The sequence below is a fragment of the Prunus mume genome, linkage group LG5 (assembly GCF_029339155.1).
Source record: "Prunus mume cultivar Tortuosa linkage group LG5, ASM2933915v1, whole genome shotgun sequence".
Classification (NCBI taxonomy): domain Eukaryota; kingdom Viridiplantae; phylum Streptophyta; class Magnoliopsida; order Rosales; family Rosaceae; genus Prunus; species Prunus mume.
In genome coordinates this window covers 12147685-12219773 of record NC_142702.1, presented here as the reverse complement: position 1 = coordinate 12219773, position 72089 = coordinate 12147685, and the positions used below count along the sequence as shown (strand labels likewise).

The 72089-nt window shown below is 36.5% G+C and overlaps 3 protein-coding genes across 3 annotated transcripts; 1 reads left to right on the top strand and 2 right to left on the bottom strand.

Annotated features, from left to right (window-relative positions):
• Positions 1–18913: 18913 nt before the first annotated feature.
• LOC103334793 (uncharacterized) lies at positions 18914–20462 on the bottom strand. Its single transcript, XM_016791911.2, has 3 exons — positions 20142–20462; positions 19636–19928; positions 18914–19382 (listed from the first exon to the last, which is right to left on the bottom strand). Exons 1-3 carry the CDS (start codon positions 20460–20462, stop codon positions 18914–18916), a joined length of 1083 nt encoding a protein of 360 aa, XP_016647397.2.
• A 27378-nt stretch (positions 20463–47840) lies between these two features.
• LOC148916951 (uncharacterized) lies at positions 47841–48779 on the bottom strand. Its single transcript, XM_089052335.1, has one exon. It carries the CDS (start codon positions 48777–48779, stop codon positions 47841–47843), a length of 939 nt encoding a protein of 312 aa, XP_088908461.1.
• A 2817-nt stretch (positions 48780–51596) lies between these two features.
• Positions 51597–70415, top strand: LOC107882047 (uncharacterized). Its single transcript, XM_089052052.1, has 8 exons — positions 51597–51730; positions 52188–52576; positions 53063–53554; positions 53632–53781; positions 56631–56729; positions 67344–67391; positions 67531–67961; positions 69696–70415. The coding sequence occupies exons 2-8, from the start codon at positions 52207–52209 to the stop codon at positions 70296–70298; spliced, it is 2193 nt and encodes a 730-aa protein (XP_088908178.1). The 5' UTR covers positions 51597–51730; positions 52188–52206; the 3' UTR covers positions 70299–70415.
• Positions 70416–72089: the final 1674 nt, after the last annotated feature.

Below are 72089 nucleotides of genomic sequence, written 5' to 3'. Positions count from 1 at the left end.
GCGTATATGATCTCGAAGTATAAACAAACAAGTTTGATGGTTGGATCGTTCAAACTAGTTTCGTAGAATGCGTATGCCATCAAAACAATATATTCACTAACAATTAAGAGTTTATTTATACTTTCGTTAAAAATAACATAAGATTTTGTAGTATCCACTAGTGTAAATATTTTAAATTGAAGATCAAATTTAGTCATTGTATTCTTATAGGGTCAAAGAGTGTAGCTGTAAAAAAATCATCAAAATCGGAGTTAAAATAACTGTTAAATCGTGATTTTTCATTTATAACCATAAAATTTTTTTGTCCCATTACTATATCTCTGAATGTTTGTTTTTTGTTTTTCGATTTTTGGGGTATTCGATCTTGAAGTATATACAAACAAGTTTGATGGTTGGATCGTTGAATGGTGTGTGTGTGTGTATATATATATATTTATTTATTTATTAAGTAGCTTTAAATTTATTTGTTTTGTATGTATAACACTTAAGAAATTGAATAGTGTATACATTTATTAAGTAGCTTTAACCTTATTTATATTTTAAATTGTAAAATAAAATTATTTTATTTTTTATTATTCATAGCAATTATTTTTATAAATATTGTGCTACGAACCAATTTTTCGTCTCTCAAAAGTTTGCGCGGCTAACAGTTCGTTGTGCAAAACTCTAAAAATTTGGTACCAAAAATGGGACGAGGATTTTTTATTTATTTTTTAAAATTTAGACTTTGCGCGACCAACATTTTGTGTCGCTCAAAACTTTGCACGACCAATATATATTTTTCGTTGCTAAAAAATTTGGGCAGGTACAAAAAATGGGACGCGAGAATTTTTTTATATAAGTTTTTTAGACTTTGCGCGACCAATATATATTTTTCGTCACACAAAAATTTAAAATTTTGGGCTGGTACCAAAATGGGACGCGGGATTGTTTTTTTATTTACCTTGCCCAACCAATATTCTAATATTTGTCACGCAAAACGTTGCGCGACCAATATTCCAATATTTGTCGGGCAAAACTTTGCGCAACCAATATGTTTCGTCGCGCAAAACTTTGAGCGACCAATACTCCAATATTTTTCGTCGCGCAAAGTGATACGGTTTTTAAAACCAAAATAACTCCACAATTTTCTCAATGTCTCTCTCTACTCTTACCTCTCCTCCCTCTTTCCCTCTCTCCAAATCCCACCATTTCTCTCACACTCACTCCTTGCACTTAATCTCTCATCATATCTCTCACTCTCACTCACTCTCCCATCTCTCTTTTCACTATCTCTCACTCTCACTCACTCTCTCATCTCTCTATCACTATCTTCTCTAATTCTCTCACACTCACTTCTCTCTCTCATTCTCACTCACTCTCAATCTTGTCAAAAGATATATTCTCTCCAAATTTTAAATTTTTTTTCAATAATATGTGTTTTTGGAGTTAGTTTTGAGTTTGTGTGTGGTTTGGGGTTGAGTAAAGGGGAGGGATTGGAGTTTGGGTTGGATTTGTGGTATAACAATTTTAGGGGAGATTATGCCTTTTTTGTTTTTGTTTTGTTATTTGACCATTTTTTGTTTGTAGGGAATCATCGAGACTTTGACGGCTAAAGTTGAGAATTAGGAAGTTATCAAGACATATTATCCGCCACTACCACTACAATACACTTGTATTAGGATTTTATTATTGTACTTCGTTAATTCATGTGTACATTTTGAATATTATATATATATATATATTGGATAATTTGATCACTATTTTGAATATGTAATTTTATTTTGAATATGTCAATTTAAATTAAAGTAATGAACAAAATCATATAATTAAATTAAATTTAAAAAGTAAAAACTCGAAAAAATTAATATAATGAAATTAATATCAATTTAAATTAAAGTGATGAAAAAAATTATACAATTAAATTAAATTAAAAAAGTAAAAATTTGAAAAAATTAATATAATTAAATTAATATTAAAGAAATAATAAAACAAAATGTCAAAAACCTTGCGCGACAAAATATTTTGTCGCTCAAATATTTGTGCAACTTTAGTATTCATTGCAAAACTCTAAAAATTTGGGCAGGTACCAAAAATGGTACACGGGAATTTTTTATTTATTTTTATTTTTTAAGACTTTGCGTGGCTAAAGTTTTTCGTGGCGCAAAACTTTGAGCGACCAATGTATTTTGCCATGCAAAACTTTGTACGACCAATGTTTTTAATCACGCAAAACTTTGCGCGACCAATATTTTTTCGTCGAACAAAGTCAATTTGCGCGACCAATGAAAAAACTTCACCGCACAAAGTCTTTTTTCTCAATATTTGGGCGACGGATTCTGTACGACTAAGTTTATGTCGCGCTGAAATTTGTGCGACTACAATGTATTTTGCGTGACGAAATTCGCTTCGTCGCACAAAGTGTAAAATGTAGTAGTGTGTGTTGGTCACTAGTTTTATTTTTTAAGTTGTTTTTAGTGACTAATTGAAATACTGGTTTGAAAATTTAGCCATTAAAAGTAAAAAATATGTCTTAATCAATTTACTGACCATGTAGTATTATTGGTCATTAAATTCACTGTATTTGTGACCATTATTAATGTGGTCACAAGAAAATTGGTCACTATTGACCTTTTTTCTTGTAGTGAATCCAAGATAACACCAATTGATCCTTCTGGATCCAAGGTTCATAAGCTGGGTTAACCGTGGTGGTGTCGACGCCAGAGTCGTCGAAAAGAAATTCAGAAGGACAAGAAGAAGAGCCATCAATGAAGGACATGAGGCCGCGACTACGAAGAAAAGGGAGAAGTTGTGCCAGCCAGAACTCATAATTATGGCATTCCAATTTGATGGTGAGAACATGAGAGTCTGTCAGTAGGGAGGTAGAGTTGTCAATCGTGTTTGTGGAGGGAGAAGCCATTTTCTGTGACTTTGATTGAGAGGAGAGAGCAGCAGAAACGTGGGGAAAGGTTGTGTTTGACGATTAGTCATCGACATCTGATACCATGAAGGATTTTGTGATTGAAACGATTGATATTATTCTTTGATAATTGTCAGTACATATACAAGAGTAGCCGTGTGCTAGATATGGTAAGAGAATAATTTTATTGATTCCTATACTGATTGATTCCTAAGAGCACTTCCACCAGTTAGCCCCTTGCCATGGCAAGGAGCCCTAGGCAGCTACTATTCACGTAAATAGTGGCTGCCTAGCTCCCCCCAAACAAATGTGTGTTTCCAGCAGTTAGCCCTTTGCCATGGCAAATACTATTCATTTTTTTGTTTTTTTCACCACTTTGTTTATTTAAACAATTAATTTGGGTAGTATTTTCGGATAAGATTTTTGGGTTCCTACGTGTCAATACTATTCATATCGGATAAGATTTTCGGTTTCAAATTTCAGATAAATTTCAAAGTTCAAATTTGAGATAAATTCAAAATTTGAATTTCAGATACATTTTGAAATTCAAATTCCAGATAAATTTCCAATTCCAAATTTCATTTGAATTTCAAATTTCAGATAAGATTTTCATCCTCTAAAATGGCGCCACGTGTCATCTTTATCTGTCTAAATTTTTCTATAAAACCAGAGGCTCAGCTCATACCTCCCACACCATATCTTCTCTGCATCTTCATTTATCATATTTTAGATTTCATTCTCTATTCTCAATGTCAGACATGGAAGATGTTTTGGATAGTCAAGAGCGAGAAAGGCGAGCAAGAATGCGCAAAAGAGCTGCAAGCAAAAGGGCGCAGAGAGAACTAGATGAGCAACTTGGTGTGGCCGTTGCTTTGCTGGAGGAAGAAAACCAGAGCCGTCGTGGTTCACAAGAAGACTGGGCATCGAATGTGGACATACATAGACATTCTCGGGGTAATAATCTTCTGGAAGATTATTTTATCCCACAATCTCTGTACTCTGATGTTCATTTTTGAGCAAGATATAGAATGCAACCCCATTTGTTCAATAAAGTCATGCATGATTTTTGCAATTATGATGACTACTTTGTTCAAAAGAAAAATTGTGCTGGAGATTTGGGGCTGCTTCGAGCAAAAGTTCACAGCTGTGATACGAATGTTGGCGTATGGGTCATCTGCTGATCAGGTGGATGAGATTTTCCGGATGGGGAAGTCCACTATTTTGGAGAGCTTGGTGCGATTTTGTGATGCAGTGGAAAATCTGTACACCAGGGACTACCTGCGCAGACCTACGCCGGGACCTGCAACGGCTTCTACAAAAAGTTGAGTCTCGTGGATTTCCTGGAATGATTGGTAGCATTGACTGCATGCACTGGCAATGGAAAATTTTTCCATCTGCTTGGCAAGGGATTATGGTAATCGGAAAGGGCAAAAAAGTATCATCCTCGAAGTAGTGTCTGTTTTTGATACCTAGGTTTGGCACGCCTTCTTTGGAGTTGCCGGCTCTCAAAATGATTTGAACATCTTGGGTCAATCCCCGGTGTTCAATGATATTTTGAGAGGTGAAGGCCCAAATATCACATATCAAGTCAATAATACCGTCTATCAGAACGAGTATTATCTAGCTGATGGTATCTACTCGAGATGGACAACATTTGTGAAATCAATTCCCCATCCCCAATCCCAGAAGGAAATTTTTTTTGCTGCCTATCAATAGGGGTACAGAAAAGATGTGGAGAGGTGCTTTGGTATCCTTCAAGCTCGGTGGGCTATTATCAGGGGCGTGGCGCGTCTATTTGACGAGGAGGTGCTCAGAAGTATAATGATGACTTGTATCATCCTCCACAACATGATTGTGGAAGATGAGTATGATTATGATGTTGATGAAGTGTATGAACCAGATCCCATGAACACGACCTTAACACGAATTTATGAAAAACCTATGGGGCCAAATGGAGAACCAGTGCAGCATGATCTGTAGGTTAGAGACGGTACTTTCATGCATCGTATGACTGAGCGCTACACGGAGATGCAATCGTCGTATATTCATGAACACCGTCAAGTTGACTTGATGGAGCATTTGTGGGTGGTGAAAGGCAATGAAGGTCAATGAAGTCAAGTGAAGGTGTTTTTTTAGTGCATTATGTTTATGTTGTATTTTTAGTTATGCTTTGTTGTTTTTTTATGCTTTTGTTGTGGTTTGTTTATTTTTTATGCTTTGGTTGTGGTTTGCTTTTTATGTATGAAATGTTTTGAATAAAAAGGAATTTTGTTGAATATTTTCTGCATTCACTACAAGAAAATCAATACAACTCATAAAATAAAATACATGAATTACCACTAATTTTTTAAACAAAAAAAAAATACAATGAAATGAAAGGCAAGCAAACTAATTTAATGGTACAATGAAATGAAAGGCAAGCAAACTAACTTAATTGTTTTGATCATTTAACCAATTCGTGTTGCTAGGTCCATCGTCACGAAAAAGTCTTCGTCTCATAACATCCCTTCGTTCTAGCTTCCAATATTGTTTTGTTTCAGGGGACATATGGGTTGTATCCATGGCCATTGTTTCCCGATCCTTATTTTCAATCTTTTCTTGGCATGCATACTCCCTTTCTTGGCGTGCATACTCCCTTTGTTGGCGTACATACTCCCTTTCTTTTGCATTTTCTACATCAATTGCCCTATCGTGCTCTTGTTGTTTCATGTCCATTTCAATTCTCATGGCTTGCATCTTTGAAAGTTCCTTAAAAATTTAGATGATGACTTGGTAGAATTACTCCCTCTCTTCGCCTTCGCCGCCTTCCTCCCAATAGGCCTTGGCTCCTTTTCGATAGGTGAGTCTTGACTCATCGGGGAATCCATAGGTGAATCCGATGCCGGTGTCTCATGGAGTGGCATCTCGTTCAAGACTACCGTCGGACCCGTTGGAATAATTTGGAATTTCTTACAATTCTTCACCACCTCCCAACAATGGGTATGGTTGAAACTTTTTTTTCCTTGCCCAGTAGCACCAAAAAACATTTGTGCTAAAAATTATTGGCAATGCAACAAGTAAAAAAAAAAAAATAATGGACATACAAGAAACTTTAACAATTTATTAAAAATGCAAAACAAAATTTAAATATTGCAACAAACATTCATATTAATATTGGAAATACAAGAAATATTAACAAAATATATAAATTGCAAGAAATATTTAAATAAATTTTAATATGACATAGAAATTAATAAAAAAAAAATTAAAAATAATTTACCTCACTGATAAGGTTTTCCCCGCTTCTATGGTTGTCCATCGCCTTTGCCAAGGCATCCCTCTATTTCGCCAACTCTTTGTTAAGAATTTTCCACATACTAGATAGTGCCTGATCTGTACGGCTTGAACCAATTACCCTTTCACAAAAATCCTGATGATTTTTTTCCACATATGACAGAATTTCATCTCATTTCTCGTTACGGGACAATGACTAATGTGGAGCCAAGACTCACACAAGCTAACATCTTCCATGACGCTCCATGCCCCTCCAGTTTCACTAGAAGAACCCATAAATTTTTCTAGAAAAATTCAACTTCAAAGTGAAAAAAATATCGACTACAAAGTGAATAATGGTAGAATGATAAGAAAATGTATGAATAGTTGGTGTTAAAAGTGAAGAGTATTGGTTGGTATTTATAGGAAAAAAAATCAGTATTTTTTGTGTATTTTTTCAAATTTTTTTTAATTTTTTTTCATGTTTTTTTTGGGCAGAATAACAGCTGCCGTTGGATTTGGAATGAAAGGAATCGGAGTGCCCAGAGCATCGCCACGTGGAAGAGAGCCGTTGGGTGCGAGTTTCGATTTTTTTTTTCATTTTTTTATTCACGAAAAATGGCTGCCGTTGGATTTGGAATAAAGTGGATCGAAGCTCGTGTGGGCGCCACGTGGAAATGACCGTTGGGGGTCATTGTAGCGAGCGTCAAATTTTTTAAGCGCTTGCGTTGCACGCGCCAACGTTAAAATTTTTAAACAGCAGCTGATGTCGTCGTGACGTCAAGATCGACGCCATGCCAAAACGAAGTTTTGCTACTCACTGAACCTCCCAAGGGCTAGCCCAGCTGTTTTTTTTGGGGCCCACACCTTGCCCTCGTAGATTTTTGTTGCTGAAACCCCATTTTGGACTTGCCCCCAGCCCTCCCCAAGGCCCCTTGCTGGAAATGCTCTAATATGATACATGGGACAAGCCTCAAATTTTTCCTTACTAAATACCACTATGGGATATCCCCGATGGAAGCATTTATGCCTTCTGCATTTCCGAGTGGAACACGCAGGCTTGTTTGGCCTCTACTATTAAAAAATTCTTTAAATATATTGCTTCTTTGCTTTTCCATGCTAGTATTTATCCTTGATTTCACTAAGAAAAAAAAAAGTAGTTATTGATCTTCTTATATGCTAAGGCCATCCCCAATGGGGGCTCTATTTGGGGCTCAACCACCACAACGCTCCAATATATACAAACTCTCTTTAAAAAGGCATCCCTAATGGTGCAAATTTGGGGCTCTAAAATTTGAGGCCCAACCGGAGTAGTAGTAGCTAAATGTATGTGTATGGTTGAAGCCCTTAAAACCAAGTGGGTCCTGCCAATTAAAAAAGCTGCAGCCTACTTTTTTCTGTTTTCTCACCTACCTTGCGATTGTACAAGGGGACTTGCCAATTATTTTTGTTATCAATAACATGCACAAACAGCATGCTAAACCAATGTTGAAAAAGCTGTGTAAAATAAACAAACAGCATGCTAAGCCGATTATTCCAAATCTTGTACAAATTGTGATTATTTTTTTTGGTTGAAATGTTCACAACAAAAAAACTAAGATAATATGAACAAACATTAGAGTAAAATAATTAACCAAAAAAAAAATAAGACCACGCAAATCAAATTATATCATAAAAAAATATAGAGCCCCCCATGAATATAGAGCCTCCCATTGTGGTAGTGATTCTTTTAGAGCCCCAAAGATTCCATCATAGCTCTACACGTGGCTCTATAAACCTTTTTTTAGAGCCCCAACCATTGGGGATGGCCTAAGAAATGAGAATTTCGATTGCTTTATTGGAGGAAGAGGTTCAAAACAACATACAAAGAACAAAATGGAACACCCAGATGAGAGACTTGGAAGTCATGTGGCACCTTGCTCAAATATCCTTCCAACTCCTGATGCGTTTTTTAAACGTAAGATCACTCAAGATGCTTTCGGTGTCCTGCTTGAGTGGAAACTTTTCTACATGTTGTTTGGGTGTCGTCGTCCAAATCCTAAGCCAAGGTCAAGTGGAAGTCCAACCCTAAGCCAAGTGGAAACCCAATTCCAAGCCAAGTGGGAACTCATCTCCACAAGGCCTAGTAACAAAGAGATTGTTATTTATAAGGCTTAATTATTGATATGCCCCATGTGTTTCACCGAAAATCTTACTTTGCCCCTATACTTCAAACTGAGTCAATATGCCCCATGTGCTTTATTTTTGCTTCCCCCGTTACCTCATTCAGTTAGTTTGGTTAGTAAAATCGTTAACTTGCTAACGTGGCATGGGTATTTTAGTAATTTTAACTATTAAAAATTCTCAAAATTTTAAAACTGTATTAAAACATTTTAATAATAAAATAAATTAGAAAATAGGGAAAAAATAAATCCTCCAGAACCCGAATAGCCCCCCACCACCACAATCCAACCTTTCCCCATCGCCAACAACCACCCCCAACCCATGCTTACCATTCCCTCCCCATCTTGCCACCCTAATTTCTCCTCCGCTAGGGTAAAAGAGTAAAAAACAAAATAAAGTTCTTTAATATGAATTTACTATTTATAAACTCTAATCGCATAACCTTCGTGGTTGCACATAGAGAATATGTGAAAATGACAAGCATGAAATCAAATCAAACCCTGTTGGAGAAGATAAGAGAAGTTCTTGCCCCTTGGGGTTTTGGCGTTCGAGTAATTTGTTGGGATGGCTACGGCTTGGGGCAGATTGGATTTGTGAGGTTGGGTGTGGATTTGGAGTGTCAGCTCGGAGTGAGTATGGTTGAGGGTTGAAAGTGGCTAGGGGGGTTGGGATTGATTGTTATTAATAGTTTGGGTTGGGTGCATCACCAGGGTGGGGATATCATATTTGAAAAATGGTGGAATGGTGGCCATAGGTTGGGGGCGGTGGGTGGCAGTGGGGAAGGGTTGGGTTGTTGTGGTGGTGGTGCTTTTCGGGTGCTAGGGGCTTTAATTTTTTTTTTTTTAAAGAACTTTCTAATTATTAAAATATTTTATCAACAGTTTTTAAAATTTTAATTTTAATGTTGAAATTTTGAAAAATTTTAATAGCTAAAATATCAAAAATACTCATGCCACGTAATCAAGTTAACAAATTTACTAACCAAACTAACGGAAGGGGGTAACGGGGACACAAAAATAAAGCACAGGGGGGCATATTGACTCAGTTTGAAGTGTAGGGAGCAAAGTGAAGCAGAGGGGGGCATATCAATAATTAAGCCTATTTATAATGGCAATAAATAAATGAAAATTCAAGTAATTATGGTTTGGAATAAAATAAAGGGAAATTGGCGGCTTTGCCCCCGGCTCAACTAATTTATTCAATAATATCCCTATTTTGAAATCTAATCACAAATACCCCCTACAAAAACTCCTTATTGACAGTCTATTGCCCATCTCACTTTTTTTTTTCTTCTCAGTCGTTGCTCTTCTTCTTTCTCTTCTTCCTTCTGCCAAACCTCATAGGAGCTAATTTGAACCTTAAGGTTGAACCCCAAATTCGGAATCGAACCCTAGCCAAGGCGTGACTCGACACCTCCGTCGTCGGCCTCCATAACGAAGCCATAATCGTGACTCTCCACCTTCGTCGTCGACTTCCACCACAAACCCACAACACCTACATCTTCGATCTTCATTGTGGTGAGTTCTAATATTGGTTTTGCTTTTTTTTTTTTCTATTTTTTTTTTGGGTTTCTGTTATTGATTGAGATTATTGGGTGATTACTTTCATTATTTTGAATGAGACATTAATGGGTTTTTGTTATGGTTTGTTTGCTGTTTCTGTGATTGAATGAAATTTACCAACTATTTCTTATGATTGTCAAGCTCTTGGACTTGGATACATTGTTTGTACTTATGATTTGTCTCTAAAATCATGCATATACTAGTTTGTGATTGAGACTTGGACTTGCAGACCTCCTTCAAAGTGGTGTATTCACTCTTTTGTGATTGTGATTTGTCTGTGAAAACACTTAGGTGATATATCAAATTAGGACTTCTGGCTTTTCTGAGCAACCTGTGATAATACATATAAAACTCATAGATGCTCTCTGAAATAACAGTAATGTGGGTTTTAATCATAAGAAACCAACATCATAATTTGAAACCAGTAGCACCTCCAACAAATGCAAGATTCTCATCCTTTACTTCTTTTGAAAGTGATTGGAGAGTTTGTGAGTTTTATGAGAATGCCAATATTTTAACATACATTTGATAGTGTGCATGAATGTGAACTTTAATTTTGCAATGTTACTATCTTGTGAAAGTTTGCTATATGAAGAATTGGGTCATTTAGAATAGCTAACAATCTGTATAAAGATAAGATTCTTGAAGGTCTTCCTTCATTGGAGAAATCATAGATAGATTTCTTAGAGGTATATATAACTCATCAAACTTCAAGCTCAGCTCTTAAATGATGTATATCATAATTTATTTTTCTTTCTTCTATTAAAAAATGTATATCATACTGCAGTTTTACATTTATCCACTCTATTCGTTATAGTGCGTGTAAATGTATGTGTATGATACTTGTAGTGCCTATAAATATGATTGAACTTGTTTTGATATTGGTTTCTGAATTTGGTTTTGGTTTCTAAATCTGTTTTATTATTGGTTTATGTTATGAATTTTGGAATTGGTTTCTGTTTTGAAATTGGTTTCAGTTGTGATTGAATATTATGTTTTTGTTTCCATAGTGATTGAATAATTTGCTTCTAATATGCATTTTTGATTCGTTTTATACAGATGGAAGATTGCCTTGTTTCAAGTGGTAGCATTCTCTTGGGGAGGAAATTGCTAACTTTCAGCTTAAATTCAGTTCTAAGAGGAAATGTCATCGAATTTTGCTAATGTGTTCAAATTCCCAACCAAGAGGAGATGTAAATTTTTTATTTTTTTATTTTTTGCCACTTTCTTATGTATATCTTAAGATGTAATGAGATAACATTGTTAGTTCATCAATTTATGAAGGTCAAGTTAGAAGGAAATTTGTCAATCTCTAGTTTCCATGGTTTTATCGTTCCCTTTGCAAAGAAGGAAAAAAAAAAAAAACAAATGTAACCAAATCAGTGATTTAATTGGCAAATGCTATGACAGATATATATTGTATATGTATTGCACGTGTATAGCCCTTTATTGCTTGTGTATTGCCCTCGTATATCTTTTTTTTTTTTTTTAAGTCTGTAGGAATAAATTTATAATGGGATTATGAAGTTTTTGTATTGTCATTGTATAGCCTTTCATTGCTTGTGTATTGCTACTGTATTGCCCCTATATATCTTTTTTTTTTAAAAGTTTGTGTTGGAATAAATTTATAGGGGGAGTATGGAGTTTGTGTATTGCCATTGTATAGCCTTTTATTACTTATGTATTGTCATTGTATAGCCTTTTATTGCTTGTGTATTGCTATTGTATTGCCCCCGTATATCTTTTTTTTTTCAAGTCTGTGTTGGGATAAATTTATAGGGGAGTATGTGTATTGCCATTGTATAGCCTTTTATTGCATGTATATTGCTAGTGTATTGCCCTCGTATCTCTTTTTTTATTTTTTTTTTTTTTAAAAGTCTGTATTGCAGGTATGAAGGTGGGGATGAGGATGAGAATGGAATACTCACCCCCGATTTGACCCACTGAATTAGAAAATTTGAATACACAATATATGCCCAAAAATGACAGATGTTAAAAACAATGTAGCACATAGAATACACCAATACATACCAAATTATAAAAATTAACATAATTCACAATCCACAAAACACCAAACCTAATACAAATACAATTCAAATTCACATTCCATAACAACCCTACACAATTCATAATGTATATCCAACATTAGGTAGTGGAACATTGTTTTTACAGGTGCTTTTATTGTGGTCTGTGCCACTGCACCTTGAGCATTTTCTCCTTATGATATCCTCTCCTTGCGAGGGAATCCTTAACTTCTTTCGTCGACCTGGCATGACCTTTGCATTGGGAGGACGCACAACTCTACTTTGGACATCTTCAGGAATAACCCACAACTCTTGAGGCTGTACCGGGTATATGGTATCTAAATATGCGTCTTAGCTTCTTCTGGCCAAAGTCAGGGCACAATGTTGATGTACATTTCAAATCAAAATCATAATGTTTACTGAACCATTTCACAAGCAAATTGATGATTTCATCAATCAAATGCACCACTGGTAGCATCCTTGTGAACCAAAGAATTGAGTTGATTGACTCCGCAATATTTGTTGTCATTACATTGTATCGACATCCATCCATGTGATAATACATAACTGGCCTCTTGTGTAATCCATGACTGGCCTCATCGAAGCTTGAAACCCTTTAATACATGCCCTAACAGCCATAGAAAATACAAAAAGTGATTGTTCTCATCGGTGTGGATGTATGTCCTTGTGCCGAAGTTCACACGCTCTTATTCGTGACAATAAGCTGGTAAGAGAGAATATGCCTCCTCTACTGAACCTCTAGTGGACATTAGAGTTACCTCCCTCAATCTCCAAGCTTTGCAATAATTAATGGTGACACCAAAGTTTTGTTTTACATCTCTGATTATATCACTTGGTGTGTATATTGTGCGAGAATCTTTCAACTTTCGCTTCACTGCATTACCAATGATTTTAGCACTTGCGTGGCGATGCTTGTCATGTATAAAACTCATATCACATTCATGAATCAGATTATATTTCACAATCATGAAGTTCTTTTCTCCATAACTAGATGCACAAAGCCGCCATGGACATGAGCCTTGAGAACAAACCACAACCAATCGACTCTTGCAAGACTGCTTCACCTTCAATTCAAAGTGACCTCTCACAGCCGCCAACTGTAACTTGTTGGACAGGGCTTCCTTACTAGAGAAAATTTTCCAACTTCCAATTTTGGATCCCAATAATTTCGTGTATATGCACTTTCAATATCTTCTTCTTCATCGTTTACAATACCCAAATTGTGCACGTTTTGTTCACCCATTTGTTTGAAATTATGTCGAATAGAAAGTTCAAACGTTGTTCCAAAACCCACCACACCCACTTGTGCAAATGTCTCCAAATGGGCCAAAATAGAAAGGGCTGAGTGCATTTGCAAGCCATTCATTTCCGTACCATTATCACCACTATGCATCCCCTCCACCCTTGTAAATCAATCATGTGTAAATATTTTGTTCCAAAATCCCCATGTACATCACCATTGCTTTCAACTATGGCATTTGAAGAATAGGCCATCCGACTCATATCCGTCGTGATATGTATACGATCACCTACAACATTTGTCACTCCTCCGTCTTCTATGCTCACCAGTAAAGGAGCCACTTTCGAAGGAATTACTTCACAAATGTACTTAATAAAAAATTTAACATCATCATTGTCCTCAATCTTGATATGCTTACACTCATTCGAGGATATTGAAACTGAGAACTTTAAACAAATCTTGTCTTCCCTATTGTCTCTATTAACAACCTTATGCACCCGTTCCAAAAGCTCACCAAACGTGATATTTCGCGAAACTATTATGCCTTTTGAGTCACCCCTTTCATATGTGCACATCTTCTTTGAGGTTACCCATTTGCCATTGTAGCAAACCAAAATTGCAATTGTGTCCATTTCTAACCATCATAAAATTTCCTTTTGTTAACACATGTTAAGCTACCAATAAGAAATCTATAAACTAGTGTATAAACCATATAGATAAAACATCAATTAAACATTAATAACCAACAATTCTAAAACATTAGTATTATGCAAAGTGAAACGGTTCAGCTAGCATAGCTGTGTTTCAAGCTCCAGCAAGGAAGGCATGTATTAAGAACTCTTAAATTTAAATCTAACCCAAAGCCATTAACCTAGGGTATCCTATTACTAACTAACTACTTATAAATTGCCAAACCTTGATTGTCCAAGGTTGTTTCATATCGAATATCATCCAAAAGAATGAATACATTACTTTTAAGGAGATCTGCAAGTCAAAGTCTCAATCACAAAACAATGTATACATCATTTCAAAGACAAATCATAAGCACAAAACAGCGTATCCAAGTCCAAGAGCTTAACAACCACAGGAAATATTTGGTAAATTTCATTCAATCACAGAAACAGCAAGCCACAATAGAAACCCATTAATATATAATTCAAAACCCAATAATCTCAATCAATCAAAAAAACCCATAAATAAATAAATAAACAAAAACAAAACCAATATAAGAACTCACCACAATGAAGATTGACAAGGAAGGTGTCCTGGCTTTGTGGTGGAAGTTGACAATGGAGGTGGCAAGTCAAGACTATGGCTTCATCGTGGAGACCAACAACGAAGGTGGCGAGTCGTGCCTTGGCTAGGGTCCTGTCCAAATTTGGGGTTCAACTTTGAGGTTGAAATCAGCTCTTAGTTGGAAGATATAACTAAGATGAGATAGAGCTAGGGGAGATTCTATGGTTGAGGTGGATTTTGTAAGGTTTGGCAGAAGGAAGAAAAGGAAGAAGAAGAGGAAGAGCAACAACTGAGAAGAAAAAAAAAGGGAGTTTCACTAAAACACCCAAAATGGAGGTTGAAATTATAAAAAAACCCAACACCCAAAACACTTTATAAACACACCCAAAACCCATCATTACACACACTCAAAACCCATTTATAAACACACCCAAAAAGTTGACTTTGGGGTTGATTTTGGGTGTGTTTCTATGTTTAAATAGTACTTGGGTTTTTTTATAAATACATGTTTAAGATTGGGTTTATTTATAAATTTGTAAAAAAAAAAGTGAAGGATGGGCAATAGGCTGTCAATAAGGAGTTTTTATAAGGGGCATTTGTGATTGAGTTTCAAAATAAGGATATTAGTGAATAAATTAGGTGAGCCAGGGGTAAAGCTGCCAATTTCCCTAAAATAAATTATTAGCCAGCCACTTATGAGGCCCAAAAAATCAGCTGGGTCAGATCTCCCAAACGGGTCAAAACCTCCCTATAACAAGGTTTGGTCTTCGAAATAGCAACATAAGCCAAATCTCCAACTAGGTTTGTACAATCCCAACTTAATACTAGTTGGTTCTCAAGTTGCAGCACCTCCAATCAAGATCAAAGTCTCTTATACAATATAAGTAATAAATAACCGATAAATGGGAGGTAAAGGAGAAATAAAAAGAGATAAAAGAACTGGAGTTGTGAAAGGAGAGAGTGTAATTAACAGTACCTCCAATACAGTGTCGCTGGACCACGAATTGTCTCTTGAATGTTACAACCCCACCAATATGGTGGCTGGTTTGAGAATACAAGATACAGTGGCGTTTGAGCTCGTTGAAAAGGAAAAAACATGTAGCTGGTGGGGTTTTGCTTTATGAGTCTCGAAATTAGATTCTGCATATGTAGTGGCTTTAGATCTCATAAATAATATTTTATTCAAATGCAAAAGTCCCAACACCAACCATCCAAGAAGTTTAAATGAAGGGCTTTTGGGCCCACATTTAAACAAGAGGGAAAGACCTTACTGCCTTGTACAAATAATTATTCTCAATGCCCATTCAGCGCCCTATTTGATAAATAGGGTTTTTCGCAGTAATGATCTCTCAACTATACCTGTAGTTGCATTTGAGTCACTGAACTCAATTATTAGTTGCAGAGGTCACTCAACTATGTGTTTCGTTGTGCTAGTAGTCCTTCTGTCAAGTCTGGCTAACGTGGTGTCAATTTCATGGGCAAATTTGTCTTTTCAAGTCTACAACGTCCAACCTCTCATCTAAAGTAACTTCCTTCCGAAAAATATCAAATCTGGTGCCAAATAAATCCCCAATTCCCATTTATATTCAAAGAAATCCACATAAAAACAGTAGATGTGTTGAAATTTTGGAAATTCGAAGGAAATCCGGGAAGCCCACACAGTGCATGAGCAAAAATGTCTCAGATTTCTTCTTCATCAACAAATCAGAGCCTTAGTGCAAGGAAGCTATGCAGGTGCGGTGGATATATCAAAACCGGGACTTCATGGACTGATTTAAATCCTAGGAGAAGATTTGAAAGGCTTGTGAGATGAGTCGAGTAAGTTAATCTGTGAAATTTGATTTTGTTTCTTGATGGGTTTAGCTTTGATGTTATGAAATGTAATTTGCAGAGAAACAGAGGAAATGGGCATCATTAGGAGTGGTTGGACGCACCGACCTGTGCAAGAGGAAAAGAACTAATTCCTGGGTTGCTGAGAAGAATGAGAGCAACGGAAGAGGACCAAAAGTTAATAGAAGAACAGAAGAAAGAAGTGGAAGATAAGCTGAAAATGGTGGAGAGAGAAAAGAAGGAATTGGAGCAAAGTTGGAGAATTTGGCAAGCATAAAAGACTGTTGGAAGAGAAAAGAATGGGCCAACGACCAAGAGAGAATCAGATTTGGGGGGTTTCATTTCTGTCATTGGGTCTTGGTTTTTGGTGATTATGAGGATGCTTTGTATATTGAGCAATTGGTTGACATTTCCGAGTGGAAACTATGAAAAGCTTATGATCAATTAGGTAGAAATGTAACCGATATGTAGTTCATTTTGCAATGAAATTTCAGTTCAAGTTTGGTGAACATATTGGTGTTGGTGTATTCATTTTGTTTCCATTTTGTTGATGAGAGGGCATGCACCAAATGTACCAGTTCCAAAATGTACCAAATCAGCATATATAACACCAGCAAGGATTGAATATCGGCCGATACATAGATATATCTGCCGATATATCTGTATTTTCAACTGTCGACACTGATATTGGGGGGTAAAGCCATATCTTCCCCTGTATCGACGATATATCCCCAATAAGTGCAATATCCCCAATATTTGCCGATATCCCCGATATTTCCCGATACCCATAATAGAACCCAAAAAAATTCAGAAGTTTTGAAGGCAATTGAAGCAAATTGAAACCAAAAAATAACTAATCCTTGCCCAGAACCCTATCATTTATTAATATGAAAAATCTATGCACAGTCCATTGCCCACATACCTCCAATCCATCTGAAGAAGACATGGAGATCAGTTTTGGATCTATGAGCATATAAACTACACCTAGTACTAACTCAAATGAATCTTATGATGGCTATGGTTATGTTATGTCTGATTATAGTGGAACTAGTTATGGAGCTCAAGATAATAAAAAAAATTATGGACCTACTAGTAGGTTAATCCTAACTATCCCATATATGGGAAGATAATAGGGAGCTCAAGCGATACCTATGTGAATCATGTTCAAACATGGCTTACAAACTGCTCGGGTTACATGACTGGGTATGACTATTGTATGAATTTAGATGGTTGTTCCTCATTGTTTGTACCTCATAGGAACTCTTCATTTATGTAGATGGACACTTATCTAAATTGTAATCCAATGTTTAAACAAACTATGGATTTATGCATGGTTTATTCATTCTAATTAACATTTTATTTTCAAACTTTTCATTTACACGCATTACATATAACTTATATTTCATCATATGTATATCTTATTATTAGTAAATTTTGAGTTTTATTTGTTCAATACATTCATTGATAATATACATAACATCTATGAAAGTTTTACACCAAAATTATGTGTTTCAATGCCTATATCTTTCATTTTTGTTGATTTCTTCACGATACCTAAAACGATAACGATATATCCCCCGAAATATTCGTAAATTGGAGGCTCGATATTATCTGCATGGCCGATATTTTAATCCTTGAACACCAGTTCCAAAACCCAGTTCCAAAATGTACCAAAGTAGCATATATAACACCCAGTTACAGGTTTCAAAATGTACCAAATTAGGTTCCAAGTGAAACAGAAGCATAAAGATAGATGAAGCAGTTTCCTAGTTCATGTTCCAAAATGTACCAAATACAAAACAACCACAGTAAGTTCCAGCCCAGAGACTCAAAAAACACATCCAACAAATCATTCATAAAACACATCTAACTACTTCAAAAAAGACATCCAACAGACATCCTCCTCGTTAGCCTTCAAAACATCCATAGTCTAAGCTTCTTGGCAGGAGACTTAAATCTCTTGGCAGGAGACTTGGGTGGTTGTGATGATGATGATGTAGCTCCAGTATAAGAGAGTGGTTGTGATGATGATGGGAGTGGTTGTAATGATGATGGCTTGTTTGGCATTTATGTTGTCCCATTTCCAACCTAAAATAAAATGGAACCATATTAACTAACTAAAGTACATGAATTAAATTTCTAACCAAATTAACCAACCAAAGTAGCATGACAGAGTTGTCAGTTACATTTCCTCTTCCATTTGGCATTTCTCCTCTCCCTCTTCCTGTAGCAGTTCCTCTACCTCTCCCTCTGCCTCTAGTTAGGCTTGGATGATTAGGCTGGGCCTAAAAAACAAAAATAAACTAAACAATAACAAAAAAATGGTCATATGAACTAGTTTGGCCTAAAGACCCAAAAGGAATTAAATTAAAGAGATTTGAACTAAAATACCTGAGCTACCCCTTGGACTATAGAAGAGTCAACTGTTCCTTAGTTGGGCTGATTAGGAAGGGCCTATAATAACAAAAACAAAAAACTAATTAAAGTAAATAATAACAAAAAGAAATTAAACTACAAAAAATATAACCCAAATACCTATGCTGCCCCTTGGTTGGCATGCCATGTCTTATTACGTCCCTCCTGGCCATAAATAGAGCATTTTATCTTGACATAAATCCTTCTCAACTTAGTAGGTGGTGGATTGAAAAATGGGGGCGAAGGATTTGGAGGAATTGGAACAGGTACTTCAAGGCTGCTTCTTATATGGAGGAGGTTTAATTGGAGGCCAATTTGTTCTCTGCCACTGGTCCATGGATGGTATTGGGTGTACCATAGGTTCATATGAACTTAGGTAGGCTTCTTTCTTATAGCATTCATGTGCATAGTCAAACACATTTGCCTCCTTTCGAAGGATACAAGAAATAGCATGAGAACATGGAATCCCACACAAATTCCATCTTCTACAAGAGCAAGTCTTGGCTTTTAGATCCACTACATACTCTCCCCCATACATATAGCTCACTTGGTATTTGCTCTCACCTTCTAGTCTAGGAATGCATTGACTAGCTCCCAACTTGTTCTTCTCAATGATCTTGACAATCCTAGGCCCAACTAGATGTCTCCAAACCGTACCAGCAATCCTTCTATTAGCATCCTTAACATGATATAAACTATAATCCTTTCTAGACATGTTAAGATAGACTTGTCTCTTGAATCTAAAATGTAAGAGTTAAAGGATTCACAGAGGTTGTTCAACAACAAATCACACTTAAAATGTGGCTGAAAATGAGATCCACTCCAATTTTTGGCAGGTCTTTTCATAACCCACTTCCACTCCTCTTCATCTTGCAATTTCATCTTGTTTATTTCTGCTTCATACCATGGAATGGTAATTGCTCTTGCTGCAGCCCAAAGAATGCAAAGCCAACATGCTTTGTCATGAAGTTGTTGTAGAGATGCCTAACGCACATTTTGTGCTCAGCTGTTGGAAGCAATGTCTTAATTGCAGGTATTAGACCTTTTTGCTTGTCACTCATAAACACCCAAGCTTTCCCATTCTCAATTTTTAAGTCTTCAATCAAAAGTTCAAGAAACCAAATCCAACTACTTTTTGATTCCACCTCTACAACAACATAAGCAACTGGGTACATTCCATTATTCCCATCAACACCAACGGCTGTTAAAACTTGCCCTGTGTAAGGTCCATTTAAATGGCATCCATCTATACCAATGAGAGGTCTACATCTTGCCAAAAATCCCCTCTTACAAGCTTCCAAAAATAAAAAAAATTCTTTCAAACACAGGTCTTATTCTTTATAATCACAGTGCTGCACTTGTTAGCCTTATTCAATTCTTCTGCATAGTCCCATAGCCTTGCATATTGCTCCACATAGCTACCTTCAATGATCACCTTGGACAAGCTATTTACTTTATAAATCTCATGCCTTGAAACATTCATATGACTTTTCTAATACCTCAGACTGGAATGCCCCTACATCCCACTCAGGATTTTTCCTAATCTTGTCGGCAAACTTTTTTGACAGCCACCTTGAATTAGTATATTTCAGTTTGTCCACTCTAGTACACTCATGCTCTAAGGGGAGAGTCTTTATGGAAAATGTTTGCTCATCTCTGTCTATCTTGGAAGCAAACAGAATAAAAGGGCATTTCGTGTGACCTGCACACTTTGCTTGAATCCTTTTATTATCATTCTTCACCAATTTAACATTCCTCCCTTGCACAATTGCATACTCCCTTATAGCTTCCTTGAGTTCATCCTTATTGCCAAATTGCATTCCAATTCTAAACTCTGGATTTCTCAAATCAGTTTCTTTCCTAAACTGTTTAAAATTTGGCTTCTTCCATTTCCTCCTGCTTGTCTTTTTTTGACCATCTTCCTCACCACCAGAGCTATCATCATCATAAGGAAGTCAATCACTATCTTAATCATCATCTGATATCTCCCCTGTAGCTTCATTAAGAGGTATTTCATTCATCTCTTTAAAACATTGTGCATATTCAACATTTGGTGTATCTTTCCTTGGTTGTGCTCTTGATGCAGCCTCTTGATTACCATTTTCTTCTTCTTCACTTAATTCAAAATCACTGTCAACAATAACATCCTCTTTTTCCTCCTCTTCCTCTTCCTCTTCCTCTTCCTATTCATCTTCATTGCCAACATCTTCACTATGATGTTGTTGCTCTTTATCTTCACTCTCTAGCTCGTTGTTATGAGTAGGATCATGGTAATACAACACCAATACCTGATCTGATGAAATGCTCCCAACCAACCCTGGAATACAACTATCATTTACAACCTCATTCACAATATGCTGACCACTTTTTGCAAGCCCCTTAAAGTAAAATTTCAAGTTTGTAACCCTTTGTGTTATATCAACTTTGTATCCAAGATCTATCCCAATTTTCTTTAAATCCAATAATGACAGATAGTCATGAATACAGTTGTCAACATAGCATACTTTGCCTCTCTTATACATGTCATTCTCCAACATACCAAAGTGGTGGAGTTCAAGAGTACACAGCTCTTCTTTATCTACCACATTACACAAAGGTATGCTTACAAACAATTTCCATGACAATGAAGAGAAAGTAAACAATGAAGACAAAGTAAGTGCAGGCATGTGCAAGTGTGAAATCACTTCCATGACAAACCGACAGAAATCGGACCACAACCAATAATAAAGACTCCAACTTACATTTTTTTCAACCTTAAAGCCAAAACTTCATTGTCAACAAGAAGACCACACATTTGCAAACATAATATATTGCAATATAAAATGCAGAAGGAATATTTAGGTTATAGTAACTTACCATACTTGGGGGGTTCTCCAAACCACCGAAAAATTGTCTCCATTTGATAAAGCCTCCACACATAGTAGACCCAACACTTTTCTCTGTGATTTCCATGAAATTGAAATCCAAGATCTGTACTTTATCACTTTTTTAACTCAAAATACTTCGCTACTTAGTCCATTAATGCATAATGTTGAGATAATGTTCCAAAATCCCCAAAAAATCGAAGTCAAATATCTCTCAATTTGAAAACCCTAGACACGATTTTTCCCTTTTGCTCAGACTGCCATTTTTGTGCAACTGTCTCTCTCTTCAAAAGCAAAAGATTTGTTTTAATGAACTGAAAAGTCAAATTTGCCCCTCAAGAATCTATGAGATGATCACAGATGCTTGCCACGTCATCATTTTAAACGGAAAAAACTCACGGACTTGACGGAAGGACTACTGGTGCAATGAAACACATAGTTGAGTGACCTCTGCAACTAATAATTGAGTTCAGTGACCCAAATGCAACTACGGGTATAGTTGAGGGACCATTGCTGCGAATAACCCTGATAAATATATTACATTATATGTGATAATTCATCCATATTATATATTAAGACATCTTAAGGATGCATGTGGATTCATTGCGTTTCCAAGTCACGCAACATCGGTGGCTGATTTTCAATCAAGACCAGAACTCCAAAAATTACAATGACTCACCAGATGTCAGGCATATGACAGAAGCCGCAAAAGGAAAGCAATCAAATAAATTGATGTAAGTTCATAAAATTACCAAGGATGAGAGAATCAAGCAATCATATTTGCAATTCGATGATCTAATTCAAATCAATTCAAAAAATTTATGAAGCCACACAAAGCAAGATTTTGAATGAAGTTAACCTTTGGGCCATTAATAGCTAGCCAATGGGCTGACGAATGTCCCTACATATACTTCTCTACATGAAGAGCAAAATGAGCCAACATCAGACACAAAAACCTACTTCTCGTCGTTCACTTTTCTATCCTAGACTAGTTTTTTATTTTCCAAGCAAGTAGACTAGATCAGTTCTTCACTTTCATTAGTGTAAGTTTAATTTCTTGCATTTTCCATTACGTTTTTGTTTAAAGATTCAAGTTTATTGCTTCATTTTTAATTGTTATCAAATTTGCTTTAAGTTTAATATAATTTCAGATTGCTTTAGTTTATCATCTTTATCATTCATATCAATCTTATTTAAATTAACGTTTATTGTTGCTTCGATCTTATTTTTACATTTAATTTCTTGTTATTTAGTTCAATCATCTTTTAATTTAATTTGCATCATTATCATTAAATCCCAAAAAATACTAAAATACTCATACAAAACCTAACTATCCTCGAACCCGAGGAAGTGAAAGAAACTAGGGCAAAAGGTGGTTCCTTGCTTAGTCGATCAATCGGCTGGTTAGAAGTCAAAAACGCGAACACAACAATCCAAAATTTTCCATTCAAGCTAATCAGTGCTTGGTGGTGGCACGAATACGCAATCCAAGAGAAGAAGGATCAAAAGTTCCTTCTGTCAGCCACCTCGGCCAAAATGAAGGAAAGGTAATTTGGCACGCTCGGTGGGACCACTAGGCTTTGTATGGTCGTAAACACTAGGAATAATCGAAAGAGATTAAGAATTTGAAGAGTCTAGACTTCGTTTAGAATCTCTCTCTCTCTCTTTCTCTCTCTCTCTCTCTCTCTCTCTCTCTCTCTCTCTCTCTCTCTCTCTCTCTCTCTCTCTCTTGTGTCCTAAACCCCCATTCTCTCTTTCAATCTGTAACTCACTCTCTGAGTCACCGACGCCACCACAATTGATAGAGAGAAGGATACAGAGAAGGGCGAGTACATCCTCTTTTGCAGGTCGAAATCTGCATTCCTCTTGAACTCAAAGTATCCAATCACCAAAACCTTGATCCATATCAATGTGGTTAGGGAAAATAGCAGTGGATGCTGCCATTGGAGCATTTGATTCTTCAAAAACAAGTAAATTAATGAAGATTGGGCTGGGGTTAGGTCGAGTATTATTGGGTCAGGGAGGCAATTCTCTCTTTCAATCCGCAACTCGCTCTCTGAGTCACCGACACCACCACAATTGATAGGGAGAAGGATACATAGAAAGGCAGGTACAACCTCTTTTCCAGGTCGAAATATGGATTCTTCTTGAATTCAATGTATCCAATCACCAGAACCTCAATCTATATCAATGTGGTTAGAGAAAACAGCAGTGGATGCCACCATTGGAGCATTTGGTTCTCCAAAAACAAGTAAATTAATGAAGATTGGACTGGGGTTAGGTCGAGGATTACTGGGTCAGGGAGGCAAGGTTGTATAGAGGGTGAGAGAGAGAGAGAGAGAGAGAGAGAGAGAGAGAGAGGGCGAAAGAATGGGGGTCGGGCTAAGGGGTAGAGAGGCAAGTGGGATTGGAGGTTGGAAGGGTGGTAAGACGGCTAGGGGAGAGTTGGGCCTGGGTAGGGTTTTTTTTTAAAAATTTATTTATTTATTTATAATAGTTTATTTTTTCTGTTTTTAAAAGTATTATTGTGTTGACAATAAATCCCCTAATGAAACTAGTACGTGTCTTGAAATTGACATATTTAAAACATTGGACTTGATTTGTCAAGGATTGCAAGTACAATGACGAAATCGGGAAAATTAAAATCACGGTGAGTAGATTTGATTTTGAGCCAAACCCCAATGACTAAAAATGTAATTCAACCCTTTTCTTAATTATTGAAAAGGGTTTGTTGGATGAGAGGTTTGGGAAGACAAAGGAAAGAGGATACGAAAGAGGACATTAGGATGAATATGTGACAGGACCCGTCCAGAAATTCCTCGGAACCTGGGACGGACCCGCCTAATCACCGACATCATCCCGATGCCGGCCCATTTACTAAAGATGAGACTTTCTACCAAAATTTGGCAGAGTCTCCTGTAAATTGAACATTTCCCAATTCAACCTGCTCAAAATTTACATTAAAAACAACCAACTGGCAGCATGCTTTACAGAATAATTTACAAACAAGGCCTCTGCCTTACAAAATTTAAACCCTCGGGCGATACAGAGCATATCTACAGAATTCAAAATACAACCGAAATATCACAACTGAAAGGAAAAGATACCAAGAGTCTCTACAAAGACTCGAATTCCAAGATGCACCGGTCCGCTCAATCGCAAAGCTCGCCAAGCTCGTCAGCGCAAATGAAAGTTGTGAGTGGACAAAAACCAAGTTTAGTTCACGTGAAAACAAAATAGTGTAACCCCCACTTTTTATATGCAAGGAAACCCTAAGCATAACAAAACAACATAAACAGTACATGCATACATATTAACACCTTTATACCGGATCTCAAACCCGTAATCCGTGAATAATACTTCACGAAGCCCACCACTCAATTTAAGAGTTCCGAGAGGTTAGACTCTCATAAACATTCTCAAAGGTACGACCGGCGAGGAAGTATCCTTACCGAGAAATAGAACCAAAGAACATTCATACATACATACAATGATATACATACTAAATATATGATGTAATAGAATAATAATAATATTAATATTAATATTAATAGTATATGAATATAACCAATATTTAATTGTACCGGGGAAACAATCCAACCGGGGGACTGTTTGACTAGTCCACATGGCAGAGCCATTCCTCAATTCACCATGTGTCTAGGGAACGAGCCGTCCAACTGGGGAACGAACTCTCAGCCAGCACGTACAGCCGACACAGTCAAAGCTTGTACGCTGAAATACCATCCTACGCGCAGACTACCCCAAATCCAGTGGTCCACAGCAACATCCCTCAAGGATGTTCTGAGTTCTCATACTTGCAAAAGTACTCAGTATCCGTAACCAAAATCAGATCAGGGGAGGTACATGAAATAGTGCTTACCGCACTCCAACTAGCATATCAAATATTACCTTTCCATAGCCCATATCAACCATCACGTACCCCATGCATAGACGCATGCAAATATAGTTTCTCAGAAGTCAAACATCATAATAAGTTTTATAAAAACCTCGAACTTTCACTCGAGCATATATAAATTCTTGATAAACATAATAAAACTATAGGCCATATTTCCATAAATGAAATCATACTGAGTTTAAAAAGAAAAGTCCACTCACAAGTAATCCCACACAGCTTGACCCTTAGAGGGTCCCGCTTGCTGCGTATCTTTGGGTCTGAGCACCGATTCAGAATAGAAAATTACGATGAACGTCAAGCGCTTCAAAACAGAACTTTAAAATAAAACCCTAGCTTCCCGGGAGTTCCTATAGGTTTTACGAGGTCTAGGATACACGTCCTATACATTTGGTCCGAAACGGACGGTTAGATCACTCACGATCGCACAAATGGACGGTTATTGAAACCCTCACCCTAGGTTAGCATTTCCGGAGTATACGGGACTCCGTTTTATGATCCGTCGAATCCTACACGATCCTAAGGGTATCTAGAGGAACATATTTCAGTTTGAAAACGATCCAACGGTCGGGACATATCGAACCCGAATAACGCCCAATATGCGATAATTAGTTCGATTGTCAAACGACCTCGGAATCGAGATCCGCGAAATCCTACGCGCTCGTGACAACCTAAGGATCACACTGAAATGATTTACAGCTCCACCACACTTGCCCACGCGCCGCCACACGCGCTGGCAGCAAGCGGGTGTCCAAAGCGATTAGGCTTGGCCGGAAAATCTCAAAATCTCAGCCCAAGACTCCTATCCTAGATGTAACACCCTATTTGGAGTCACTTTTGTTCTTGGGCCCACCCCAAAAACTGACCGGAAGTGGCCGGAATTTCATCCCGAAATCCGGCCAAAACCTAAGTCGAAAATCAGACCTCCTACGCTCAAAATCAATGCAATCCTATCCAACCATCAGCTAGAGCATGGAAAATAGGTAGAAATCCATACCTTATACGTCCAATTTGGTGAAGAAATGAGAGAGAACGAGCGGTTTGAAAATTCGGGAAAAACCGCCGGATTTTCTGCAATTTCCGGCGAAATTTGCGGCTGTTATCGACGAAGCTTGGCTGGGGTGTGACGGTGGGGCACGGCCGGTCAGTTTGGTACCGGTGTCACAGTCCGTGGTGGCGGAATCGGTGGTTGCACCGATCGGAAGAGTTGCGCTCGCGGGAGGGAGAGAAACCGCACGGGAGAGAGAGAGAGAGAGAGAGAGAGAGAGAGAGAGAGAGAGAGAGAGAGAAAATGAAATAAAAATCTGATTTTTGATTTTACAAATACCCTTTTCGAGTTATTTACGGTTTTGCCACCGAAGGAAATTTCATCGCCAAAACCTCGTTATAACTCCGATTCAAGCCTACCGCCTGTCCACGAATTCATCTCAGAACCACCTACGCAACCAAACCACTTGTGGTCCCAACATCCTTCCGGACAAGAAAATGACCGAAATGCCCTACCCCAAGGGTAGTTTCGTAATTTCATATTGTAATTTAGTTTTTCCATTCGCATTGGAAATTAAACAGAGTCGGGGTGTTACAATATGAACATGAGGGGATATGAAAATTATGCACTGCATAGAAATATATATATATATATATATATATATATGCAAATCAATTATGACAAGAGATATCCATAATTGTAATAGAAATAGTAATTCGAAATGTTTTGCAAAAACACTCCAAGAACCTTGCCGTTGATGGACTACACAACTATCACACACAAGCCACGCAAAGATAAAGCACACACACCAATTGAAAAGTAAACAAACACACAAATAGCACAAGAATTTATAAAAGGTTCGGCGTTGTGCCTACGTCCTCTCCGGTGGTCCTCGAGAAATTCACTATTAATGAAAAACCACTTTAGTTACAATGAAGAACCACTTTTGCTCTCTCACAAACCCTAGCTCACTTTTCTCTCATCCTTGGCTCACTTATTTGATGCATTACTTTTCTTACATTCTGAAAAACCTAGCGCTAAAGTGCCTATTTATAGTTCATATGACATAAGTACACACCTAATAGTAATAGAATACTTAACCTAGCCCAAATGGTCCCTAACAAGGCAATCCAAAAGTTAGGATAAAATTGCCCCAGTGCACAACCGATATGTGCCAGAACACACAAGGGCACAACGGCAATCTAAACTCATACTTGAAGACATCGGTGAAGATGATCACATGCCATTTCCCAAGACAACTTAATGATTCAATAGGCTCTGTAATCTCAATGCTATCGAATCTGGGATGTCATGCTTCTGCAGAAGCTCAAACAAGCCCTTCAATGTTGGATGGTTATGACTCAAACAGTCCACACTAAATGGCACATGTGAAGGGAATATTGTGGGAATGGTGTGGTGGAGATATTTCTAAAAACTCTACAACCAAACTTTGAGAGTATAAATCACCTAGCATGCCATATCTAATATGAAATCAAAGTAAGAGCGGAAGCATTAAATAAACTAGGGATTCATGCAAGTCTTATTTGGTCCCAATCTTTATAAGTCTATGAAAGTGTGCACCAACGACTCTCTAAATCATATTTGAGAGAAAGATAAGATGTTCATACCCTTGGAGCAAATGTTGAAACTAAGAATGGTGTTCAAGTTGAGGGAGTGGTCCCTTTGTTGCTGGCTCTCCCTTTGATGTTGATTCTCCACCTTGTAGCGCTCTAAATAGGTACAAAGATATGCACCTCCTGAAAGCTTTTCACCAAGGATTGAATGGGATGAGAGAATGAGTAGACAACAAGTGAAGAATGGTGCCAGCACCTTCACTTGATGTGATAGATTCAAGGGGTTAGGGAGAGAGAGCTTGATGTTTTCTCTCTTCCAATTTCACCAACTTTAAAAACCCTAGGATAATAGGATTCCACAGCTACACACTTATAGGATCAAAAATGTCACAAGAGTGACAAAAATGCCCCCAAGACCTAGTGTAGCCACACCCCTCCCCCATTTTGTGTGTCATCCTTTGCTATATTGATCCAACACATTAATCCTATAATGTGTCACATATGTGCCTAAGTCCATATGGTCAAATCCCTTTTGAATTTCAAAGTCATATGGGACCTTTAATTAAAGTTTCATAACTTTAATTGAATAATTAAATTAATCTTATCAATTTAATTACTCTAGTGACTTGACTAATTCAATCACTCACTTGTCTAACGAGTGTTGGTCCCGGTCATCCTTAGTTGACCATGTCAAGTGTCGGGTCAATCGATTGACCTTTGACCTTTGACTTTCATATTGACTTTGACCAAGTCACAAAATCATTCATTCTCTTCATAATTTCCCAATCGATTCCTTTTCGGTGTGCGATCTTATAAGTTCTAATTAGTGAGGCAGTGGGTATGAATGATTCACTTTTAATCAAGTGTGAATTGTATCCCTCCATACAATTCTCCCTATTGGCGAAGGCTAATTATAATTAGTGCTTGCAGGGTTTCCACAAGCCATGAGTGACACCTAGCAGTATGTCATGGCTACCCAAGCTAAAAAAAATTCATTTAGAGAATCTAGCAGTATGTCATGAATCATATCTTTAGAGTATTCTCTCTTCTTACTAAGAGCAGAGATTCCTTGTTGTACATTCACCTGTCTCTGCGTACAGACAGCCTGACAATCCCGAGGAACACCTTTAAGTCACATCATTTTGATACAACTGTATAGTGCTCTCAAAGAGAAACAATATATACACAAGACAACTGTGATGTCTCGGGTCTAAAGTTTAATTTGCATTATCATAACTTAGAATTCTTTGTTTGACATTTGTGAGTAAGACTTCCATACAAGAATTGTAGAGTTGATCGTGTTCAGTGGACTCCATCTTCTATAAAGCACATACACATCTGTCTCAGTGTCTCTACACGAATGACTTGAGACTAGTCATCCTCCCAATTGAGCAGACATAATGTGTACCAGTCTTTGCGGGTCACCATTGTCCAATTGGTGATCCTATGACCAAGAACATTTTATGATACGATATTTATATGTATGGGAAGGACTTGTGCATTTAACTTCTTTAGACCACTTTCTATTTATTTCTTAATTCGTGGACTTGTTACTTTGTGTATGTTATGTATCTAAAGCAACGTTCTTGCCCCTTTACTATTATATATTATTTCCTTAGAATTATCCATTTTATATTGGTTTCTAGAGCATATATCTAACAACCCGTACAATCCCCTCTTCTACAACCACAACTACATTACTAGGCCTACATGTTGTAGATGACAATTTGACAACCTCCACATGCGCCCATAAGTCAAAGCTTCTGACTCGTAGCTTGAATCCATTCGGGAGGATACGTGTCATTCATGAGCAAGTCAATGAACTCCCCCAAATCTACATCATTGGCTTGCATGGATACCAATCTCAAAGGGCAGATGCTTTTGGCATCCTCATTGGGACTATCTTGGGTTTCCATGACATCATCAGCTGGCACTTCCAAATCGGCACCCCTAGTAGAACCATCTTTGGCTACCATCCCATTGTCCGCAGGCACCTCAATCGCTACCTCGTCACATTCTGCATCGCTTATCATCCGATCATTTCTCATCGAATGCAGGGGAACTTTGTTCATATTTTGAATTGCTCTGTGACACCTACTAACAAAAACTATGGAAAACTAAGGGTCATGCTTGGATCAAACTAAGGGCTCTAAGGTCTTTAACACCTATGTTTCATACTTTGAATCACTGCACGGAAGCCGCCTTAATCGAAAAATAAGTTCGCCGGAAATCAGCTCACAAGCTTTCAAATTTTTGCTAAAAATGCAAAGTTTTATCTCAAACATGAGCCACTCTTTTAAATATTGAAGGCTTGTATGGTTCACGTCGGTTCCCCAAAGGGCGCCATCATGATGGGAAAGCATGCCTGCTATGTTTCAGCAATGTGGCGTCATGCTTCAATAAGTAGCACCCACATAGGCACATAAGTCTAAGCATCAAGTTATTTAGCCCTCGCTCAAGACTTCATAAGGCCAAAAATCACAAGTCTATGCCTATTTGGTACCCCAACAAATTCTTTTTGGCAAACACAAACCCTTCATAAACTAAAGGCTACCTCATCTTTTCTATCGAATAACAGGATATAAGTTTGGAAATATCAGTAACTACACTGCCAAAACTTACCGTACAACATTTTCCATAAACCAACGAACGATACTAGGCTTCACATCGCCTATCGTTATGCTACCACTACTACAAAAAAGGAAAACCACGACGGGAATTCACCGTCGTGTATTCTGTTTTCAAATCGTCGTGGAATCCACCGACATCTTTTCCATAACAAAACCACGACGGTGAATAACCGTCGTTGTTAAAACAAAACAACGTCATCAAAAAATAAAAACCGACGTCTTTGTGCTGCAAAAAGACATAAAAAACAATCGAGGATGAGAATAGACGACCAACTCCAACAAAAAAAACGTCGTTAAAAAGGAAACAGATGACAAATATAAATACGACGTCTTTACAATCATAATAGACGACGTTATTGACACCTACTACGTCACAACATTTCCCACAACCGTCGTAAAATAAATTTTCCACTTCGATTTTTATGAATTATGACGTGGAAATAGATGTCAGGGTCATTATTTACGACGCATATATTTACAGAGACGACGTTGAATTTGATAAATAACGTCGGTTCCAAATAAATGAGAGCCGTATTACAGAATTTATACATCATATTTTGAAGATAAACGACGTGAAAAAGATGGTGTCATTAATTACGACACAGTAATTTATAATGACGACGTTGTAGTCTATATACAACGTCATCACCATTAAAAAGACTGTCGTCTTTAATAATTTATACGTCTTCATTTCAAAAATTGACGTCGTCTAATTCATATATCTTAACGTCGACAAGTTTAATGGACTTCAAATACCGTTGTAAAATCTATTTTCCACTTCGATTTTTCTACGAATTATGACGTGGAAATAGATGTCAGGTTCATTAATTACGACGTATGTATTTACTTAGACGACGTTGAAATGAATAAACAACGTCGGTTCCAAATAAATAAGAGCCGTATTACAGAATTTATACGTCATATTTTGAAAATAAACGACGTGGAAAAATGATGGGGTCATTAATTACGACACAGTAATTTATAAGGACGACGTTGTCGTCTATATACAACGTCGGTACCATGAAAAAGACCGTCGTGTTTAATAATTTATACGTCTTCATTAAAAAAATTAACGTCGTCTAATTCATCTTAACGTCGACGAATTTAATGGACTTCAAATACCGTCGTGAATTCATCCTTTTCCACTTCGTTTATTAAAGAACTTACGACGTGGTAAATTCATGACGACGTCGTCTTTTGTAACGCTCAGGTTAAAATTCTCATCTTTTAGACGTCGGTATTATGGGATTGGAGTCGTGTTATTTTGAATTACATGGCGGTTCTTTATGCTTGTCCGACGTGTTATCCTGGATTACTGTTTCACAATAGCGTCGTGGTTCTTCATTGTTACTTTGCTTTAAGACGTCGGTAAATATATTGCGGTAGTTGAATGCTCCAAAACGTCGTTATTTATTAGAACAGACGTTTGTTTTTCACATTTTTATCAAAACCGTCGTGTTTTGTAATCTGGAACCAGTAATTTTGTTCTGATTGTTTTGTGGCCAAAACCTGTATAATGAAAGTGAAGAAATCACATTACAATATATTACAAAATTAATGTCATACACTGCCAATTAAAAGCATCATTCAACCCATATATCTTCACACCCATCTCGAATATTTTGACTCCTAACTCAACCACCACTTCATCAAATGTGTCAACATTTGGCATCCCCTAGTAAATGGCTCACACTCAATTCTCACATCACCTAAGACATCATCACCAATAACATCATTATATTCTCTATTAGGCATTGATAACACTACCGACCAACCACGATGCATCGGGTCGTCAACAAAAAATACTTGTTTGACTTGAGAAGCCAAAACAAATTGGTCATTCCTATGTCCAATTTTACTCAAATCTACAAGGGTAAATCCAAGTTCGTCCACTACAAGACCAGAAGTATTATCAATCCAATCACACCTAAAGACTGGGATTGTAAACTTTTGGTAGTCAAGGTCCCAAATTTCTTGAATGACACCATAGAAACCCATATTTGAGAGAATTGGGTTTTTATCCTTGGCACTAGCAACTTGCATAGTATGTGCAAGTAAATAAACTCCACTATTTTGAGTTGTCCGCACATCATCTTGTGCCTTGATGTTGAATTTAATACCTTTAATGAGATAGCTCCTATATAATGGCACTGCCATGTTTGGACCATTGCTAGCCACCTTAAATTTTCTGATACGCCATGATTGTCTTCCTCATTAAGTTCACTTTGAACCTGCAAATTAATCATATAACTTAATTCAATCTAACATAGAAAGAAGAAAATTAAAAGTCCAATATGTTATTCAATAACATATACCTTGAAGCGTAGCCATTGAATGAAAGTGCTATTGTGCTTATCCTGCAGCCACTTTGTTCTCTTTCTAAATTTTGGATAAGTGGTCTGGATGTGGATCATATGTTGCCTACATGACACACAAAATTCAAGTATTACGGTCCCAAACATATAAGATAAACATAAGAAATAATTTAAAATGGAAACTTAAAGAATAAAACTCATACGTACTCGATATAAGGTAGGACTTCCTCCGTATTCTCCAAGACATATAGATGTGCTTGGTTCAACAGGTCCCGATCAACTACGCTCACTGTGCAACCTGATAATGGCTTTGAAACTCCCATCTTTTGGCTTGAAGGCACTCCAACTGTACTAACATCGGATAAATGCTCGGTACAAAACTCTACACTTCTTCACTATATACCGCTCGAGCAATGCAACCTTCGGGACGAGTACGATTCTGAACATACCCCTTTAGCACTTTCATATATCTTTCAAACGGATACATCCATCTAAAATATACTGGCCCACATGACGAACTTCTCGACAAGATGTACTACTAGATGAACCATGATATCAAAGAATGAAGGGGGAAAGTACTTCTCAAGCAAACACAAAGTAACTACTACATCTTCTTCCAACTTATCTAGCTTGGAAACATCAACAGTCTTTGCACATATAGCATTGAAGAAGAAGCACAAACGAGTTATTGCATACCTTGCAGGCTTCTCCAAAACAAAACGAATTGCCACAGGGAGCAATTGTTGCATTAAGGTATGACAATCATGTGATTTAAGGCCAAGAAGTCTTGAATCTTGTAAAGATACAAGATTTTTTATATTTGAAGAATAACCTTCAGGGACCTTCATACCATAGAAAGAATTGCAAACCTCTTCTTCTCTGCTCTTGACAAATTCCAAGGCCCGGGAGGCAAACGAGTACGTCTTTCTCCATACTCGGGTTGCAAATCAGTTTTGACCCCCATGTTCAATAAATCTAATCGAGCAGCAATCCCATCTTTATTTTTTCCAGGGATCTCCAGCAATGTACCAATGATACTATCGCAAACATTCTTCTCAATGTGCATAACATCTAGGACATGCCTCACATGAAGGTATTTCCAATACTCGAGATCAAAGAATATTGATTTCTTCTTCCAACAAACTCTGTCACCATCTTCAACCATATGCAGCACTTCTTCTCCGGTTAATGGCTCAGGAGGCGTGCCATATTCAGGTTTCCCATTAAAAGCTGCACGTTGCCTCCTATATGGATGATTGATCGGTAACCATTTTCTATGCCCAATGTAACAAATTTTGTGGCCATTTTTCAACCTGTGACTAGGTGTATCATCGCCGCATATTGGACAAGCTTTATATCCTTTAACAACACAACCAGATAAGTTTCCATAGGCGGGGAAATCATTAATTGTCCACATTAATGCAGCTCTGAGTGTAAAGTATTCTCCATTATGTGCATCATACACTCCTCCAATCCCATCCCACAAAGATTTTAAATCATCAATCAAAGGCTCCAAGTAGACGTCTATATCATTTCCGGGTTGTTTAGGACCGGAAATCAATAAGGTCAACATCATGAACTTTCGTTTCATGCACAGCCATGGAGGGAGATTATATGTAACTAAGATAACTGGCCAGCAACTATATCTGCTACTTAGAGAACTGTGGGGATTGAATCCATCAGATGACAGAGCCAATCTCAAGTTTCTCGGCTCATTACCAAACTTGGGCCATTTATCATCAAGAAGTTTCCAAGACGGGAATCACTGGATGAGACATATAACCGTCAATTGATTTTCTAGCAGCATGCCAAGTCAAACTCTTAGCGGTCTCATGTGATCGAAACATCCTTTTAAACCTTGAAATTGGAGGAAAATACCACACCACCTTCACTGGCACACCCTCTTTCAAGATTGAATCTTTGCCTTCCTTCCACCTTGAGATACCACAATTAGGACAATGAGTTAAATCCTCATACTCCTTCCTATACAAGATGCAATCATTGGGGCATGCGTGCATTTTCTCATAACTCAGCCCCAATGCACACAAAGTCTTTTTTGCCTCATACATAGAGGCCGGTATTGTATTTCCTTCTGGAAGCAAATCGCCTTGAAGTATCAATAATTCTGTAAAACAGCCATCACTCATCCCATATTTTGCCTTCAAATTATACAACTTCACTAATGCCGATAACTTCGTGTACTTTCTACAACCAGGGTACAATGGTTGATCTCCATCCCCAATCACATTGGCAAACTCATAAGGATCAGATCCAAAATCACCAAAATCATTATCATCCATCTCTATTTCTTCGGACACAAAACTGTACCTACTATGGTCATCATCTTCTTCAACATTTCTACTAGCATTAGTAGTGCTTCCCAAGGTTCTCCGTGAAATGTCCAATTCTTATAGCTTTGGTCAACTCCATTAAAGTATAAGTGATCCCTTATAATTCCAACCCCAAACAATTTCAAATTAACACATTTAACACATGGACAACGGATATGTGTGGTAGTTAGAAGATTTTCTCAGAAAAGTTCAAAAATGCTTCCACCCCTAACTCATATGCCTTCGATCTTCTATCCGAGTGCATCCATGACTTATCCATCTCCGACACTATACCCTATTATATATAATAAAGTGAAAAGGAAAGCAATGACCATCACTATAGCAGATTATATAAAGTCTAATAGCAAGTAATATACAACATAGACGACGGTTTTTAAACAAAAACAGACGTATTTGACATATATAGACGACGGATTTTACGTCGTCTAATTATAACCACGACGGTAGTTACATAACACGTCGCTGTATAATAAAAACGACGGTTTAAAGTAAAAACCGCGTCGTATGCCTGAAAATGCGTCGATATCCAGTTTATTTTCAAGATCCCAAAACCCTATTAAGAACACAACATAGACATGAAACCAAGCAAGAAACCAACATATACGTGAAACCAACATATACTAAGCATGAAAACAATAAATCCATTCCCAATTCAACATAACAGAGAGTGATTGAAAGATCCGACAAAATGAAATCCATTCCCAATTCAACATAACAGAGAGTGATCAAGAAAACATTAAACAGAAAATCCATGAACCCATACCTCCAACAACATTATTAACAAATCGCAAAACATATACCTAAAACCCTTTAACAAAACAACGTAATATATCATTCAATGAATTTACAAGGGGAAGAGAGGGTTTGTACTTACAGGTTGGCAGAGCTCACAGATTATGACCAAATTGGATTTGACACAGCCTGGCCCAACTTTGAATTAGAGATGAAGTGAGAGAGCGAAATGTTATGTTGCGCGAAATCTGAAAATTTTAGGGTTCAGGGTTAGAAGTATAAAAATAAGAGCCAAATCTGAAAATTTTAGGTCCCGCGAATATTTTAAGAAACCGCGCTTTTTAAAACATCGACCGAAAAAACACGCGTCGTTAAAATTTAACATTAAACATGACGCTTATTACATTAAGGACGTCGTGGTAAAACTATGTACCACGCAAAATCAAAAAAGGCGTTAAAACTATGAAAAACCACGGCGGGGTTAATTAACTACCGACGTTGTAAATAATAATAAACGACTCACGTGTAAACAAAACGTCGTTTAAAAGAGAAACGACGTCGGATTTTTCACCATACGACGTAAACTCCATATTCCACGACTCAATCACCGTCGTTAAAAGTAATACCCTAAACTTTAAAACCCTAAATTATATATTTGTAAAATTTAATTTTATAAAATTGTTTATGGTTTTACATCCTAATAAATAACAAACATAAACCCTAAACCCCAAAATTATACTTTAACCATAAACCCTAATAAATAACAACCCTAATCCCCAAACCCTAAACCCTAAACCATCAAACTATGTAAGTGATGCTATGACTCATCAAAACAATTTTATTTAGGTTGGACATTTTAATCTTTTATTACACAAACTGCATTTTTTTGGGTTTTAGGGGGAAGAAAATATATCAATGACTTCATAGGAGTTGAAGTTGAATTTTTTGAATTTATTTTAAATTTATTTTTAAAATTTTGAATTAAAAATAATAAAATATTTCTTATGTCAACAACAAACCACGGCGGGGTTAATTAACTACCGACGTTGTAAACAATAATAAACGACTCACGTGTAAACAAAACGTCGTTTAAAAGAGAAACAACGTCGGATTTTTCACCATACGATGTAAACTCAATATTCCACGACTCAATCACCGTCGTTAAAAGTAATACCCTAAACTTAAAACCCTAAATTATATATTTGTAAAATTTAATTTTATAAAATTGTTTATGGTTTTACATCCTAATAAATAACAAACATAAACCCTAAACCCCAAAAATTATACTTTAACCATAAACCCTAATAAATAACAACCCTAATCCCCAAACCCTAGACCCTAAACCATCAAACTATGTAAGTGATGCTATGACTCATCAAAACAATTTTATTTAGGTTGGACATTTTAATCTTTTATTACACAAACTGCATTTTTTTGGGTTTTAGAGGGAAGAAAATATATCAATGACTTCATAGGAGTTGAAGTTGAATTTATTTTAAATTTATTTTTAAAATTTTGAATTAAAAATAATAAAATATTCTTATGTCAACAACAAACCACGGCGGGGTTAATTAACTACCGACGTTGTAAACAATAATAAACGACTCACGTGTAAAAAAACGTCGTTTAAAAGAGAAACAACGTCGGATTTTTACCATACGACGTAAACTCAATATTCCACGACTCAATCACCGTCGTTAAAAGTAATACCCTAAACTTTAAAACCCTAAATTATATATTTGTAAAATTTAATTTTATAAAATTGTTTATGGTTTTACATCCTAAGAAATAACAAACATAAACCCTAAACCCCAAAAATTATACTTTAACCATAAACCCTAATAAATAACAACCCTAATCCCCAAACCCTAGACCCTAAACCATCAAACTATGTAAGTGATGTTATGACTCATCAAAACAATTTTATTTAGGTTGGACATTTTAATCTTTTATTACACAAACTGCATTTTTTGGGTTTTAGGGGGAAAAAATATATCAATGACTTCATAGGAGTTGAAGTTGAATTTTGAATTTATTTTAAATTTATTTTTAAAATTTTGAATTAAAAATAATAAAATATTTTTATATCAACAACAAACCACGACGTTGTAAATAATAATAAACGACTCACATGTAAAAAGGACGTCGTTTAAAAGAGAAACCATGACGGATGTTTCACCATCGACGTAAAATACATATTCGACGACCTAATCACCGTCGTTATAAGGTGTTAACCTAAACCCTAATAAACGACTTACTTGTTCAAAAGCACGTCGTTTAAAAGCGAAACCATGGCGAAATTGTCATTAAAACGACGTCTTATGTACGTCCCATCACGTCTAAATATCATTTTACGTCGGTTTTTTACATAATTATGTCGTTGGAAAGTTATTACACGTCGGTTACGCTATTTGTTTTTTCTTTTATATTATGAAAACCTCAACAAATTTTCAGGGAAAAAAAGGATGTATATTATAGACAAAATTTGGACATTATATATTATAGACAAAATTAGTACATATAAAAATATCAAGTGTTCCAAAAATCCTCTAATCCATATGAAGGCAAACAAACTCTGCCCATTCTTTCCTGACTTCATCAATGGCTGCTTGGGGGTATGGCGCTTGATCTTTTCCCTTGGCAAACTGCAATCCATAAACAATGATTATTAAGCTTTACAAAATAAAAAGAAATTCAGACACACGACGTTTTTTCATAACCGACGTAGTATATCGATTCAACGACGGTAATTTTAAATGACCGTCGTTGATAATACAAAAAACCACAAAAAATGTTTCTGAAAATTTTATTCTTACCTTCTTCTCAAACTCCAAGGAAGGATCCATGATGATGTCCCTCATGAAGCGCATCACATAATACCCGCATTCGACACCTGGGTTGCTTTGGTGTGCCTGGCGAGTTTTCAGATTGGTGCTTTACGGCCTGGTCGCCTATGTGGGAATTATAAATTTTAAAGCACTGTTCACGATGTTTTTGCCCTCCTCATCAACCACACGATTTCCAGGCAGAGGATCCAGAAAATAGACGGTTTCCCTCTTTGCCCTCACAATCAGCAAGACCCAATGACGGCTGCACAAAAATAAAATAAAAAACGACGGTTAATATAAAAAGTCAGCACCAAAGGGAAAACGACGTTTATTTATAAAAACCGACGTATTATATAGTTTCACACGACGTAATAACTTAATCATCGACGTCATTATAAATTTATCACGACGATAATTAACTACCGACGTGGTTAGTTGTTTCAAACGACTCAATAAATAAATAACCGACGTGGTTAGATGTTTCAAACGACACAGAATTAGTTAAACAGTTTTATAAGTGGTCAATTAGTGAAAATCATACAAACAAAATCCTTTTAAGGAGACTAACCCTGGATTGTAAGGCATCATGAAAATCTGTTCACCATCTGTTTTTGAAGTCGACTGGCTACAATTCGTGATCATCGATTAGTGACCCAGCGTTGGCACTAACTTGAGCAGGGTCGATAAAGCCAACCATGCTGCACATATTTGCTTCTCTCAAAACATCATATAAGCACCTAAATATATAAAACAAACGACGGTTATTTATACACAAACGACGTATTATACAATTTCACACGACGAACTGAAATAGAAAGCAGACGTGATAACTAATTTATCACGACGGTAAAAAAAGAACGACGTGGTTAGTGGTTTAAAACGACGTAATAATTAAACAACCGACGTCTTATGATATAATGTTTGATATTTGATTAGGACAAACCTCATATATACTGCAACCACAGTAGCCCCAATTTCTTCCATGCCTGCAAACTGTGTAATATCTTCATGCAAGACGAAGGTACTTCGATCTGCACCAAACACCTCCTTCTCAATGTTGAAGGTCATGATCTTCTCCTGAGGCTTTAGTGTCGTTTCCACATAACGACAAAGGGACTGTAAGGAAGATGGCACCTCCACATTCGAATAATCAACTACTTCATTACCCTGTTTAAAGAAATAAAGCAAAATAAAATGACGTGGTAATTCATTAAAAACGACGGTTTAAATTAAAAAACGTCGTCTTATTATAATTTAAACGACGATAATTAAATACCGTCGTTTTAGATAACTATCGACGTCGTAGAAAATAAATTCCGACGTCTAATGTGAAAACAAACGACGGTTTAAAGAAAAATATCGACGTCTGAAATGTGAAAAACAAATTAAAAAGGCAAAGTTATGAGAATATACCTCCTCGTCATGCTTTTCTTCTTCTTGTTTTTCTTCTTTCTTCTCTTCATCATTTGTTTCTTCCTTTTGTCCTTCATCTTTTTTCTCTTTTTTTTCTTCCTTCTTCCCTTCATCTTTGTTTTCTCCTTTCTTCTCTTCATCTTGATTATCTAAAGCCCCAGATTTCTGTTTTAAATAATAAAGAAATATATATATAAGACAGATTGTACAGAGAGTAAAAAAATTAAACCAAAACGTCGTGGTAAGGCATAACCTAAGACGGTATGTAAGAATTATGGACGTCTTAAAATTATTAAACGATGGTAAATAATAAACGTCGTGGTAATTGTATATTACGTCGTTAAGGACTAAAACCGTCGTCTAAAAACCACAAAGTACGACGTCTAGTGGCGTGTAAAACAAGTAAACTAAATACGACGTGATATTTAAATAAACACGACGGGTTATTTATAAAATCGTCGTGGTATGTTTTTAAAACGACGGGTTTATTCATAATAACGACGTCTAATGTAAAAAAACAGAGAATTCAAAGTTCAGTTATGTTACCGTTTCTTCCTGCTATTCCCCATTTTTGGCAGTATCATCCTCTAAATGTTGGGATCTCCCTTCAGCCCCAGAACAGCTTGCTTTATCAGACATTGGATTTATGGGACTTTGCTGTAGACCTTGGTTTTGAGAGGGGCTAGTTTTCGGTTTAAGCATGCTTGGATCAAAATTGGGGATGAGGTGGGAAAGCTGACTTAGTAAATGTTCCCTCTCAGCCTCTACTAATTGTTTGGTTCTAGCTTCCATCTTCTTAGTCTCCTCTTGAAGGACAAGTCTTACACTTTCCTTCAATTGATCAGCAAACTTTACCCTCTGTGGTCTAGGTAAATTGAAGAATTGCCTAGGGGAAATCCCAGCACCTACCCCTCTTACTCTCCCTGGATGCTCGGGACCCAAAGCCAAGGTCAAGACATCATTACTGCCAGTTACACTCAGACTGCCTTCAGCCACTTGTTTTTGCAATTCATCCTAAAACAAAGACATACAAAAAAGTCAGCACAAGAAAACACACGACGGTTATTTATAAACAAACGACGCAGTATATAATTTCACACGACGCACCAAAATAGAAATCGACGTTATAATATATTTATAACGACGTTAATTAAAACCGACGTGGTTAGATGTTTAAAACGACGCAATAAATAAACCACCGACGTCTTTTGCTGTAATTACAGAAAACAGAGTTGTGATTCCAGATTTAGATCTTTCACGACGTTTTTGAAAACATTTCGACGTAGTAATAACATTAAAACGACGAAAAAATTAACCACCGACGTCTTATCTATACTTACAGAAAACAGAGTTGTGATTCCAGTTTTAGATCTTTCACGACGTTTTTTAAAATATTTCGACGTAGTAAAATCATTGACACGACGAAAAAATATAACATAAGACGTAATAAGAATTATATATACACAGTTTAATAAAATTTTAAAACAGAGTGTGTAGGCTTACAATTAATTTTGCTTTCTCTGCCACCTTTGGATCTGGGATGTTACCATGTTTGTCCTGTCTAGCTTTCTTCCATAAGGTAGATCGATCAATTTCTACCCCAGGCATGGTTTCCTCCAATTGATCCTCCAAACCAGCATATCCTTTTCGAGACAATCGATGATTGTACTCAAGTTTCTCCCTAATCTGTGAATGTTGAGAATGCACAGACTCAAATTCTTTGGATAACCTTGAAGCTACAAAGGCATCCCATTCTGCTTTCTCTATGAATTTATATACTTCAGGGGGTTGGCTTAATTTCTCCCTCTCCTTGATGTATGGAAGGATATAATGCCTCGTCAGTGTAGACTTGAAATCCTTCCATTTCTTGGCAGCAGAAGATAACACCGAGCTCTTGCCCCCTTGACCTACCACAAAAGCCATGTCAACGGCTTCCCAAATCTGCTCCTTTATATCATTGGGGATTTCAGCCCATTTCTTGTCCACAAGTGGGACTCTGGAGCGTGCCAACACACCAATGTAGGACTGCATCTCAGTATGTGCAGGGCCACATCCTTTCCCCCTTTTATTGTACTCAACAACTGGCTTGATTTTCTGCAATTTTCTCTTCACAACACGAGGCATTGTGCTCATACCTCGACCTGACTTTGAATCCTCAGAAATTGTTGTCGGGCTGCTTGGTTCTGTCTCAGCAGATGAAACAAACTTCATCTTCTTCAAGGGCTTGTCTTGAGGAGTTACCATTCCAAGCTCCTTACCTCCATTTTTTTTGGAGCCAGAGTACTTACTTTGGTCTTGAGAAACCATGGTTACAGAATAAACAAACCTGCAAGTGAAAATATTTCGGGAAAAAATTAGAACACAAACGACGGTTATTTATAAACTACGACGTATGATAAGATTTTACACGACGTAATAACATAACATCAGACGTAATAAATGTTTAAAGAAGAAACAATACAAATGTTTAAACAACGACGAAACAATATTAAATAAGACGTAATAAGAACTTATTACGGCGATATTTACACGACGTCGTGATATTCATATTAACACGACGTAAATATTAATATACCGTCGTGTTATGGATATTCACACGACGTGAATAATAAGCTACCGTCGTATTTATAAGAAACCAAAAACATTTTTCTTTCTCTGTGAATGTTTGATTGCAGGTTTAATTTCTCTGAAACATGGTTTTTGTTTTTCCTAATTTGATAAAATACAAAGAAAAAAAGCTTTGGCATCTTTTTATAGACGACGGTATCTTAAAACAACGTCGTGGTATGAACATTCACACGGCGTCAATAATAAGATACCGTCGTCTATATAAGATACCAAACCCTACTTTCTTTCTCTCTGTATTTTATCAAATTAGGAAAAACGAAAACCATGGTTCAGAGAAATCAAACCTGCAACTAAACAAGCAAATAAAAATTTGACCGTCTGTTTAAAAACAACTTAGATCAATTTTAAGACGACGCTAGGACGACTGACGAACCGTCGTGGTCTACATATTTAACCACGTAAATACAAAGCTACCGTCGTCTTATTTAGTTGAATTAGTTGTGTTCAAAGTTGAAACTTTCCCTCTCTTTCTGTGTATTTTATCAAACTTGAAAGAATAAAAATGATTTTCGCCAGAAAAAAGGTAAAAAGATTTTCAAAACAAAAACAGTATGAGCATGCAAAATAGCAACAAAAATAGTGAGAAATGAAAGCTTACCTTTTGCGTGCAATGAAAGCTTTCTCTCGGATTTTGGTGTTTAAGTTCAGAGGCGACGACGAAGACAAGAGGAAGACGATGAGATACTCTGACAGTGCTCTGACAAGGAAAAAAGACGAAAAGTTTTCTCTGGGAGATTGAAATTTTTTCTCGGGTTTGGAAACAGTGCATGTGTAAGTCAGGTAGACGAAAAGTTGTATATGTATACAAACCGTTTCATAGTAATAAGACGGCGGTTTACATATAACGACGACGTATTAATAGACAAACTACGACGTTAATTTGAACTTATGACGTGGTACATAATACGACAGTAGTGTTGTAGGTACCGCCGTAGTAAACTCCTAAATAAAAGTCGATAACTCAATATCTCGCGTCATGGTAGAAATATTTAACACGACGGTTGTTTTAAATTTACGACGTTTATTTTTATAATATACGTCGTTTTATTGTAATATACCGACGTGGATAACACTAAACTAAAACGACGTATTATTTTTTTCACGACGTGGATTCGTTTTTACACGTCGTTATGTGTAATATAACCGACGTGGATTTTATTTTTTTATTATAAATATAATTTTTTTCTCCTTTTTCTTATAGTTTATTTTTCAAAAACAGTGCCTTATACATATAGTTTTTTTTCCCGAGGAAATTAATGTTCTAGAATTTATAAAGTTTCTTTTCTAGGTGACTGATTTAAATCAAATAAAAATATAAAACAACGACTGTTTTTGTTATACCGTCGTTGTTTCTTGTCGTCTTAAGTAAGAAGAAAACGACGTAATGTATTTGTTACCGACGAGGATTATTTTTGTTAAACGTCGTTATGTGTAATATAACCGACGTGGATTTGGTTTTTTAATTATAAATAGGGTTTTTTTCCACGGGTTCTTTCAGTTTTAGTATTCGATTAGGGTTTCAACTTCTTCTTGCCCCTTTCTCTGTCTCACCTCATCTCTTGGGAGGCAATTGTTTGAATGTTGGTTATCTGTGGCTGATTGCAAATCTGATTGCAAATCACCAATTTTCAATAAATTGTCTCGCTGATTGCAAATCTGTGGCTGCCGTCGTGAAGTTTTAGGAGGCAATTGTTTGGATGTGAATGTGTGTGTGCGTTTGTGTAGATACACAAACGCACACACATCATTCACTTCCAAAAATTGTCTCTCGATTGCAAATCTGAGGCTGCAATCGTCAAATTTCAGATGCAATTTTTTGGATGTTAATGTGTATGTGCGTTTGTGTATCTCAAAGACACAAATACACATACATCATTAACCTCTAAAATATTGTCTTCTGGTAAGATTATGATGAGCAACAGAGTTCCATCTTGTAAGATTTCCTAACCCTTGTGATCTCAGAATAATCTGATTATGTCGGCGGTTTTCTATATAAACCGTCGTGGTTATTTCAATTCTTGTCGTTAAGTAGATCTACCGACGTAGGATAACAAAATCCAAGAAATAAATTGTTAAAAACAATTCTTATTCAGACGACGGTTTAAATATAATGTATGACGTATAAAGTGGACAAATACGACGTTAAATTCTATAATACGTCGTTATATGAAAACCCCAACTTGGTAAGAATTAAAGATGTCGTCGTAGAAATACGAGAAAGACGTCGTTATATTTACCTTTGCCGTAGTTGTACATTAATTTAATACGGCGGTATTTTGTATTTTACCGCCGTGGATTTATTTGTAATTATACGGCGCCTTATACGAAAACTTGGTCGTGTTAATTTCCGGGTAAAAACGACGGCTTTTTTTGAAACCGTCGTCTTTACTTTCTACGTCGGTCGGTTCATAACTTCCGCCGTTATTTGTTGGCTTCGATTTTACCTCTTGAAAATCCTATTTCAATAAGACGTCGGTTTTTAAATTAAGTACGTCGTGTTTTATGAACAGCCATTTGAAACTCCATTTTTTAGTTGTCTAATGTGTTATTACACGGCGGTTTTATAAAACCGTCGTCTTTTAAAAAACAACGACGGTTTTCACTTAGACCGTCGTGTTTTTCTGGTCGTCTTTTTCACTTTTTGTAGTAGTGTACACCTTTCATGATAACTTGACACAGAGATGTGCTTCTCACCAAACGACACTTACCACTCCATTACCCCAAGGACGCTTCCTACTGTTCGGTAGCACATCCATTAGATTGCAACCCACTCCACAACCAACATACCATTTGATCATAGCAGATCCTTTTCTGCCCTTCCTTCCAAGTGCCTCCTTGATCGGAGACTTAGGGAACTAGGGAACTGCCATCAGCATAAAGGGAAAAGCAAAGGACATGCTCATTGTCTTTGTGAAATCACTCTCAGTTAGAATGCCGAAGACAAATGCAATTCTTTAACCGAGAAGTCCCTTCTCAATCGAAAACTTGGGGGACTCATGTTTTTATCACATTCGACCGATCAATCATTTCAAGACATGTGGAACATTGGACCTACAAAGGGAGCCCACATAGCCCAGTTAAGACATTGAAGACCTTAACAACCATCAACAACATGTCAGCCTTGGATAACCTAACTTGTCGATCTGGCTAAAGAAGGTGCCTGCTAAACAAGGCAGGACACGAACATGTGGCAGCTTCTTAAGTGATGCCCACAGTCCCACATAGAAAATATAACACAAAGTCCCTCACCTGGGACCTCTATAAATAAGGCACAAGTCCCAAAAAGAAAGGTAATCGTAACATTTCGCTACGTAGCCCTTACTTTGTCCAAATTACAATTCACTTCGTCCTTAAGCGAACTTAAGCATTGGAAATCCTTTGACTGGTACCACATCGGTACTCAAAGTCTTACCGATGCTCTTTGTCTTGCAGATCCACGTTTGCCAAAGAGCCCACAAGACTGAAGGCATCCTACTTCTAGGTTGGGTCCATAAATGGTCATCCATTTTTGGGCATCAACAACATTAGTTTCCAACATCTCTCTCCCATTGTCAGATAATATAGAACCCTCAAACCGATTAGGAAGCTTGTGAACAAAAATCCAAGTTGAAGGTGTTGATGATGTTGGATATTTTTAGTACAATAGGATGAAAGATTTCTTCAAAGCACGTATATATAACTGCACAATCTTTTAAACTTTATTTGTCCCCACAACTTGTGTGTAAAGGAAATACACAAATGTGAAGCCTAGCGTAATTCTATGTGTGTCAACGTTTTGCATAGCCAAAAACTAACCCAACACACTAAGACATTTTACAAGACTTGAGATACCAAAAGACACAAAAATGTTCAAAACACCTCCAGCATCAAAGATAGGGGTGTGACTGTAATTTTGCCAAATCTATGTAGTCTGATTGTAATTATCCAAACCTTAAGGGTTTACATAAAATTCTCCCTATTGCAGTGATTCAAGTATTTTCGTTAAGTTTGTGCAAATCCGGTCCCACATTTCTTTACTTTGTACGAAAATCTCAAGTTTGGTTTGCTTTTTGACCCTTTTTCCTCTTTTCCTTTTTCTTTTTACATCCATTAATATGTTAGGCTGTATCAATGTGTATCATGTGCGTCTTGACTTCGAAAAAAAAAATTAATATCAAGCCTCTCCCAAATTGATCTCCCTGCTTTCTTTTCCTCTCTCAGCTTAATCATTTTTTTCCTGGTGTCACTCTGCCGTTTCTGGTAATGTAGGATTTTGATAATATTATTTTAAAGTTGTTTTATTTTGAGTTTTTATTGAAAGAATTGGTTTTAGTATTCTTTGTTTGGTTGTTTATATAATATGAAAGAATTTGGTCATTTGTGCTTGAAATTGTGAATACCATTAATTTTTTGGTTCTTTATATAAAGCTGAGGTTTATACTAAAATAATGTAAGCTCAACTTTTATGTCAAATTTTTAAATTTAAATTACTATTGTAATGTAGGAATGAATGATTATGAATTTCTGCACTTGACCTCATTAAAATACGAGTAGTCCTAGTAAAGGAGAGAAAATTGCATTTTTGTTATCAATATTCACAGTGAAGGGCTTAGGGGGTGTTATGCGCAGGCTTGGGAGGGCTATATTAACGACTTTTGGGCTAAAAAAACATATTTCTCACCAGGTCTATAACCCAAGTTAGCCATTACTAAGGACCATCCCTGGCGCCGAGAGGTTGGGGTGGGGTGGTAAACTTCTCCAACTCTATCTTTTTGGAGTTGGTCATTGACACAGGTAGGCTAAACTTACCTTAAAAACTCGACGGTACGAGTGAATTTTATTAATAAAAATAAAAAGATACACCTAGTTAGGGGGGACGTAATGAGCCTTACCCTCAAATATGCATATCTATACATAAATAAAAGCTTAACAAAAAAAATAAGAAGTAAATGCAATGCATCACAAAAACTAAACTATTTTAATCTAAAATTGTACCCTACTAGGCTTAGAAATCTTAAATTCTTCAATTATCTCTTCATTATCGATACTATTAGCAAACTCTCTTGCAATGTGGAGAATCATGCAATCAACAAGGAATTCATCAGCTATGATGCTTCGAAGTCTATTCTTAATAATTCTCATACATGAAAAAGCTCGTTCCATTGTTGCTGTAGAAACAGGAAAAGTCAACACCAACTGAATCAATCTGTAAAACAAATGGTAGTTTTCTACCAAAGTTGTTTCCACCAATTGTTGACATAACTGAGGAAGAGTGGTGAGGTCCTTAAAGCAGGGAAGGCGATGCATATTATTTTGAAAATACCTCAACTCAATTTCCAAACATTTTAAGTCACTTGGACTGAAATCAGCATGATAGAATTTCTCAGCAAGTTTACATAGATGCCCAATATTGAATGATTTGAAGGAATTACGAGGATCCAATGCTGAGCTAAGAATAAGAAGTTCAACTGTTTGCTTTGGAAATCTGTCATTTAACTCCCTCAACATGCAATCTATCACATTATTAAATACATCAATGCGATAGTAATGTTCAACTGTAATAAAATCTTTTTGTTGACAAGAACGACGTGTGCCCATCATATAACGAGAACTCATATCAGGAACATCAATACCATGTTGTTCACAAAAGGATACCACACTCATGTTCTTCACCTTGGTAGCAAAAATATGCAAAATCTGTTTTTGTATATCATGGGCAATATACTGAGCATTATGAGGAGCCTTATCTAGAACAACTTTCTCAGCTTCTATATTCATTCTTGCAAAAGACTTTAAGATTTCAACGAAATTGCCCCGATTAGATGAGTCAACGGATTCATCGTGACCTCGAAAAGCCAATGCTTGATTTGCTAAATACTGAATGCCCTCTATTGTGGTTGTAAGTCGCAACCAATTGTCCATCACTTTTTGCTTTCATTGCTTATCTACCACATTTTCAATATGAAGAGATGAGTTTTTTAAGCTAACCCACTTTTACATAGCAAGATGATGTGGAGAATTTAGCTTGCCTACATGACTTTGAAATACACATTGATTACCACCAATTCTCTTCCAATTTTGAAATCCATGAATAGTAAAGGTTGAATGTGAATGATTTATGTCAAATAGGAAGCAAGGAAAACAAAATGCCAAATCTTTAGCAATTGAATACTCAAGCCAAGGGAATTTACCAAACCACAATTTATTAAATCGATGTAAGTCTTGCCCTTCTAAATGGCTTGGATAGTCTTCTAACTCCGGTTGACAAGGTCCTAAAATAATATAGGCTTTTTGCACATTATCTTGTTCATTCACCGAATATTGGCATATTTGAAGACGTAATCCCGGATCACGCTCAAGATAATTGATATTAAAATCTTGACCACTATCAACTCTTTGAGTCTCAACTATTTCAATTTGAGGCTCGACAATGGGAGAAGAGAGAAGATTTGACTCATCACAAATGGGAGGCATTCTAGAAGATGATGACCCATCATTCTTTTTCTTAAAAAAAGAGAACAAATTCTTTGTTTTCTTGGGGTTCAAATATCCCAACAAAAAATCAAACAATTTCTCATAATAGCATCAATGAATTTAGTCAAACATTAACATACCAACAACAAATCAAACATCTCAACAATGCCAACATCAAATCAAACATCTCAACAAAATTCTTAAAATCAAAGACCTAATTAATTTCAACAAAATCCCCAAATTATATTTCATTCCTAATTAAACCCTAAAAACTCAATTTCAAATTAAAATTAAAACTAAGATGCATACATTTATTTTAGGAATAACCCAATAGAAGAAGATAATTAAAGAGAAGAGATTAAGAAGAATACTTGTTTCCTTGTATATGAGAAGAGAAGAGAAGAGGCTGTCCAGTGTCCACGATTGCACAGCACAGCCAAGACTTGTGTTGAGAAGAAGCTCTCCCGACTCTGTCTGGAATTGCACTGCACAACCACTATTTGGTTGCTTAAGTTATATTCTTTCTTTTATTAAAGTTTGACTATGCCATTCATAACATGAGCTGGCTGGTTATAATTTTTTTTCTTCAGTTTTTTAAAGTTTGAGCGGGCTTGTACTGTGGGTTTTATATGGATTAGGTAGGCAAGAGTGTATACCAACACATGGAATGGATATCAATTACATAACTTATATATAGTTTTTTTTTTAGTGAAATATTTTTGGGTAGGCGGTAGCCTACCCTAACTTAAGATCCGCCCCTGGTCATTGAGATCAGTTGTGGGTATAAATTAACACTTGCACAGATGCACTCTAAGTGTTCTATGAAATGACATAGTGAGTTCTTGAGATTTTGTTGAGTTGATAATTACGTCAATTTTCGATCCCTTAAGCATCCAAAAGCAAAAGAAAGAAAAGGAACTATGAACAAAAGCAGCGTGTGGTCCTGTTACAGCATAAGCAATCGAAGGGATGACTGGGTTCTTTACAAGTTACTACAAGAGTTATTAAAACCTATCTTAAATTTTTTTTTCTGAAATTTCTGATATCCACATGTGAACAAAGACTTAGACAAAATGCTTATTAAACAAAGACTGACAATTAACAAGTCATTCTTTACTCAAAGTGTAATTCATTTCATGCCCAATCGGAAACTTGAGGGACTCCTGGTTACATCACATCTGACCGGCCAATCATTTCAAGACACCTGGAACGTGGGACCTACAAGGGGAGCCCACATAGCCCAGTTAAGACATTGAGGACCTTAATAACCATCAACAAGTCAGCCTTGGACAACCTAATTAACTTATCGATCTGGCTAAAGAAGGTGCCTGCTAAACAAGGCAGGACACGGACATGTGGTAGCTTCTTAAGTGATGCCTACAATCTCACATAGAAACAATAACACAAAGTCCCTCACCTGGGACCTCTATAAATAAGGCACAAGTCCCAAAAAGAAAGGTAATCGTAACATTCCGCTACTTAGGCCTTACTTTGTCCAAATTACTATTCATTTCGTCCTTAAACAAATTTAAGCATTGGAGAGCCTTCGGCAGGTACTACATCGATACCCAAAGAGCCCACAAGACTGAAGGCATCCTACTTCTAGGTTGGGTCCATAAATGGTCATCCATTTTTGGGCATCAACAGCATTAGTTTCCAACATCTCTCTCTCATTGTCAGATAATATAGAACCCTCAAACCGATTAGGAAGCTTGTGAACAAAAATCCAAGTTCAAGGTGTTGATGATGTTGGATATTTTCAGTACAATAGGATGAAAGGTTTCTTCAAAGCACGTATATATAACTGCACAATCTTTTAAACTTTATTTGTCCCCACAACTTGTGTGTAAAGGAAATACACAAATGTGAAGCCTAGCGTAATTCTATGTGTGTCAACGTTTTGCATAGCCAAAACAAACCCAACACACTAAGACATTTTACAAGACTCGAGATACCAAAAGACACAAAAATGTTCAAAACACCTCCAGCATCAAAGATAGGGGTGTGACTGTAATTTTTCCAAATCTATGTAGTCTGATTGTAATTATCCAAACCTTAAGGGTTTACATAAAATTCTCCCTATTGCAGTGATTCAAGTATTTTCGTTAAGTTTGTGCAAATCCGGTCCCACATTTCTTTACTTTGTACGAAAATCTCAAGTTTGGTTTGCTTTTTGACCCGTTTTCCTCTTTTCCTTTTTCTTTTTACAGAGCTTCAACTGAGCCCTTACTTGTTTCACCACATATCCATTAATATGTTAGGTGGTATCAATGTGTATCATGTGCGTCTTGACTTCAAAAAAAATAATAATATCAAGCCTCTCCCAAATCGATTTCCCAGCTTTCTTTTCCTCTCTCAGCTCAATCATTTTTCTCCCTGGTGTCACTCTGCCGTTTCTGGTAATGTAGGATTTTTATAATTTTTTTAAGTTGTTTTATTTTGAGTTTTTATTGAAAGAATTTGGTTTTAGTATTCTTTGTTTGGTTGTTTATATAATATGAAAGAATTTGGTCATTTGTGCTTGAAATTGTGAATACCATTAATTTTTTGGTTCTTTATATAAAGCTGAGGTTTATACTAAAATAATGTAAGCTCAACTTTTATGTCAAATTTTTAAATTTAAATTACTATTGTAATGTAGGAATGAATGATTATGAATTTCTGCACTTGACCTCATTAAAATACGAGTAGTCCTAGTAAAGGAGAGAAAATTGCATTTTTGTTATCAATATTCACAGTGAAGGGCTTAGGGGGTGTTATGCGCAGGCTTGGGAGGGCTATATTAACGACTTTTGGGCTGAAAATATTAAACCTCTGTTAATATTAAAACCTCTGTTAATTTTTTTTTTCTTGCAGTGTTCTTGACTCATTAAGAATGGCAGCAAGTGGCGTCCTCGCAGGTGCAATTGTTATGGAAGTTCTTCACAAGAATAACTATATGCATTGGAGTGTATTGGTCAAAAATTACTTCTTGGCTCAAGACCTTTGGGATGCAGTGGAGGCTACAGCTGAACCTCCTAAAGGAGAAGACCAAGACTCTGACGATCGGCTCAAGACTTGGAGGAAGAAGAATGCGGCGGCTTTACATACAATCCAAATTTCGTGCGGTCCAGAAGCTTTTTTGTTGATTAGAGACATGACTTCAGCCAAGATTGCTTGGGATACTTTGGCAGAAAGGTTAACGCCACAGCCATTACTTCCATGTAATTCGCCTGTTCAGTCTGCAGACTCATCCAACAACCCAGGTATACTTGATTCTCTTTCTGTGACAAGTAAAGGTGCTGATCATTTAAGGACTAATTAGTTTATTTTTAGTTCCTTTAGGTTTTGGTCCCCTTAACTGTATATAAAAGAAATATATATCCTCATGAAAATTACAGTACAGGCATCAATATCAAATATATGTGCAACAGTGCGGAAATTAAAACTTTATTCTATAACAAAACGTGCTCCAAATAGGGTTTTTAAGTCTAGTGATCCCCTTTGTTGATGGAGCCCTCCAATAATATTGTTGGGGGGATACTTTGTGGCGTTACGCATCGGATTGAATTATTTTTCTTATAGGATCAAATCTGATACATGCTAATGCAGTCAATATATCTGATTTGTTTATGCGTCTACCCACACATGATAGATTTGACTGAACGGTAGAATTCATTCAGTCATTATTAAAACAAGAAATAAATGGATTATGTTATGTGAAACAATTGAGTAATTAAAACTTGGGGCAGGACATGACACGACTGTGGATGACTTCCATCGGTATCAGCCGTTCTTCAATGCTGTGAGGAGTGGGGATTGGAATAAAGCAAAGGAGTTTCTTACCCTACATCCCAATGCAGTAAGAGCAAGAATTCCAAACACAAAAAAGACAGCTCTTTACATGGCAATAGAATTACAGCACGAGCATATCGTGGAAGGGTTGGTGGAGTTGATGGCAGAGGAAGACTTGGAAATAAAAGCTCTTGGTTGGACTGCTCTTGCTGTTGCTGCAAATAGAGGAAATCTCAAAATGGTTGAATGCATGGTTAAAAAAAGCAAGAACATACTTAGTATTGCCATTGAGGAGGGCAATATGACTCCAATTCTCTTGGCTTGTCTCAATGAACATTGGGAAATCGTTCGTTATCTCTACTCCGTCACTCCACTCAATGATCTAATGCCAGAGAAAGGCCCGTACGGCGCTGGACTTGTTTGCCATTCCATGTTTGTGAAAAAATTTGGTATAAGTTTTAACTTAATTATGACAACCAAGTTGATTAAGCTTTTCCCATTATAACACTTCTGTTCTCTACTACAGATATTGCACAGGAATTAATTCAGAGTTGCCCACAATTGGTCCGTACTAAAGACCCCCATGGGGTATCCCCCATACATGCATTTGCATTGATGCCTACTGCATTCCCAAGTGGAACACGACTCAAATTCTGGCAACAATGGATCTATAATTGTTAGTATACCCACATTCTCTTTCCTCTTACAATGATATATAATATATATCCGTGGCACTATATTTTTGACACAAGTTTTGACACAATCTTATAACCTTTGGATAAAAGTACTTTTAATGGTTAAGATTACATGTGATTTCACTATTTAATTTACAAATTAATAAATAATAAAATATTAAACTCCCCTTTTTTTTTTTCTTTTTTGTCAAACTCCCCACTTTTCTAGGTAATTTTAATGTGCCAATAAAAATCACTCTCTTTCCGTAATAAAATTTGCAATAAACAATATTTAATCTCATTCTTCTCAGAAACAGTCCAACTTAATTCAATCAAAAAAAGAAAACTCAAATCTATCTATCACATGGAAAGTCTTGGAGCACCGAGGGAGGGTTTATAAGCTTTGTCATGTTTCTGTTCCCAATTGCTTGAGAACAAGCAATATAAAGTCTAAAGACATGTGCTTTGTATTGGCGACCATGAATGGGTGTATGCGGTTCCCTTTTTCTTCAGCTTTTTCCTTCGATTTCTTTGGTTGGGGCTCTAATATTTTATTCAATTATCCTCAGTTTGGACTGGTATAAAAATAATAATAATCATCTTAATTTGTTTTGTTTTTGCTATGATTTCCTCTTTATGTTGTATCTATTCGCCAAAATCTCATTCCCAATCGCAGTAATCTCTAATGGGAAACCTATAATATAAGATGTACATATTAAAAAGATTCACATAGCATTTAGCTTCTCTTAATCATTTCTCTAAGAAAAATTATGTGAACCATAAAAACCTTCACAAACACTCTTCCTTATCAAAACTGTGTCCTACTTTCCTTATGTTTCAAGTTTGAGTATTGTTCGGTGGATAGTTTCAAGTTTGGGTTGCAGATGAAAGATGAGGATAAGGAGAATGGGGAAAGGAAAAAATTTCCTCGTAAAGGCACAGTGGGAAATAAATGATTTTTCATCTCACAATTGCAATTTTCTATAGGAGAATGTGAAAATATAAATGAAGAGAGAGAAAATAGAATGGTGAATTTAATTAAAATTAATTTCAGTTTATAATAATTTTAAAAAGAAAATTAGTTTAAATTTAATCTCATCCATTCAAAGTGGGTCAATCTAAAGGTGTGAAATTTGTGTCAAAAACATAGTGTCACGGATCCGCCCCCATATATATTATATATATATATATATATATTCAATATTTCAGTGTCTGTTACAAACACTCATCTATATTACATGAGAAGAGGCATTATCTGACGCCGACCTAAGACTTGAAATGGAAACCAAACATTCCTACACAAATCAAACATGTGAAAGGAAATAACATGAATCTTCCATTTCTCGTCCCTTAGGAAATGACATGGGAAGTGATTTCCCCTCAAATCTGTTATGTGAACCAAACGGGGCCTTAGAGTATAGATTTGGGTTTTAGACTCATATTAATCGCTTACATTTTAGGTTTTAAGCCTCAGATTTTGAGGAAACTCTAAATCTTTAAATCGCAAATTTCTAATCTCTAGGCCATTCTTCTATGTAAATAACAAACATTGTCAATAAATATGATTTAAGTTTAAACAATTGGACATATATAAGTAAGATTTCCTCGTGGTATTCATGCTATAATGAAGGTACTGTTGACGTGAGTCTCCTAATTAATCAAGGAGATTTACTTCTTTGATTAATTAAGGAATTTACTTTCCTATTTTTTATATAAGAGATAATCATTGTACAATTAAGAGATACTTTCCTAATTTTTTTCTTATATCTAATTCCTTGTAAGACTCTTATGTAAACTCCTATATATCTCCTTATGGAGAAGAATAACACTCAGGATCCGGATCCTCTGCTTTGATTTTCTCTGCTATGATCTGCTTTACTTTTGTTCTCCACATGCCATCTCATTAAAATTTAATCTAAGGGACTTAAAAGTTGACATATCATCCTAAAAATAAAAAACTCATTTACTTCTAATTTTTTTATAAAAAAAATTCCCTAATCCAACTAACAGGAAAGTTAGCGTTCCTAGTCTTCTTTAATCTTCTCCTTCTTCCTGCTTCACGTTCTGTCTTCTCTTATTTTTTCGTCTTCTTTCCCCAAAAATCTTACCTCTCACTGAGATTTCTTTTCCCCAAAACCTCTGTAATCATAATCCCTCTTCTCTTTCCCATATCAAAAGAAAAAAAATTATTCCATATTCATTGTTTGATGATGGTGGTTGCAGACATAGCCTCATAGGAAGAAAAAAAAAAGTAAAGATCAGAAGCAAAAGAATACGAAAGTGGTAGATGAATTTGTTTATAAATTAATCAAAAGCAAAAGGACTCAGATGATTCTTATTATGTTCATACTTTTCTTGGTAATAATGTTTTTGTGTTCTAAGATTGGACACAAAAAAGAATGATGAGCGATAAGATTTGGGGGTGGGGGGAGACGTGTAGAGAAGGAAGAAGAAGAGAAAAAAAAAACTGCTACAGCCGTTAAGTTTAGGCGTTAGTCAAGTTAGGGTTTTTTTCATTTTTAATTAGGAGTAAATTGAAATTTTATTTTAAGGAAGATGTGTCCAATTTAAGCCCCTTAGATTAAATTTTAATAAGGTGGCATGTGGAGAACAAAAGTAAAGCAGATCATAGCACAGAAAATCAAAGCAGAGGATCCGAATCCTAAAACTCAACCTAATACATTCAAACCATATTCATATTTTAGCAGGTACGTCCAACTGAAAGAATCTATATGTGTTTCTATAATAAATAACATATATACATATCAATTATCACAGGAGATATTGGTATATAATAGTAAGAAAAAGTAGTTTCAATTATTTTGATTGAGGTCACTGTCTTTTCTGAAAGGTATACACATAGACACTACTCGTGCCATCGGTGATATTCATCTACGTGTTCATAATGAAGCAAATGAAGAAGGTAATCGAAGGGATAGCACTTGGTCAGGTATGTTGCGACTCAAAAGTCAAACTCTTGTTTTATTTAATAAACTTGAAATAATTTTTTCATATGTTATTTGTTAATTTTTTTTTCTCAATAACAATAGTTGAGACTAACTACTATTAATTAGCAAATGAGAAATTAAATAAACTACAAACATACTTAAAGAAATTAGCTAGACATAGTAAAAGGAAACATCGCTAGAATTGAAGAAAGCATGAAAAATTATGGAAGATGGCTCCTGGAATTTGCAACAATCTCTCCTTGATGCAACTATGTGTTTCTGTCAATTCTGGTGGTGGTGGCTAGGTTTGCAATTTTTTGTGGTTATTTATAAGGAGCATCTCCTTTAGAATTAGGGTTTCCAAAGGCTTTTATGAATCTGAAATATCCAAGGTTTCCCAAAGTTTCTAAAGGAGTGCTGCTATTTTCATTCTCTGTCCTATTTTCCCACCCACCTTATTTTCAAAATTTTAAAAAAAAATTTCACCCTTTCTTAAAACGACTTATTAGGACTTAGGGAAAAAATGAACAAGGGCAAAGAAAAAAAAGGAACAAAGGCAAAGGCATCTATCAAACTAGTCTCTCTATTTGCACCCACCCTTTGCAGTAAGTGTGGTCTCTCAGCTATGTAAAAACTCTATTTAGACTTTAGGAGTGAGAAATTTATAGAGAGAGAGAAAGAAATAGAGTTTCTTTCTGTGTGTGTAAAGAGAGTAGCAGAGATACATATATATAAAAGAGAGAGTGTGAGATGCAGCAGCACCTGATACAGATGCAACAATGATGGCAGCGTGTTATCCCAACAATGTCACTACTGATCACATTCAACAGGTCCTCTTCTTCTTCTCTGCCTTTTTGGTCAGCTCTTTTTCCTATATTGTTTCTATACTTGGATGCTACATTCCTACCAATAGCAGTGTGACATGTGTGCATAGGGTTTTTTGTGTGTGTTTCTGATAAATTAGTTTTGCATGTGTCAAACTGTGATTCGCAAGAAGGAGGGAAGTAGTATCCCTCTTTGTGTTGACATGGGGAATTGACTAAGCCGAATAGAAGACTAACATCCAACCACATGGTCATAGGCCTAAAACAAGACCTACGTAATAGGCTGAGACCAATTGTTGGCCAATCAACCACTACAAGTCAACAACTAGACCTCTCCATGTACCACCACTAGCATGCGCTCAGGTCAGCATGCATAGTCGTACTCACCAACGTTTCCCCATCTAGTATGGTTGGTGACTAGCATGCTCGAGCTGTATAGAGACACCTATGTTCGATATTCACTTTCGTGTTCGGGACAACGTGAAGATCATCCTAGGTCCAAAACAAGTCACTGACACTAAGCCCACGAGCTGCCAAATGTCGGTGGTTTGGGGAGGTTTTTCGGCTAAAACTTCGAATTCCAAAGCAAGGCCTATACCAAAATGTTTAGAGCAACGATGGGAACAATTTTTGTACTTGGCTTGACGACATTGAGTGGCCGGTTTGGCTTGAAAACACACCCAAACTGGTGGCCACCTTGGGTGTCTAGATTAAAACTACGAATCCATACTTGGAGTAACGACAAAGGCCATTGGAATCGGCCGGAAAAGTTGTCGAAAACCTTTGAAAAACCACTGGCCCAGTTCCTAGCACCACCGTGAGCAGCTGAGGCAACTGGGTTCTTGACTAGATGTGATTGATGGCATTAGAGGTCATGGCTAGACAACTTCGGATTGTTGTCGTGAAAAGAAACAGGTGTTGTTGTTGGAATTTAGAGGTGTGATGTGTGTTTTGTTGGTCTGATACCATTATTAGTTTATAGGGAGAAGGGGTTTGGAACAATAGGACAATAGTTGAACAAAGTGATTTTATTATATTGGAATGGTACATAGCTTGGTGTAGGCTAATTGACCTTCTTCATAGCTTATTGGCTTATTGACCACCACACTTGATTTAGATTAGTTTGGGCTATTTGGCCCTAGCTTGAGCTCGTCTTCAAGCTTCTTCCATAGGTTGGGTAGCTCACCTGTAGCTCCCTCATGGATTGGGAGTTGTAGTGGTTAACTCGCACCACCTTTAGTTGATTAGCTAGATAGCTAGCTTTGTTGCTTAGTTTCCTAGCTTTTCTAGCTTAGGATTTTAAGTAGCTCTTGGCTCCCTTACAGTTTAGGAGTTCTTTTGTTAAACTCCACCTTGCTTTGTTGCATTGCATGCCTATTTATAGGCATTCTTTGCCGACATAACCAAGTCCATCGACTTGGTCTCTTTTACTCCAGCCACAAGTGTGTGGCTTCGTCTTAGAATATTCTATATTGTACAATTTTAATTTGGGAGCATCACTAATATACTCAAAATATGGGCTGAAATTATAAAAAAACCTCACATAGAATGCACTTTAGAAACATGCCTAAAACTCATTTACAACATAAGAAATTGGTGTTGAAGTTCATATAAATTACGTGACTGCCATTGATCAACTTAAAAGAAGCCCAACACAAAACACTTAAATAACACCCAAAACAAGCCAAACCCGATTTTATAAAAAAAAACCCAAACAATTCATTACAAACAAAACGTCTTGAAAACCATAGCTTCATTCCCGTGTCATGTTGATTAATGATTGTAATGTTCTACACCTTTACTGTCATGTTGATTAATGGTTGTAATGTTCCAGTTAAGGGTAATAACACTACTAGTTTACTATCACGTTGATTAATGGCTATAATGTTCCAATATAGGGTAATAACACTGCTAGTTTCTTATGACATCCTATTTCTAATGCATGTCTACCCCTGTAATGTTCCAGTCTAGGGTAATAACGTTGCTAGTTTACTGTCATGTTGATTAATAGCTGTAATGTTTCAGTCTATGGTAATAACACTACTAGTTTATTGTCATGTTGATTAATGTTTGTCATGTTGCTATTTCTAATACATGTCCACCAAAGAAAAGATGAAGAAAGAACAAACCAAACCAACTCTAAACAAGCAGAGCCCAGATTGTTAATACTATTATGTCATAGAAGTACATTGTTAATAATATTATATCATAGAAGTACATTGTTAATACATTGTTAGACAAAAATGAGATCCATTACTGAAATAGTAACAAAAGATAAATTGATCATCAAAGCTTAAAATACATTTCGAAAATCAACTAAAATCTGAAGAGAAACACATAATTGAAGAGAAAGAAAAAGAAAAATCTCAAATCCAATCCAAATGACGATGACAACAACAATGACGACGATGACAACGACGACGATGTGGCGAAATAGGAGTAGAGCTCGAAGATGAGGAGTAGAGGTAAGAGCATCTGATTGAGGTTCGTTCAAGGTTCCAAACAATCCGAAAAAAATATATCAATAGAAAAAAATATATCAATAGAAGCACAATTTTAGAACAAGAAATCGAAGGTGAAATATTGAAAATTGTAGATCAGAGATGAAGAATATGGTTGAACCTAAAGACAAAGAAAGCCCCAGCGAGAAAGGAGAAAATAAATATGATTTGGTTTTTTGACAAATCTGGGCAGATTTGATTTTTCTCTCTCAAATCCATCGTATAAGGGCAATATAGGTATTTTACACACACAAATAAACTAAAAAATAGCTATTAAATTGAAAGGCAGATTTGATTTTTCTCTCTCAAATCTATCGTATAAGGGCAATATAGGTATTTTACACACACAAATAAACTAAAAAATAGCTATTAAATTGAAAGGCGATTTGATTTTTCTCTCTCAAATCTATCGTATAAGGGCAATATAGGTATTTTACACACACAAATAAACTAAAAAATAGCTATTAAATTGAAAGGAATATTTGATTTTTCTCTCTCAAATCCATCGTATAAGGGCAATATAGGTATTTTACACACACAAATAAACTAAAAAATAGCTATTAAATTGAAAAAATTGACAGCTGTCGATTTTTGATTTTTTTTTTAGTGTGTTTATAGTTTTCAAATGGTATAGGGTTTCTTTATAAGACTATGTACAAGATTGGATATATAACTAATTTGTATATTATTTTTGTGGCTATTGTTTAGCCACAATGCTCCTCCACCATAGTCTAGCAATGTTAGTGTTCTTGCTCTAGAGAGTTCTTCCAACTTCAACTCTCTTTGTCTAGCCGACATAGTATGTTCTCCACAACTCTAGAACCATCCTTGTATTCATGATTCTTCTAGAATTGTGTAGAACACAAATGGACATTATTTTTCAATAGTTGTGCGCCGTTTTCACTAGTGAGAGGAGAGAGAATGTCGAGCTAAGGAGAGAGAAAAGTGAGAGAGAAGAAGCTGACCTAGAATTTTAAAATTTGTCTTCTCCAAAATTACAGTTGTGCCACTAGTCTTCCGTAGACCATAACTTTCTCGTTAGAACTTTGATTTACGTGTAGTATGTGTCTATGGACCCATGACAACGAGCCCTACGAATGGAGAGAATAAAACATCCAAAACTAGTCCCAAACAAAAAACGAACCTTAAACCACCTAAAAATCCTAGGTGCAATAGTGTCAATTTATTTTAAAATTTGAAAATAAAATAAAAAATTGGGGACGGGATTAGCTCCTTAAGTTTCAATAAATTACAAAATTGTCACAAAAACTTCATTTTAGTTTGCAAACGGGTCCCTAGTGCGAATTTAGTGAGTTCCCAGGATTTTCAACCAATTTCTCCTCTAATTTTAATCATAATACCATTTAAACAATATAAACTCATGTAACCTTCCTCCTAGTTCATCCAATTCACTCAATTTCACACAAAGTAAACTTGTAAATGAATCATATATTTAGACACCAGATGAATCAATAATTTATCAAAATTTTTATAATCAATCTATCACTCTACTTGTGCGATAGAACCAAGATACTTTGATTTCTTACATTGATATTTTACATTTTTGAAAAATATGTTATACGTAATGTAGGTCATGGTAATTATAATTTATGAATATTATAATTTATATGATTATTAATACTACTTATTCAACAAAGATTGATACGAGTTGATTTTCTGTTATGATAAATTGACGAACCTAAATATGTAAAAACTCTCCAGCAATCCAACCTGTAAAAATTTATGTTGAAACTCCTCCGAATTCATTTTGAATCCTCAATTCAACTTCCAATAACAATAAACAACTAAATTGAAGGAATTGAAGATTATGAGTAAAAAAACTCAAATTGAATGAATTTTAAAATCTGATTAACATCCCTCTAGATTTACCTCAGTTTGTGGAGCTCGATTCATTAATCACATTTGCGAAAACGGTTCATCAGTCTATTCATACCTAGGGTTTGTTATCAAACCTTCAGCCCACAAAGGAAGATGATGTGGATAAGCCAATTAGAAAAGCATTTTGGCCCATAAACGAAGTGGATTGGCCCAAAGTTAAATCTCATACCAAGTATGGAAACCCAAGGTTGTGGCCCAAGCTTCGAGCTCAAAAGCACGGTCCAAGAAGATCTGGTCCTTGGAAAGGTCGTGGCATCTCAACCGAAAAGAGAGGAGACTGATTAATTTTCAGATTCCACGTAGCATATCATCAAGTTCTTTGAAAACTTTTTTACAGTTCTTCAGCATCATCATTGTTATCATTCATTCAAGATATCAACAAGGAGCTCTGTTCTTAACATAATTTGTTTTGAACACCATCCAATCCATTTTGTTAGAGCTTTTCATGATTCAATTTTGTTTTCAAAAAGCCTCTAAGAAGACAAAGCAGCTAAGCACAATAGCTCCAAAACACAACTCGAAGGGCGTGTTTGTTACACCGTGCAAGCTTGGACTGGCTTGGCTAAAGTTTTATCCCACGTTTGTTTCACCTGGTTCTAATTTTAAGTGGGATTAACTAATGTTGGGCCCACCAAAAACACCTCCTTAGGTGTTCTTAGCGAAACTCGTCTGGAGAGGAGGGACTAACAGTCTCGATGACCCAAGCAACTAGCAACCGCACCCAATCGCCCTACAACCAAAGACCCACCAAGCGGCAGCTACAAGCACCATCCCCAACCACCAGATACGACCACCTGCCACGACCACCAGCCACAACCACCCAAGAAGGAGAAGACAGAATAGAAGAGGAAGAGGAGAGAACATAAAAATTTTGAAAAACAAAACAAAGAGGAGGAGAGAAAATGGAGAAGAAGAGATGAGATAAATTTTTTGAAAAAAATTTGAGAAGAAGAAAGAAAATGGAGAAGAAGAGGAGAGAAAATTTTAGAAGAAGACAGAGAAGATTGGAGAAAATTTTTGAAAAAAAAAAAGAAAAGTAGACAGAAGAAAAGGAGAGAAAATGGAGAAGAAGAAGATGAAAGATATGTAGAGGGGAAGAAGAAGAAAGAGATGCAGAGAGGTTTGTCCAAAAAATAAAAAACGAGATGCAAAGAGGAAGAAAGAGATGGAGAGAGAAGAAAAGTCAAAAAAATATTTAAAAACTCTTACTTTTCCAAAAAAAAGAAAAAAAGTCATAGTCCAATCAAAAATACACCAAATGCTGTATAAGTGTTATCCAGCTTATGCCAAGCCAAGCCAATTCAAGACAATACCAATATTTAATCCAATCCATGATAGCCCCCCTACCAAACGAGCCTGAAAAGTCTTGTTATCAAGACAAAAAAACCAAACTGCCAAGAACTCGTTCCTAACTCGGCCCCAAATGTTTGACAAAGTCAAGATCAAGTCGCTAATCACTCTTTTTGCACCCACAACCACTTCTTACGGTGCTAGCATGCCGCGTACAGTCACACAATGAAGGATGACCTTGTTATGTTCATCCATCTTTAAATATTTCTCTTAGTAATTAAAGCCGAAAGTATTATTGGTCAACACAATCGGAGTCCTAGAACTAAAGTTAAAGAACTTTTCTATTTGAACCTGCAGTGCCATTCAAAGATTCTCTCTCGCACGTGACGAGGGACATGTGTCTTCGGTATAGGGTTAGGGTTTAGATTTAGGTTTTGGTATTTGTCTCTTCAGCCAACTGCCATCATCACGATTGCCCTCCTCTCCTTATCCCATCGTTGTCATTGCCCTAGTATCATTTGATCCTCCACGCTCTCTCGGTACACTTGGGTCTAGTGCGCTCGTGTTGGCTTTCTCTCGCGCCATTACCTCCCCTCGTGTTTTCAGTAGAGTCTTGGGGGTTTTTGGTGGTTTTTTACTTGCGACTGGGGTTGGTCTCCTTTTAGCTCCTGCCATTGTCTCTATGTCTTCTCCAGCCTCTAATCGTGATGCTACCGTCACTGATATTGAATTGTCCTTTGGGAGCCAATTGGTTCTCATGCCACGTGGACAAGTTGGTGTGATTATTTGTTCTTCTAATACTTTCGATAGTTTTGTTGGATTCATTTATGGTCTTGTAGGTAAGGTAAGGTCCTTACAGATCAACCTATTAATCGCAATAAGTTCATCATAACCTCTTCTCACAACTCTGGAAAGGCTCTGCAAATGTCTCTATCAAGGAAATGGACTCCAACAGCTTTTGGGTGCGCTTTGTTTGTGATTATGATAAAAAAAAAACGAGTCCTTGATATGGAGCCCTGGGTGTTTCAATGCTCTTTGATTTTGTTAGCAGACCTCCTGGATGATGGGATTATGCATTCTATGTCTGTGTCATATAGCACTTTTGGGTTCAGCTCCATGGTGTTCCTCGTTTTTGTATGACTGTCGCCATTGCTAAAGCAATTGGGGCCAGCGAAAGTTCTTTGGGTGGATAATCGTGATGGTATTGATTGTGTAGGGCCTTTTATTAGTATTCGTGTGGTTTGACATCACACAACCTCTTCTTCGATGGAGACTAGTTACCTTTTCGAGGTGGGAGAGAAAATGGTGGAGTTTAGGTATAAATATCTTCCTAAATATTGTTTTGTGTGCGTCATAATCCGTCATCCTACTTAGGTGTGTATTGCAAAGTATGAAATTATTCATGGGCTCCTCAATCCGAATTTGTTTTTCTAGTTTGCCTCTATTTTTGTTGATTTAGAGGGTGACACCAATTTACAGGGTAAATCTATTGGTACTTTGGCACACCGCTACTCGACAATTCACCTTCTTATAAGAGCCCCAGTCATTCCTCAAGTTAGGATGGTATTTGGAATAATGATGGCCCGGGTGACCGTCGTAGTTTGGATGCTCGGTCTTGGCAATCGTCTTCTTGGATCGGAATGACCTTGAGGATTCTCTCTCCTTCCCGTCTCTGCCACGTCGCCCCACTGTACTTGAGGGGATCGAGTCTCTTCGTTGCCATGTTGGATCTTCTGATGATGCTACTTGTTCTCCGTTGTTTTTTGCATTATATCCAAATGTTTCGACGTTAGGAGTTTCCACTGTGGTTCTTCCCTGTATACGAGCGACTCTAGTGATTGGCAATCACATTGGTCCTTCAGTGGTTACTCCCACTCATATGGATTCGGTACTCTTTGATCCTTTCAACCTTATGCCTATTATCCAGTTTTCTGCAAGTATTCCAACCAAGATGGGTTACAGGAGACCCAAAAAATGGGAGGCTTCCCGCAGTGCTTCTGTTAAAATGAGAGTTAAGCATAAGATACAGTTGTGGCGTCCGTTGATAGTGATGTCTTGGTTCTTAGGGTAGACTTCGTGGATCCTAAGCGTCCCTGCAATGCTGCATGTTCTTATAAGCATTTGGAGACTGGTTTAGTGGGGTATCCTGAGAGCCTTCCTTAATGTTTATATGGAGCATTAGTGGGCTTGGCATCTGGTGAATGCATTCATACCTGACATCTGGTTTCACGTTAAGTGGCTGAGGCCAGTTTTGTTTTCTTGTGGCGTGACGTTTTTCTATGTTGTTATCTCTCTCAGCATACCTTTTGATTCTTCGCCTGCCTAAAGGACTATGGTATTTCCATAGGAGATTTCCTTGCCGTGTTGCGATGACACGGAGTGCCTCTTGAGGGTTTTTTTTTCTTCAGTTTTTTCTTTTCTTGGCATGTTCGTTATGTTTTGTTTCTTCTTTTGAGTTGTCTTATGCATATTATCTCTTTGTAGCGCTAATCGAAGACTTCTGGTTTTCTTTGGTGGGTTTTGGATTGAGCTGGTATGCTTCCGTGGGGTTCCTCTTCTGTCATTATTGGAGTCTCTCTTGGAGTGCTCTATGTCAAGTGCTTTCACTATTCTGTGGTTGTACAAAGTTCTATGGTTTCATAGTAGGATTCTTTGGACAGTCGGGATGTGTTGCTGTGTTCTCGTCTGTGTTGGGTTTCACTTTTGCTTTGTTTCTTTATTGCAATGGTCCAAAGTGACCTGAATCGGGCTCTTTTATTAGTCCATGACATGTGTGCAGACTCTTCCCTCTTCTGGGGTTTGTCCCATGTGATTTTCCTAGGAAGGTTTTAAAGAGACTACTATATTATGTCACTCTGTGTACGCTTTTGGTTATATGAATGAATTATCTTTCTCAAAAAAATAAAAAATAAAAAATACAAGCAGTGCCATTCAAAGGAGGAAGAAAGAAGTCAGCCGACTTTAAGGCTTTTATAAACTAATTTCTAAGTACCACAAAATATTCAAGGCCACACATTACATTTAGGGAGGACTTCCTCCTTGTATATATGAGGAGCGGAGTATTGTCCATAGTATCCAGCTCCCAGCAAGACTTTCTTCCATCTTGCACAACAGATGCAGCTGCCGGCAGGGAAAAATCTTGATGGTCGACCATTCATTGCTTAGACTTTAGGTTCTAAAACTTTTAAAATTATTGTAAAATTGAAGTCCAAAAAAGGTTGTTCTGACCCTACAAAAATCAACCATGTCAAATAGGGGTTACAAGTTGAATTTTTTTGATGAAAACTAGCTTCCGCTTGAAGCGCTAGACGCATATCAGTTGATGTGTTCCTGAAAAACAGGGGTTACATTCTCTGTATCACTTTCTGTGGCAGATCCAAAAATTTACAAGTCGTGATACAAATCGACATAGTATATATTATTTTCTTAGGTTTAAATTACATAGTACACTAATTTCTATTACTTAAATTAAAATTTGAGCATAACAGATGGGTTGGGTGGCACATTATGCTCCACTAGATTTACTTGGGTACGTCAATTTGTTAAAAAAGAAAGTTCAAATCCTACATGCCCACAGGCCAGCTAGCTTATTTGGGGGCTCATAGCAAAGAGAGCAAATAAAAAGGGATCATCTCCCTTGGACATTAAGGTTCTCTCTGACGTCTATGCCGAAAGAGAATATAGGCTACTTGGTTAATCCAACGACCGAACCCTTATGTGTAGAGAGGCTTGCCTAATCTGCCAAGGACCAATCAATTTTTTTGTACTTGTTACCTCCATCATCAATAAACTATATCGCTTTTCCCAAAAACAAAAACAAAGGAATGATGGTAACCGCCATGTTGCTCCAGTACAGGTAAAAAAAATTGTGTAGATCTTGGAGATGCTCTCACAATATTCTTAAATTATTGGATATTTGGTTCATAGTCGATCCTACTCATATTCTCATCCGTTTCTGTATGAAAATATTCCTTGCACCTATTAGGGAACTTTTCATGTGAGCTAATGTTCAAACAAAATATGTAATTTTTCTTTCGTTTTTTACATTTTGTTATGGCATATATTTCTCCATCATATTTTGGATTTTGAACTTCTATTGCAGTGCTACGTATATTGCAAGGTCTGATCACGAATCTCCTTGAACTATTGGGTATGCTACATTCTTTACCACTTGTCGTTTTTCTTTTCTCCATCAATGGTTTTAAAATTCAATTTTTCTTGAAGGATTTAAATGACTTTTGTTTTTGTGTTTTTGTGTTTTTTTTTTTTTTTTTTCAATGATAACCTAGGAATCAACCGCATACGTGAAATAAAATTGATCCATTCTCAATCCCTTGGACTTCTAGATCACATGTGTGAAGTGATAAAACATTTGGATGGTATAGACATGGAAGATTTATGTGGTGGAGCCATTTTCCAAGCTGTCGAGCTAGGGGTTTTCGAGTTTATTGATCGTATATTCCAAGCAAGTCCAGATCTCGTGTGGAGCAATAATCAAAATCAAAGAAACCCCTTGCAGTTTGCCATTGAATGTCGTCAAGAAAGGATTTATAGCCTGATTTATAGACTCGATAAAACAGAAAGAAATGTGATTGGAAATCTTGGAGATACCTCTAACAGTAACATGCTACATATGGCAGCGATGTTATCGCCATTGGCAAAGCTCGATAATATCTCAGGAGCAGCGTTGCAAATGCAGAGAGAATTGCAATGGTTCAAGGTCAGAATATATCATTCCATATAATTCAGAGTTAGTTTTCTTCTTTTTCTATTAATTCGTTTTCATATGGCCCCTTCTCAAGACCCATTTTCTTTCCGTGAAATGTGGGAATTCGTGGGGCTCATTCAGAGTTAGTTTTCTTCTTTTTCTATGCTTATGATAAATAAATAAACATAGCATTTCCTTACTGTATTTCCTGTAAATAATGAAAGTTCATGATGAAAGGATCTTGCAATAAGCAGTGAATAAATAGATAGCTGGGATTTTGGGAAAAAATAGGGTTCCCTACATATTGTGGGAAGCTTTTTTAGTTGAGAGCTGAACTGGGCCTGGTGGACTGCTGTAAAGAGCTCTAGTTCCCCTTTTATGAGTTTCTGGCACGAGGCCCCAAAACATTCCGAAAGGATATGTCAATTTTAAGGAATGCCCTAGAGATGAATGACTCCTTCAGGTATTAGTGGCATAGGAGGCTTGCTTTAGTGGATCAAAATTGATCTTCATTTTTGAGGCTTGTGGTGTGGGAGCTAAGAGTTCGTAAGTTTAGAAAAAGAGATTTTATCTCAGCTTCGAAGATGGTGTTTTTCAGGCAGTTTTTAATGGTGGATGAAGCTCAGAACATGGCGGTGTTTATTAGGAACTCTTGTTAGTCTTGGATATTTAAACTGAAAAACACAGTTCCAACTTCCAAGAACTACATAACCAGTCATTCTCGAATTCCTAGTCTTTGCATAGGTCTTATACTCCATGTTGATTAGCAGACCACATTTAAGTGGTTCAAGACGAATAAATATCTTACATCCAATTCATAGGCAGATTTTTTTTATTTTTTTATTTCCTTCTTTAGCCAAGGCTTTTCACGTTTTTCTCCTCACTTGCCTCAAGCTAGCCTTCATTAGTGAAATATATTTGACTAATGCACTGGTGGTAAGGTTGTGAGTTTTTAAGGTGGAGTTGGGGTTCAAAACCTCCTTCACCACTTAAATATTTTAAGGGAATTCTATTATATATTTATTAATTTGAAAATAAATATATAATTATCGGGTCGGGTTCGGGGACGGGAATGTCAATACCATCCCTTACCCATACCCGATAGGAACTTTTAAACTTAATGGATCTCCATACCCAATCCCCATTTTTGCCCTGAAATAACCCCCCCGTTAGGGCCAGGGATTCGAGGACCCGACCTGATGAGGATTTATGTCATCCCTAATTAGGTCCTATTTATCGGCTTTTACTTATAAAAATTAGGTTTTATTTTATAGAAAAATAAGCTGATGGGTTGTAGGTAAGAAAAAAAAAACCAAATTTACTAAAAAAAGAAAGTAGAAAAAGAAAATAAATAAATAAAAACTTACAGATCCCTCTCTGGCATATACAAATTTATTTTTTGGAGGATGACAAGTGGTACATATATAGCCGAGCTAAAATGAAGTCATCTTCGTTCAATAACATTAAATCTGATTTATTCGGATTCTGAAAATTAATGTTTGAATTAATTTCCAGCGAACATCGAACCTATCTTCTAATGGAAAACCAGCTGGACCAATTAACCTTTAATGGAAACAATACAAATGCACAGTGAGAGAAAAATTAAAATAAAAAAGGTTTACTACTGCATGGATGCATGTCTTCGGGGTTATAGGGGCTCTTAAAATTCAAATAATCAATGGTTTGGAAGGAAACATGGAGTAATAAGTTTATAGTTACACTGATCTTTTGTTCAATAAAATGTAGGAGGTGGAGACTATTGTACTTCCGAGGATGAGAGACACTTTAAATGCGGAGAATTTGACACCCCGTGCTCTGTTTACCAAGAATCACAAGGAATTGGTGAAGGAAGGAGAAAGATGGATGAAAGAAACTGCAACTTCTTGTACGGTTGTAGGTGCTCTCATTATTACCATCATGTTTGCTTCAGCATTCACAGTCCCTGGTGGAAACAATGGAGAAACAGGCATTCCCATATTCTTGAAAAAAAAGTTATTTATGGTTTTTATAGTTTCAGATGCTATATCGTTATTTTCTTCCACAACTTCAGTGTTGATGTTTCTGGGAATCCTTACGTCACGTTATGCAGAAAATGATTTCCTCAAATCCTTGCCAACAAAGATGATAATAGGCCTTTCCACCTTATTCATATCTATCGCAGCCATGATGGTTGCCTTTTCTTCTGGCCTTTTCATTATGATTCATGAACAATCATGGATTGTTATTCCAATTATTTTTCTCGCTAGTGTTCCAATCACCTTATTTATTTGGATGCAATTTCCTCTTCTTATTGAGATTTGCATTTCTACTTATGGAAGAGGAATCTTTGATAGGAACGTCAAACTATAGACATAAATTGTTGATGGTATGTATACGTGATATTGTATAACTTTCGTATAATGTTGTCACTTCTTTGAATCTTGTATGTGTTTGGCATCCTCTAATAAAAATTTGAAGTTCAATATCTATTTTATTTGCTCATAGATAGCCCCTTGATTACACGTAAAATTACTGTAGTTTGGTGGCTTGGCATGAACTTGATTGAAATTGAATTCATCCCAGTAATTATGGGTCCAGTCCCAACCAGAGGCGGACGCACGTTGGGACAAGAGGAGTCTAACGACTCCTTGGAATGCCTGAAATTTGGCTGTGGACTCCATGGACGACCCCTTGGATAGCTGCAAAGCGACCCCTTTTGTGCACACCAGGTGCTCGACGAAAGTCCCAGCATGTCTGTGTCTTGTGTTGGTCTGCCATGGAATCAATAGACCATTTGTTTTTAAATTGTGCACTGACGCAAAAGCCAAACCAACCGCAAGGAACAATTAATAATTTTTTTCCTTTCTAATTTCGTGCTTCTCTTGTTTGTGAAACAATGGAAGAAAGCCTCTTCGTTTAGTTAGCAACGGGGGAGTGGCAAGGGAGGCTGGGAAGAAAGAAACAGAGAGAGAAAGAAAGAATAAAAAAGGAAAGCCTCTTCTCTGTAGCTTTCTATAACGTATAACCCTTTCTATAGGCCTCATCACTACATGAACCACTAGCTAGGTCCATTAAACAGACATGAATTCAATATTACTTAACCTAACTCTTAAACAATAAGGAACTTCTTTCGCAAAAAGAAAAAAAAACAAAACATACAATAAGGAACTTAACCCATACATGAGATCAAAACTAATACAGGGGTCACACACCAACGCAGAATGGCTGGTGGTACCAAGGGCGGAACCAGGAATTTTTCAATGGGTGGGCTAGTTAAAGTTGTTATAGCTTAAATCTAAGGACCAATTTTTGTTTGGATACTTACTGTTTCTATAGTTTTTCTAGAAATATATTAAAGTACAGATTGGGATAAAATAGTAACTGAAATCATGAGTGTTTATCAAGAGATTATTATATTAATTGAGCAAACAAATTAAATATAATATGATTATATGCCTACAAAAATTGAGTAGACAATGGGTAACAAAACTACATATGAGTGGGCTACTAAGTTTTTATGGGATGAATAACATTAAAATATATGTAATATATTTTAATTTTATAAAAAGGCTACCTGGGCTAGAGCCCATGGTAGCCCTCTACCTAGTTCCGCCCATGGGTGGTACTGTTCCTTCTATCTCTCTTTCTATGCGCGGCCCAAATTCCAGTACGGCGAAGGAGATGAGAAGAAAATGCTCCACGTACCATGGTCCAGTAAAGTGTTAAATTATTTCTTCTCTGTTTTTTTTTTTTTTTTTTGTGTGGCAATATTAGTGTTCCTAGTCAGCCGAGCTGAAGTGAAATTTCTACTCTACCTTATCTCCATTGTCCTTTAGTTTCTCCCCACTTTCTGTGTTTTTTTTTTTTGGCGAAAGACGATACAACAGTATCATCTTGTAAAATTGGACTGAAAGAAACAATAACATCATTAAATTGTTGCAGACTCCTCTTAATATGATCAATGAGATGCCCATCCATGACTGTTCCTCACCATTCTTTAAGTCATTTACTGTTAGAAATATGCCCTTAAAGCCAACTAATTATGTAATAGTTAGAGTTAAGAACATCTTTGATAAAAGACATATTATGTTAGCAATGGGTAAGAAATGTTGTTTTATACATTAAATCATCCTATATTTATGTAGAACAACCATAGTCCAA

Bases quoted from the DNA above. Each gene is read 5' to 3' on its own strand.
- LOC148916951 (XM_089052335.1), bottom strand. From the start codon at position 48,779: ATGGACAATTGGTTGCGACTTACAACCACAATAGAGGGCATTCAGTAT.
- LOC107882047 (XM_089052052.1), top strand. From the start codon at position 52,207: ATGGCAGCAAGTGGCGTCCTCGCAGGTGCAATTGTTATGGAAGTTCTT. The intron at 53,555-53,631 runs GTATAAGTTTTA...TCTCTACTACAG, and splicing joins CATGTTTGTGAAAAAATTTG to ATATTGCACAGGAATTAATT. The intron at 53,782-56,630 runs GTTAGTATACCC...CTTTTCTGAAAG, and splicing joins GCAACAATGGATCTATAATT to GTATACACATAGACACTACT.
- LOC103334793 (XM_016791911.2), bottom strand. From the start codon at position 20,462: ATGCAATTTGGCAATAAGGATGAACTCAAGGAAGCTATAAGGGAGTAT. The intron at 19,929-20,141 runs GTATTAGAAAAG...GAAGCTTGTAAG, and splicing joins TAGGGGCATTCCAGTCTGAG to AGGGGATTTTTGGCAAGATG. The intron at 19,383-19,635 runs GTGCGTTAGGCA...CTTACATTTTAG, and splicing joins CCAACAGCTGAGCACAAAAT to ATTCAAGAGACAAGTCTATC.